The sequence below is a fragment of the Monodon monoceros genome, unplaced genomic scaffold, assembly GCF_005190385.1.
Source record: "Monodon monoceros isolate NGI ecotype Baffin Bay Population unplaced genomic scaffold, NGI_Narwhal_1 Super_Scaffold_20, whole genome shotgun sequence".
Lineage (NCBI taxonomy): Eukaryota > Metazoa > Chordata > Mammalia > Artiodactyla > Monodontidae > Monodon > Monodon monoceros.
This window is the reverse complement of record NW_021703777.1, coordinates 133,994,304-134,064,347: the sequence shown is the minus strand read 5'-3', so window position 1 is coordinate 134,064,347 and position 70,044 is coordinate 133,994,304. Positions and strand designations below refer to the sequence as shown.

General features: G+C 57.0%; 1 protein-coding gene across 1 annotated transcript; it reads right to left on the bottom strand.

Annotated features, from left to right (window-relative positions):
• Positions 1-10,103: 10,103 nt before the first annotated feature.
• Positions 10,104-39,598, bottom strand: HTRA3 (HtrA serine peptidase 3). Its single transcript, XM_029235391.1, has 9 exons — positions 39,048-39,598; positions 28,306-28,405; positions 25,278-25,500; positions 22,223-22,417; positions 21,454-21,486; positions 19,612-19,726; positions 14,345-14,393; positions 12,675-12,770; positions 10,104-11,022 (listed from the first exon to the last, which is right to left on the bottom strand). Exons 1-9 carry the CDS (start codon positions 39,430-39,432, stop codon positions 10,857-10,859), a joined length of 1,362 nt encoding a protein of 453 aa, XP_029091224.1. The 5' UTR covers positions 39,433-39,598; the 3' UTR covers positions 10,104-10,856.
• Between the last annotated feature and the right edge of the window lie 30,446 nt (positions 39,599-70,044).

The window sequence follows — 70,044 nt, the reverse complement described above, 5'->3', positions numbered from 1 at the left end:
CAGGTCTGGACTGGAGGGAAAGCAGGCGCCCAGGACTCCCTGCCCCTCAGTACACTGTGATCTGGGTCATGGCAGATCATCTAACAGATTGGTGGTCTTCATAGTTTTATTTCAGTGAACGTAAGCATATACAGAAGGCCTTGTTGGCCCCTGGCTGGTGCGGCCCTGGGTCCCCGAGCTCTTCACATGCACAGTCTTTTGTCAGGAGATTTGCTCAAAGCTCAGCCCTGGCTGATGGAGAGGGGGGCCTGGGTGGCAGACAGGAGGGCGGGATGGCACGCTGTCCGCGTGTTGAGCAGGTTGCAGGTGGCGGGGAAACAGCTGCGCCTAAGCTTGACCCCCAGAGACTCAGAAATATCCATCCCAGCCCAAAGGCATGCCAGCTTTGGGCAGGAGCCCTGGGAAAGCTGTGAGCCAAGGGGAGTTGAGAACAGAGCTGGGTCTCTTTGGAAGTGGTTCATCTTCTGAACAAGGAGTTGGGGCACAGCAGGTCTGGGTGTCCACTCTGGGCTGGACACTGAGACACGTCTGTGCATCAATGAAATAGAAAACAATTATACAATGGAAAGGGTCGACAAAGTCAAATCTTCTTTATAGAGTAATAAAATGTATTACTCCCTGATAAGACTAATCAGGATAAAAAGAGGGAAAGCACAAATGGTGATGTCAAGAATGAAAATGGGACATAATGGGAGAAACAGAGGCCATTAAAGAAATAAAAAGAGGAAATTATGAACAATTTGGTCAATACTTGCAAAATTTAGATGAAATAAACACATTCCCAGAGAAACACAACTTGCCTAAGCTGACATAAGAAGAAATGGAAAACTTGAATTGTCCCTATTGCACTAAAGAGGTTGAATCCATAGTTCAGACTTTCCCAAGAAGGTTCTTGGAGAAAACTCCAAGAATAGATGTCATGACCAGAAAATTCTATCACCATTTAAGAGAGAAATAATGTCAATCTTATACAAATTTTTGTAGAGAACAGAAAAAGATTAAACACTGCCCAAGTCATTTTATGAGGTCAGAATAATCGTGATAGAAAACTCCAAAGTGAACACCCGGAAAAAGGAAAATTATAGACCAACTACTAATGAACACAGAAAACTCAAACAAAATCCAGCAAAATATTAAAAAAGGATATTACACCATAATAAGATTTTGTCCAGTAGTGCAAGGTTGGTATAGTATTTTAAAATCAAGGTATTTCAGTACAGTAACAGAGCAAAGGAGGAAATCATTTAATCATTTTAGTAGAAGCAGAAAAGGCTTTTGTTAAAATTCAATATTCATAGTTTTTATTATTATTGCAAACTAGCAATAAAAGGAAACTTTCTTAAGCTGATAACATTAGTATAAAAAACTTATAGGAAACATTTTTAATGGTGAAATGTGGAAATCTCTTCTTTTGAGATCAGAAACAAGATTAAGATGTCCATTATCAGTTTTTCTATGTAACACTGAACTAGCGGTTTTAGCCAGTGCAACAAGGCAAGAAAAACAAGTAAAATGTATTAAGATTGAAAAGGAAGAAACAAAACTCATTATTTATAGATGATGTTATTGAGTATGTAGAAAAATGGTCTCTCTCTATATATTGTTAGAATTGACAAGGTTGCTGGATATAAGAGCAGTATACAAAATTATTGAAAAATAAGAAAAAAACCATAAAAACAAGGCTATATATCAGCAATAGTCAGAAAATTAAAAAAATTTTTGAAGGACACTATTTACAACATCAAATGTAAGCTATCTACACAGAAAACTATATGACATTTTTGGAGAAATTAATGGAAATTTAAATAAATGGGGGAATACCCATGTTCATGTAGTAGAAGCCTGGATATTATAAATGTCACCTCTCTCAAAGTTGATCTGTAGATCCAGTGCCATACTAATGAAATTCACAAGAGGTGGAACTTGACAACCTTATTCTAGAATATATGTAGAAAAGCAAAGAGTCAAGGTCAGCTAAGCACCCTTGAAGGAAAAGAACAATGTGGATGCTTTTACTGTACTCGATAATAAAATATATCTTAAAACTAAAGTGATTTTGACTGGAGGGTGTTGGGACAAGGATAGAGGGGAAGATCCATAGGACAGAAGAGTCCAAAAACAGACCAGACATATATGGGGACTTGGGCTCTGACAAAGGGAGAAATAACTGCATTTTATGGGACAATGATATCTCCATATGTCCAGATGGAAAAGGATGGGACTTGACCTCTCCTTTGCACCACACATAAAAGTCAGTTCCAGCTGGATTATGGATCTAAGTGTAAAATGTAAAATAATAAAGCTTCAGGAAGCTATCAGGAAGGTAGGGATCCTGAGGTAGGAAGATACTTTCTAAGCCAGATATAAAAAAACATTGGCTAGGAAGGAAAAGATGGGTAAATTGGGCTATTGAAACAAACCCTTCTGCTCATCAAAGGATACCGTTTGGAGAGTGGCAATGCAAGCTACAGAGACAGAGAAGGTATTTTCAGCACAAAAATCCTGAAAAGAGCTCATTTCTACCGTGTATAAAAGAACGACCAAGCGATAGGAAACAGGCTGTTCTAGAGAGTAACAGGCAAGACGTGAAACGTCCTGCACCAGAGAGCACATCTAAATGACCAGCAAGTGTTTGCAAAGCTGCCCAGGCTCCCAGGGGTCACAGATTTGCAAACTGAAATCAAGAGCTACTGCTCCGTGGCCACAGAATGCCTCACATTCAAGGCTGTGGCTACGTCAAGCGCTGGCGAGGGTGTGGAGCAGTGAGAAGTCTCATCCACGCGGGGGGCTGGGGGGTGCAAGTTAGTAAAACCACTTTTTGTTGTTGTTGTTTTTGTTTTTTGTTTTGTTTTTGCAGTACGTGGGCCTCTCACTGTTGTGGCCTCTCCCGCCGTGGACCACAGGCTCCGGACGCGCAGGCTCCACGGCCATGGCTCACGGGCCCAGCCGCTCCACGGCATGTGGGATGTTCCCGGATCGGGGCACGAACCCTTGTCCCCTCCATCGTCAGACGGACTCTCAACCACTGCGCCACCAGGGAAGCCCAGTAAAACCACTTTGAAAAGCTTATATTTCTACCCAAATGGGATATGGGATATACATATACAAATGGGATATACATGCACCCAATGACCCAGCCATTTCGCTCCTAGAAAGGCACCCAGCAGAAATGCTTGCCCAGTCGCTGGAGACACACACACATGCTCACGGCTGCTTGGAGGAGCTGGGGCACAGCCCCGAGCTGGAAACAGCCCAAGTGTCTGTCACCAGGAGACAGGTACTTGTGGACCGGACGCTCTCCAGTGACGATGAGCATCAGTAACTAAAGCCACACATCACTGTGGATGAGACTCACAAGCAGCATATTTGGTAAAACACACAAATGAGGACACATCGTGGGATCCCATTTTTTTTTTTTTTAAGAAGATGTTGAGGGTAGGAGTTTATTTATTTATTTATTTTTGCTGTGTTGGGTCTTCGTTTCTGTGCGAGGGCTTTCTCTAGTTGCGGCGAGCAGGGGCCACTCTTCGTCGCGGTGCGCGGGCCTCTCACTATCGCGGCCTCTCCCGTTGTGGAGCACAGGCTCCGGACGCGCAGGCTCAGCGGCCATGGCTCATGGGCCTAGTTGCTCCGCGGCATGTGGGATCCTCCCAGACCAGAGCTCGAACCCGTGTCCCCTGCATTAGCAGGCAGATTCTCAACCACTGTGCCACCAGGGAAACCCTGGGATCCCATTTGTAATAGTGAAAGATGCACGTGAAACTCAACTTGTGTTTAGCAATGCAGGCGGAGGTGATAAAACTTTAAAGCAAAGGGAGGAAATGATGACCCTAAAGTGAGGAAAGGAGGTGGTGTCGTGGGAGGGACTGCAGGTGCTGTGGGGGCTGTCAGGTCTCTGCTCTTGACAAGGCGGTGGTGGTGATGTGTGTTTGTTTTCAGATGATACACTCCACCGTAGGCGAGGGCCCTTTTCTCTATGTGTCACACTTCACAGGAAAAATGATTCTGAAAAAATAAAAACGTTCCAAGCACGTCCTCTCTCCATTTACCCACTGCGCCGTTTTTAGAAAACATTTACTTGAGGAAACATTTCAACCAAAACGAAAAAGACATTGATAGAAGAAGACGACATGGAATTCAAGAAAAGTGGGTATCCTGACATGTGGAATGAAAAGAGATGTGCACAAGGACACCGACAGAGGTGCGATGGGAGCGGGGCAATCGCCTGCGTGTGTGCGTGCACATGTCTGCGTGTATATTCACGCGTGTGCCCTGTGCACACTCATGTGTGCTGTGTGTGTGCACACGTGCCTGCGTGTGTATATTTACATGTGGCTGTGTGCATAGTCAAGTGTGCAGTGTGCGCGCGTGTGCTGTCACATCTTGTTCTGTTTACCTGGGTTTGGAGGGGCCGGGGCTGTGAGTCTGGGAGTGTCTGCAGAGGTGGGTCAGGGCCAGACTCTGCCCTCGCCTCTGGACCTGAGAAGACAGAGGGCAGCCGTCTGTGGGACAGCGTGTGGCTTGTGACCACCGTGTGTAGAGATGACGGACGTCAGAGAGGACTTGGGCAGCCGGAGGGAGGAGGGCCCCTCTCAGTGGGTGAGGGGTGAGGGGTGAGGTGAGCGGCTCACCACCTCTGAGGAGCCCTGGAGGGGTGGCCCCAGAGTGCGGGGGTCTCCTTTGAAGTGAGGCGAGGGAACAGGATGGAGGCCAAATTTCCCCGGGAGGCTCTCCTGCCCGGAGGTGTCCCCAGAGCCTGGAGCGGGTCTCGGTTGGAGCTTGGTGACTCCGGGTGTGTAAAGGGACAGCACGTGGTCTGCTCCATCAGAGTGGACACCTGCGGGTGTAGGGAGGCTTGTTCCCGGGGCTCAGAGAAATCCGTGGCAATGAGGAAATTGGGGCCATTCTCTGCCCCCCCCATCGCCCTTCCCCTCCCCTCCCCAAGTCTCCACGCCCCTGGGTATCTGGCCTTCCCTGATATGGAACTTGGGGACCTGGCTTGCAATGACGTGGCAGGCACGGGCCCCCGAATGTTAGAGCTAAAAGGACCTCGGTTTCACGAGCCCCACCTGAGTGGAGTGTTTTCCCTGAGCACCTGCCCTGCTGCAGGCCCCGGGCTGGCTCTGGGGACGTGGCTGGGACTTCAGAGAAATTCACAAACTCCTGGAGCCGGCCTTCTGGGAAAGGAAGCGGTCAGTATACAACTGAACAGTGGGACAGACTGGATGTGGGAAGCAGGGACTTCCCTGGGGGCCTGGTGTGGCCAGGCTTCCTGGAGAGAGAGGATGGATGGGCTTTAGAGAGGGTTCAGGTTCCTGCTGTCACGAATCACCATAAATGCAGTGACTTCAAACAATGCAACTTACTGTCACAGTTCTCAGGGTCAGTGTCACTGCTGAATTCCAGGTGTGGGCAGGGCTAGTTCCTCTGGGGGCTCCAGGGGAGAACCCATTTCCCCATCTTTTCCAGCGTCCAGAAGCTCCCACAGTCTTCAGACCCTTCATGTCACCCCAACCTCGCATCCATTGTCTGACCCTCCTGCCTCACTCTATAAGGACGCTGTGGTCATGTGAATCCCCGCCGGAGAATCCAGGGTGACCTCCCATCTCAGGATCCTGCACCTGATCATAGCTGCAAGGTCCCTCTGGCCATGCGAGGTGACATGACGGGTCCCGGGGGGTATGACGTGGACACCTGTGGGACCATTTTTCAGCCTACCATGGAGGGGATGGTCAGTAGAAAGAAGCAGGCACAGGGCAGCCTGGGAGAGTGTCCAGGGAGAGGGAGCGGCTCGCACAGAGGTGGGACGGGGGAAAGTGAACGGAGGGAGGTGAGAGCAGAGCCAGATCCCGAAAGACCTGATAAACATGCAGGAACAGCAGGGCAGCCATGGGGGCTGCGGGGAGGCGGGGAGGCGGGGGTCCACGCCTGTGGTGGAGGGCAGAGGGTGACTGGAGGCGGGACCCGCCCTACGGAGACACAGAGCTGGGCAGTGTTGGCAGGTGGGCCCCAGCCGGGTCGCCCCCAGGCACGGCTCAAGGCGGGGGTATCAGTGCCCGGTCCTCTGCTGTTTCCCTCGTACCTGTGACCCCTTCCAGAATTTCCGTCCTTGGTCACTGTGTTCTGGATCCACTAATCCCAGAGGGGCCCGCAGAGGAACTCTGGGAGGAAGATGTCATGACCTGCAGGCCTGTTGCTCACAGAGATCCTACCCCGGAACGCTGGCTCTGGGAGCTGCTGGCCCGGTCCCACGTGCTCGGGCACATGGATGTTTGTCCTGCTGCAGCTGTGGCCACAGCTGTCTGCCCCAGCCCAGCCCTGTCCCCTGCAGGCCAGCCCCCAGCTCACGTGTGACCCCAGATCCTTCGCCTCTCTGGGCCTCAGTTTCAGCCTCTGTGCGATGCGTTGTTTGGTAAGCTGTGATGCCCCTTCTGGTCCCATCCTTCTAGAACTCCAGGTGTTTAGGGAGGGACCCCGAGGCTGGAAGTGGGGGTCCCCCTCCCCACGGGGCTCTGACCTTCTCAGCATCTTGTTTACAGCTCCTGGGACGCAGAGCAAGGGGTGGGCTGTGAGCTCAGCCACCAGGGGTTGCGTCAGGAGCCTGGGGGTTGCACACGGCTTGGGCGGCAGCTGGCGGGCTCTGAGAAAGCTGTTCTTCTCCAGGAGCAGCTGGAGTAGCCGCGGAGAGGCCAGCTCTGCCCAGCGGGAGCGGTCAGGGCTGAGTGGCTGGCGGAGGGCAGAGGCCTTGACTGCCACAGAGCCTACCACTGCAGGGCCAGCTGGGGTGGGCGAGCAGGCAGTGCCCAGCGTCAGGCGAGGTGTCCCTCCTCCCAGAGGTGGCATCCACAGGCCTCCCTGGATGCAGAAGCGTGGAGTCAAGGGCCCCGACAGAGGTCAGCCAGGGAGGGGCTGAGCCGAGCCCACGGCCCAGGCCCAGCTGACGCCTGCGCTGTGAGCCCCACCTCCTGCCTCCCGTCTCACACGTGGACAACCTGAGGTCACGGAGGGAGGGGAGCCATGTCACCCAGGGAGCTGGTGGCAGGGAGCAAGTGGATGTGAAGTGACATTTTGGGCACCTTGGGGCCAGACTGTGCGTCAGGAACCTCCCGTGTGACATTTGTTTTTGGCGGTGCCACGCCGCTTGCAGGATCTCAGTTCCCGGGTCAGGGATTGAACCAGGCCACCTAAGTGAACGTGCCGAGTCTGCCCTATGTGACATTGAATTCAGCGCTTACTGCAGCAAAGCCGCTTTAGGGACAGATGGGTCTCACCCCGCCCTCTCTGGGCAGCGGGACTGCGTCCTACGTCTGCCCCCTTCCTCCCTCCCCTCCAAACCCGAGGGTCTCTGGGGGGCGGTGGAGAAGGGGGGTTGCTGATGAACTGGTCACCGTTGCTGCCCGCAGACGCCCCGCTCAGGGAGCCCGGTCCACCCCAGCTCCACACCTCAGGGGAAGACGGCTCCATGAAATGCCCAGAGGGAGCCGGCGACCCGTCTGGGGCACTGCAAGCATGTGATCCGACTGGATCTACTGGGCAAGTGCTGGCCACACCTGACGTCTGTCTCTCAAAGTCTCAGGCAGGAGGGTCTTTCGGTTTTCCCCACGTTGCCCCACCTCTGAGGTCACCTGCAGCTGCGAGGGGCAGTTCTGGGCTCGCTGTCAGCATTACCTCCAGAGCCTGCGTCCCTCTGCCTTTGGCCTGGGGGCTCCCTTTGGGCATAGCGGACACTAGCTCCGCCCCCTGGAACGAGGGAGGGTGGGGTCTGTGGACGACCACCCCGCTTTCCATTTTGCACAGCTCTTCGGAGGGTCTCAGCCTGAGCCCACCAGCTCAACACCGCAGGCCTCCGTCGGCTTCTCTCCCTTCCCCACCCCCGCTGCTGTGCTAAGGGCTGGATTGTGTCCCCCAGATTCATACGCTGAAGCCCTACCCGCAGCGTGATGGCAGGTAGAGTTGGGGCCTTGGGGCTGAGCAGGGCTCGGTGAGGGTGGGGACTCCATGGTGGGATTGCCGGCCCTATGGGCAGCCCCCCGCCCCGTGTGTGCACACAGAGAGCAGCAGCCTCGCCAGCTGGGAAGCCGCTCCCGCCAGGAACCGAATGGATCCCCTTGATCTTGGACCCTAGATCCCTCTCGGATGCCTGGCCCTGGTCAAGTCTGAGGCTCTACTCTCAGCGCCCTGCTTCCAGCTCACCCTCTGCCCAAGTCAAGGCCCACGCGCCAGCTGGCCGCACTCAGCACCTCCAGTGCCCGGCCATGTCCTGGACTGCCGCTTCCACAGCCCCGGCCTCCTTACTCTCAGGGGGGACCAAGTGGCCGCTGGGCACGTGCTCAGGACGGCTGAAGATGGAGAGCAAGGACCACGCTGCGCGGGCCGTTGCAAGTGTGCAAAGCAGGGGCCCTGCCCGGTGGGAGCGAGAGCAGAGACCCCAGAGGGTGGACAGACTTTGGACGTTCGGGCTGTTCTCGGTTGAGGGGTGGGATGGCACGGGGCCTGCTCTGTGGGGACGCTGTGGCCCACCCACTCTGGATGGGAGGGGAGGGATGAGGGCTGGCTGGGAGGCGGGCAGCCCTGCGGCGTGGGCTGAACCAGGCTCTGACGTTTTCGGAGGATGCTGGCACCAGGATGGGCTGTAACTGTGGAGTCCAGCTCAGGGTGGACGGGAGGGGGCGGGCGGACCGGCGGGCAGTGGGGACCACGGCTCGGTAGGGGTTGGGAGGTGCCTTGCAGGGCTGCTTCTATGCCTGGCCCCCTCCTTCCCCAGCAGGGCCTGGGTACGGCCCAGGGGTGGGGACTGAGAAGGGTGCTTAGTTCACATCATCTGAGCCCTGGGATTGCAAAACTGGGATGGTGAGCCAGATCCCAGAGCCCTCATTAAAAAGCCGCCTGTGACAGTTTCTGGTTCTCTTCTGAGTGTGGGTGCTGAGTGATTTTTGGTCCGATTTCCCTTCCCCCATCCAGCCAGCTGGCCACACTTGGCATCTCCAGGGCCCAGCGTGCCTGTCTCCACGCACCTCCTGTGAGCCCTTCTGGGTACCGAGCATGATTCCAGCTGTCGCCATGGCCGTCTGAGACCCCCTCCTGAAATTCGCCCCGTGGCGGGTCATTTAAGTCTGGACCTACTGAACCCCAGGCTCTCGGAGCTCGGAAAAGCTTGCAGTCTGCAGTCTGAGGTCACTCCCCCGCCCCACCCCCGAGGCAGAAGGTGGCGGCGGTCACACAGAGGCAGGCTGGCGGCAGACCCTGCCGCGCTGTGAGGTTTGGAACCAAGGGAACTTGATCCTTCCGGGCCGGTGGTCCAGAACACAGGGCTGGGCCCCTCCCTCTCAGCCCTGATGGGCGCCCCTCACCCTCACAACCCCACTTGTGACCCTGGGAGCTGGCCCTGGGCAAGTTCACAGCTCCCGCCATCCCCTGCGGTGTCCCTGGGCAGCGAGCTTTGTCTCTCCTGTTCTGCCTCATTCCCTGTTGCTGGGCGGTCTCTGCCGTGAGGATGACACAGCACAGATGCAGGGAAGCCTTTCTCACACGGCCTGGCCGGGCACACTCAGCGGACTCGCCGCTCCCAGCCAGGCGCCTCTCCAAGGGCTCTGCCCGCCTGCCAGGAGGTCGGAGGTCTCAGGGCCCTCCTGCCTGGGGGGAGAGGCCACGTCACGGGGAAGGGAGGGGTCTTGCCGGGGACCGGGGGGCTGGGAGTAAGTGGGGAGCCAGGGCTGAGTGGTGGGGCGGCTGGGGCGTGGCGATGCCTGGGTGCTCCAGGCGGTTAGCCCCGGGTCTCCGTGCCCACTGATGTGTCAGCTCTGGGTCAGGAGAAGCTGCACAGCGGCGGGTGGGCTGCCCCAGACGCCCCTGCTGGCACAGGACCATGTGCTTGTAAACTTTAATTCCCATACAGTAGAGAAACATACAGTACAAGCAACATGGGGGACCAGGCTGCACAGTGAAGCTCACGGGGCCACCTGGAAACAGGCTCCCCGCGGAGAGGGGCGCACCTCGCCTGCTCCTGGGCGACGCCGTGAGTCCCGCTGCACGGAACAGCCAGGGGAGGTGTAGCCGGCTCAGCCCTCCCCTCCCCTCCCCCTGCAGGTCCCAGCTTCCTCTGCCCTCCGCCCTCCACCCCAGGGGCCCCTCCCGGAGGACGGGCGGTCTTCCAGGGGGTCAGACACGCTCTGCTCCCTGCCAGCTTCTCTTGCGCCTGGGAAGGCGGACCTCATCGCCAAGCCCTGGGGCTTGGCTGGACGGCCAGGGAACATCCCGCGGTGCCAACTCCGGGCCAGACCCGCCACACCTGACTCCTCAAGGGGAGCAGACTGGCCGGGCAGATAGCCCTGGTCATTCGACGTGGTGGGCGCTGTGCTATTGGGTGTGGGAGGCCAGGGAGGCACACCTGGGAGAGGAGAAGGCTGGGGGGCTGAGACCTGAACAGGTGAGAGTCAGTGAGGGGAGGGGTGGGGCAGCGGGCATTCCAGAGAGAGGTATCCTATCAACAGGTGCAAAGGCAGGAAGGCCGGAGAGAGGATGGGACTTCCTCCAGGAAAATAGAAGAGTTTTCTAGATCTGGGAACTTGGAAGGGCCCTCAGGAGCATTTGGTGGGCGGGGGGGACATTGGGCTGCCCCCAGGGGCACCGTGATGCTGGGGCCAATCCTCCCAGAAGGCTGAGATGCGGACTTTTGCCCAAGCCCAGCCCGTGGCTCTGGCCCTGGACGGCCGGGAGGAGGCCTCTGGCTCTGCTGAGGACCGACCTGGGTCCTTTGTCCTGACCCCAAGGGAGGCAGCGGCTCCGGGCGGAGCCCGTCTGCTGGCCCCTGTCCCGGCTGCAGGCTCCGTCGGCGATGGAGGGAGGGCCCCCCCCCCTCACAGGACGACCTCGGGCACGATGCTGAAGAGCAGGTCGTCGTTCCCCCGCCGCACCTGCAGCAGCAGCGGGGACTCGGTCAGGACGGCTTCCTGCAGCTCGCTCGAGTCGGCCAGAGGGCGCCCGTTGACCTTGATGATGATGTCGCCATCTTGGATGCCCCCTCTGCCAACAGGAGAGACACGTGGTCACAGCACCGCCCCGAGAGGCCCGGGCCCGGGTCTGGGCACAGTGGGCTTTAACAGCAGCACATTAGGAAAATTCATTTCAACAGGGAAGGACACGGCCCTGACCGCAAGGCTCTCACAGCAGACGGAAAGCACTGTCCTGCAACGGACTAGCGCTTTCTCCGTCTACTTCTGTACATCGGAAGGGCTGGGGTCACGTTCTGGCTGCAGCCTCCCTCGCTGGGCTGCCTTGGGCCAGGTGCTCTGCCCCTTCGAGCCTCGGTTTCCACATCTACAGCCCTATGTGGGAACATGATTTGCAAATTACAAGGTCCAGGGGGTTGATTCTAACGTAAGATTTTCCCATCAGAGACAGAGCGAGCTGGGATGGCCCCCCCTTTCTGCACCTGACTCGCTGTAACCTTCCCCTCCACCCAGCGGGCGGGCAGGGTGGCACCGTGGTTAGATGCATGGGTGATAGCGCCCAGATCCACACATGTGGGCCGTGTGACCTCGGAGGAGTGACTTTGCCAAGCCTTTGCCTTCCCATCTGAGCAAGGGGGCAAGAGCAGCAGCCCGCGTGTTCCAGGCTGCAGTGAGGATTAACTGAGATGATGCATGTGGAACGCACAGCTCACATGCAGCCTTGGTCAGCGGCAGCCACTATCACCACCGAGCTCCCGTCTGGCTCTTGGGGTGCCCTGCGTGTGGCCGCTCTCGGTGACTGCTGTCTGCTGAATCACTGGGGTGCAGCAACTCGGAATAAAGAGCTTGAGTTGCGCTGGTTATTTTTTGGCTTTCATGGATTCATGCATCGGTATTGCAACAATTTTTACTGCAGGTCGGCTGCGGGCTGAGCACGTGTACTGTGTTCACGGCGGAAGGACACAAGGGGTCCGCGTCTTCCAGCCCAGCACACAAAACAGAAAGGAGGCGTCCTGTTGGGTTGGAGGGGCCACGGGGGCTGGGGGGCCCACCTGCACAGCTCCAGTTCGCACTCTGCCCTCACCCTTTCCAGCAGCCCAAGATCTCAGCGTGGACCATCTCCAGCTCCCGGGGTTACAGTTAAAAGCGGGATCTGATGCAGCCCGCCCACTGCACAGATGCAGCCCTGAGGCAGAGGAGGGGCAGGCGCTTGCTCAGAGCTGCTCCAGGGCACAGGATCAGCCGTGCAAGTGCGTCAGACCCCACCCACCGCACTGCCTGCCTCAGCTCACGGTGCTGCATTTGACCTTTCTCTAGTAGTTGGTGGTTTCCAAGAAAACGAGGCTTTATCTCATTTGATCTTGACAATGTCTCATGGGACAGGAAGAGCAGGCTGAATCATGCCCATTTTGTAGATGAGAACATTGGCCCAGAAAGACCCAGGCCGGCCCACTGGGCTGGTGAGAGCCAGGCTGACGCAGCTCGGGGTGACCTCTGCTACTACTCTGTCTCCCCAGACCCAAGGAAAGGACATTCCGGGCCAAGGAAGGGCGCGGCCTTCACCTCTCCAGCCTGCCTCTGGCTTAGAGGACTGGCCGGAGTCCCACCTGCCACTCCACATTGCGTCATGCTGCCAGGAAGCTAAAGGTCATGCACATCAGTGAAGCCCAGCCCAGGCCCTGCACCCACCTGCCCAGTCTCCCTGCTTCCTCTGGTGAAGCCTACCTCTGAGAAGGTGAATTTGGGACAACCTCTTGCACGTAAATTCCACTGCTGACCGCCGGGAAGTCTGGGTTGCTGGCCTTCAGTTCCTCCACCAAACTGAAAAGGCAGTTCCACGGTTAAGGCACTTCTTCTGAGCCTCCAAACTGACTCTTCCTTCTCTCCACCGCCCAGGCCAGACCAGGCGTCTCCTCTGGGCTCCCACATTACCCTGTCCTGCCACTGACCACTCCGGGTTGTCACTGATTCTTGCCTGTGTCCCCTACTCAACGTGGGCTCCTCAAGAGGAACCTTGGTGAAGGTGGATGGTTAGAAGTGTAAAGAGGGGAGGGTGACGGACAGACAGATGGGAGGATGGGGGGAGGAAGGATGAGGAAGGAAGGAAAGGTAAAGGAGGATGAACAGACAATGGGTGAATGATGCTGTGGACAGACAGACGACTGGACAAATGAGTGGATGGATGATAGGGAGACAGAAAGAACACCTTTAGAAGACAAATTGGCATAGTGGTCTTGATTCCGAATTGCTTTCAGACTTATTCCCTAGGTGAACAGTTGCTGAAACAGGAAGAAGGTCCTTTTAGGGACTGAGTGGGTGGGAGGGTGAGTCAGGTGAGCTTATCTCTTCCCAGAGCTCCCCAGTGCAGAGACCTCTTCCTTCTTCAAACCTTGGACCTGACGTTGCATTTTCCTCCCTTCAGCTTCCTTTCCTTCCTCTCTCTCCCTCCTCTTCCCCACCCCCTTCTCTATTTCACTCACTGAGTATTTCCAGGCACCCACTCTGCTGTAGACCGGGTCCTGGGAGGGGTGGGGGGAGCAGACAGATGGGCAGGACCCAGTCCCTGCTCCCAAGGAGCTCGTGGTCAAGGTTGAGGATGGGCGATTCTGACACCACGGGACCAAGGCGATGCTGGCGAGGGAAGCACAGCTTTGCAAGAGAAGAGGAGGCACCTCCTCCCACTCGAGTAGCCTGGGGAGGTAGAATAGTGTCCCCCCAGCCCCCAAAACTGATGCCCACCTAGGGCCTCAGAACGTGACCTTGTTTGGAAATAGGGTCTTTGCAGACGTGGTTGGTTAAGAATCTCTAGATGAGATCAGCCTTAGAGTGGGCCCTTAATCCAATGGCTGGTGTTTTAATAAGAGAAATAAGGGGGAGACTGGACACAGACACACAGGAAGAAGACGCCATGCGATGAGAATGGCAGAGCTTGCAGTGATGTAACTACAGTCCAAGAAACACCTGGAACCACCAGAAGCTGGGAGGTACAAGGAAGGATCCTCCCCTGGAGCGTCCGGGGGGAGTGCGGCCCTGCTGACACCTTGATTTTGGACTGTGGGCTTCCAGAACTGTGAGAGAATGAATTTCTATTGTTTTGAGCCTCCGAGTTTGTGGTAATTTGTTACGGAAGCCACAGGAAGCTAATCTGGGAGGCTTCCTGGAGGAGGGGCACCTGAATGGAGTCCTACGGAAGCCAAAGGAACCTATCAGGCAGAGGGGGAAAGGCATTCCAGGCAGAGGGACCGGCCTGAGCAAAGGCTCAGAAGCCTGAGTGTGTCTGGTCTGCTGGAGCACCTGCGGGTGGCCGGGCATGTCGGGGCCAGGGTCTGGGAGGAAGCTCGAGGTGAGGGATGAGAACGGAGGGGTGGCAGGGGGCAGCGTCCTTCAGCACTCACCTTGGTGTGATGGTCCGCATCCGTATGCCAATGAAGCGCTTCTTCCAGTCTAGAAACCGAGCATGTGGGGACTTGGTTAGAGCCACCGTGAAAGTCTCTGTCCCCGCCAAGGAGCCAGGCAGGGGCAGAAGTCCCCCACCCCCTACACCAGTAGTAGAAGGCAGCAGGAGCCACCTTGCTTGGACCAGCCCAGCCCCCTTGTGATCAGGCACCTAGAGTTACCTCTCTCCACTTGGCTGTTCTTGAGGAGCTGGGAGACGTCCTGGCTCTAATCCTGTGGCTTCGTGCCCACCCTCACCCTCTCAGGCACCATCCAACCACCTCAGCTCTGACATCTGCTCTCCTGCTAAGCCCCACATCCAAACCCCAGCGGACAGTGGGGCTCTTCTCCCCAGCCTCCATCCCACAGGCTCCCCAAGCTCACCTTACTCTGGTCGGAACTAGTCACCTCCCCCAGCCTTCTCCATAAATAATATATTAATCGATAATACCCAGTGAGCTCTGACCATGTGGCAGGCCCTCTGGTTGGAGCACTGCACACATAATAGGCTAAGACGGTACCTCTATGCCCCCAGCTGCCCCAGCCTGTGACTTAGACCCAGAAATAGAATTTACATATTTTAAACCATAAACAAGTTTCAGTACATTTTTAAAATGTCAAACCATAAAAATATGCTCTCTGGCCACAATGGAATTAAACTAGAAATCACTAATAGAAAGGTATCTACAAGATTCCCAATAACTTAGAAACCAAATATCTATTTCTAAATAACCCATCTCTGTTTTTTTTTTTGCGGTACGCGGGCCTCTCACTGTTGTGGCCTCTCCCGTTGCGGAGCACAGGCTCCGGACGCGCAGGCTCAGAGGCCATGGCTCACGGGCCCAGCCGCTCCTCAGCATGTGGGATCTTCCCGGACCAGGGAACGAACCCGTGTCCCCTGCATCGGCAGGCGGACTCTCAACCACTGCGCCACCAGGAAAGGCCCTTTGGCACTATTTTTAAAAATTAATTCAAAGCACATAATAGTCCTAAGTCTAAAACTTCACCAAGTAAAACTTTTGGAAGAAAATGTAAGAGAAAACCTTCCTGGACCTCTGGTTAGCAAAGATTTCTTTGATATAACACTAGACTCACAACCCATTTACAAAAATTGGTAAATTAGACTTCATCAAAATTTACAAAACTTCTGCTCTTAAGAGAATGAAAAGACAAGCCACCAGGAGAAAATATTTGCAATTCATTTATCTGACAAAGGGGTCCTATCCAGAATGTATAAAGAATTCTCAAAACTTAAGAACACGAACAACTCGAATTTTAAAAATGGGCAAATTATGTAAACAGACATTTCACCAAGGAAGATTGATGGATGTTCCCGATGGTGGAACCCTGGAACATGGGAGATGTTGGGAGATGTGGGAGTTGAGGTCAGAGCACATGGGAGCCCTGACCCCATCGATCTGCTGGGCTTTGGGTTTTGGGTTTTACTCCCAGTGAGGTGGAGCCTGGGGAGGGTTTGCACAGAGACACACCACGGTCTGCCTTAAATTTTGCAAGAACCTCCTCTGGCAGTGGGAAGAGTCTGTGGGGGGCAAGGGCATGGACAGAGGAACAGAGAGGAGGTGAGTGTCCCTGGTGGCTGGCTTGGGGGGTGGAGCTGGAGATGGCAAGAGAGCAGTAGGGGACGGACTGATCCCCAAGATAGGGCCAGCGGGGCTGGCTGATGGATTGGATGCAGGTGGAAAATCTGGAAGGATGGGGCTGCTGTAACTGAGAAGGGGAATGGTGATGGGGACACACAGATTGTGTGTGGGGGGGTGACAAGCAGTTGCACATCTGAGACTAGGGTTTGGGGAGAGGGTCGGGCTGGAGATGTAAATTTGGGGGAGTCACTCTAGATGGCACTTAAATCCACAAGACTGGATGAGGTCCTCAGAGGAAAGGGGTGGGGCCCGGGCACTGAGGCCTCAGCCCTCCAACCTGCTCCCGGCACGAGTACTGGCCACTGGTCAGCTTCGCTCACAGCCCCAAGGTCATGCTTACCAAAGAGGAAGAAACCCGCGGCTTCGAGAAGCGTAGCCCAGGGTCACCTGAGGCCAGTGGCTGTCCTGTTAGATCTCCTGGGGCAGGAGATTCCTCACGCTCCACCGACCCCAGAGCAGCGGGCCCCGCCCACTCGCGGGCTCTCCAGATACAGAATCATAACTGCAACCCTTCGGCTTCCCGTCCTTATTGGAAAATCACCTAAGTGATGCGTGTCGCGTGCTGGAAACAAGGCTTGGAGGGAGGCTGGGTGCCCTGTTTCTTTCTAAACATGTCATGGAACCACGCTGACCCAAAGTGAGGCAAGTACATCAAAGATGGTAACAAAACAACAATGCGGGCGGGGAGGGGAAGTGATCGCCTGAAGGGGGCGGATGCTCTCCAGGGAAGGAGGAATGCACCCAAGGGTACATTTTCACATGGTCAACTGTGCGCCACATGAACTGACTCTCACTTCAACAAACAAACAGACACGAGAGCGATGCTCACACCTGGGCTTCTCGGCATCAAGACTAATCTCTCATTTGCCCCAGGGCCCCCATCCCAGGAAATGCCCCTCACTCACCCCACCGTCCAGCGGGTCCTATTGGCTCCAAGTTCAAAATAGATCCCGGACCCAACCAGCCCTCACCCCCACAGCTGCCACCCCCCGAGCCTGGCCACCAGAAAGGCTGCTGTGAGCCCCTAACTGGTCTCCGGCATCGACTCTTGTCTCCCCAAAATGGACTCTGTAGATTACTGTTGTGTCCTACAACTTAACTGAGTTTTCTGACGGGTTCTATTTGTTTTTGGGTGTCGCCGTCAGCATTTTCTATATAGAGTATCACGTCATCTACAGAGTGACAGTTTTCCTTTTTCCTCTGCCACTAGATTCCTCTTATTTCTTTCTTTTTTTTCTTTTTTTCATTTAATTATTATGGCTAGGACTTCCTAGACCATGTTGAATGACAGTGGCGAGTGTGGTCAGGGTTAGACTTATGTGTAAGCATAACTGGCCCTCTTCCCCTTCCTCCCTCTCCAACTCTCTGAGGCTTCCAGGAAGGACAGGACAAGTCCAGGGTCACACAGGACTCAGGGAGTCGAGCTGAACCATTGTTTTTCTGCCCCTCAGTCCTGGGTGTAAGTTTGTGTACTATCTGTGTACCTTCTGGGCAGACACCTAGGATGGCCCAGCCCACTAACTCAATCACCCGCTGTGGGGACACGTTAGTCCTAAGGCTGGCTGAACCCCCAGACACTCCTGGGGCCACTCTTACCTTGAAGGTCCCCCAGAGGCCTCTGCCCCCCAACCCCTAGATGGAAACAAGAAGTGCACCTTACCTAACATCCCCTCACTGTAATAAAAAGATGGTCAGTCTTAAAGAAATTTAGATTAACTGGGTTTGGATGATTTGGTATTTTTATTTAAAAAAAAATACCTAAAAGTGAACATCAGTCAATTTCAGAAGGCTTTAAAATTATAAATTCAGTCAATCAGCTAAAACTTGTTGGGCTCTTTCATTAGTCCACATGTCCTCAGGGAGGTGACAGCTCTGGGGACAGGGGACGAGTGTTCCCTGGGGCCTGGGGTGAGGTCAGTGTACAACAAAGGATGGGGACAGTCCCTGTACAACAACAGAGGAAGAGAGAAAAAAGAAGAGGATGTTATCACCCCACTTCCAACAAATCAGTCACGTCACAGCTCAATCTGTGCCAAGTACAGCCCCACTGATTTCCAGGAAGGTGGCCAAAGTCAAAGGCACCCCTGGAGCAGAGGAAAATTAAACTGGAAAACTTGGTTATTAGAGAAAAAACCAAGTGTGGTACGAAGGTGCAGCCCTGGATCAAGCTCTGAGCTTCCTAGCAGCCAAGGAGAAAAGGGCTCAAGAGGTGAGATGATCCCCTGGCCAACAGAAGCCTTCAGCTTCTTTAAGGAAGACCAGCTGTGCCCTAGCTTCAGGCTGTCTTCACATAAGGGACACGGACGAACCAAACGGGGTCCTCAACTGCGGTTCTCCATGGGACCAGTCCTCTTAGCCCTGGTCTGGGCTGTACTGGAGTCTGTACACTTGGCTGGTGGGGGCGTGCAGGATGGGGCAAGCATGAAGAAATGCCCCTGCCCTCAGTGGACTGCTGGCGAAGGGGCTGGGAGGAGACAGGGAGCAATGTGAAGGTGTGAGCAGTAGGGCTGAGTCAGGTCTGGGTGCTGGCCACGACGGGTCATGGGAGACAAATTGGGTGGAAGGAGAAGTTGCTCAGGTGAAGAGAATGGTGGGAAGGTGGAGGCCGCCAGGAAAGGTCCTGAGATCAGAAACGTGGCCCTCCTCTGGAGAGTGGCTGTGACCACCGACTTTGGGAAAGCGGCTGGCCTGTCCTTACTAGGGACAGGGGACAGTCACCTGGCCTTGTCAAGGCCTCTCCCAGATGGATGCTCGTGGCCATCTGGGAGCAGGCAGGGTGGGCTGGACGTGCCCGTGTGGATGCGGGGAGGAGATGGAGGATGAGAAGAGGGTAATGTCCAAGGATCAGGACCTCGGGCTCTGCTCCCCCGGAGTAGAGGCTACACTGCCCGGCAGTCTGCATGGCCAGAGGGCTGAAAGAGGGAGGACTCATGGATGGGCAGGTGGATAGGTGGAAGGAAGGAAGGGTGAATAGGTGGATGGATGAACAGAAGGAAGGAGGGATGGAAGGAAAGAAAGAAGGAAAAGGAAGGAAGAAAGGAAGGATAGATGGATGAATGGATGTATGAGTGGGTGCACGGATGGGTGGGTGGGTAGAAGAATGGATGGCTGGATGGGGGTGGGTGGGTGAAGGGATGGGTGTGTTGGTGGGTGAAGGGATGGGTGTGTTGGTGGGTGAAGGGATGGGTTTGTTGGTGGGTGAAGGGATGGGTGGGTGGATGGGTAGATGGGTGGGTGGGTGGGTGAGTTGATGGAAGGAAGCACTGAGTTCTGACAACTACGGAGCAGCCCAGACAAGCGAAGCCCAGGTGCCAAACCCCTGGAGGTGGGAGGTGAGGTTGATGCTCCCCAGCCAGAGGGGCCAGTCTGGAGGGGTAGGGGTGAACGTGGCCATGAAGTGGAAGTCCTGAAAGAGGCTGAGGTATCCCGGGGCGGGGTTCTCAGGACATCAGGACGGGGTCAGGAGTGAGCGTGGGCACACAGCACCGCAGGATCTCCTGGCCCGGCGGGAGGCTGTGGGCTCAGGCCTGGGACAGCCTCCCTGCCTCCACGTGGGAGCTGCGTACCTTTGCCGTGCTTGTCCTGGAACTCCGTGAGGAACCGCGTGATGCGGTCTGAGGGGATGGCGAAGGAGATGCCGGCCGCAACCTTGAGTGTGTTGATGCCAATGACCTCGCCGTCCTGGGCAGGTGATCAGAGCAGGTGGTCACTCGGGGAGGCCAGGCGACCTCTGCCCTCAGCAACAGAGCGGCGTGTCCGCGGCTCGGCTCCCAGAGGGGACCCTGGCCATCAGCACCCTCCCTGAGAAGCTCCGAAAAGGTGCTCTGGGGTTCACACCTGGGTCAGGGACCCCCACCTCTCCCGCCATTTGCCTCCAAAGCTGACCCCGCTCCCATCGCTGGAGAGTGTTGGCCGGGGAAGCTTGCAATCCGCCCCTGCAAAGCAGAGCCCACTGACCGAGGACACCCCCAGGCAGCATTCCAAGGGGCTTAGGCCAAGAGGGACGTGGTGAGGACTGTGGGACCCCCCCATCCCCGCCTTCTAGAAGCAGGGTGGGGCAAGTGGGCCCAGGGCCGCCCCCAGCATCCCCCCTCCTTTCTGTCCCTTTGGAGCTGGGCTCCCACCCTGCCCTGCCCCGCCCGCCACGAGGCTGGTGCAGCTTGGCCGAGTCTGCAGCCTGAGGCCTCTCTCCTGGACCTAGCCCCTCCTTCAGCCCGGCAGGCACCCCTGCCCTGGCTCTCCTGTTCACCTCGGGGGTGACATCTGCACACGACACCCAGGCCACGGCCTGGCCTGGTCACCAGGGACCCCCTCTGGGGCCTGCCGCAGAGCTTTGGACAAAGGCATACTTCGCCTGCCTGGTCCCCCAAGTGCCCATCCCCACCTGTTCCCTAGGAGCCGTGAGGTGGGAGGACCAGGCCAGGAAAGGATCCAGGGATGGAGAGTCTCTCATGGGCCCTGTATGCCCATCCCCCTCCGCCTGGACCACAGGGCGTGGCCTCCTGAACTCTGGCCTAAGGTCCTCCCACACGAGCTTTCTTGAACACCAGCGCTATGGCCTCAGCACTGCTGGAAGAGCCTAGGGCTTGTCAGGGCGTGGGGAGACGCACCCTCCGCGTCAGGACGTGGCGCACCAGCCTCCTTGCACTGTTTCCCACCTGTTGCTCCAGCAGCGACACCTGCCTGTACGTCTCCACCCCGTGCCCGTGCTCTGCCCTCGCCCTGGAATATCTTTCTCCTGCACGTCCCCATCCACCCAAACCCTCCATCTCCACAGCCCAGACGAGATGCTCCCGCCTCCAGGAAGCCCTCCCTGATCCCATGTCAGCTGCCAGGTCCCCCGGCTCGGTGTCCCTCTGGAGCCCTCCCTGCTCCTCACACTGTGCTTGGGTGTGTCCCTGCCTGACCCCCTCCTTGGATGGGTCCCCTCCCGAGTACTGCCTGAATGGCAAGGCTAAGGCGTTCCCCTGAGATCTGGCACTGGGGGAACAGGCATCTGTGTCTTAGAGAGGGCTGGACCTCAGCTGGTCTGGTCTATCCTTACACGGCCCAGACGCAGGGACCAAACCCAGGGAGCCTGGGTGCCGAGGTGCATGGCACGCCCATCTCGTCTCTTGTCAACACGACAACAGGGGGACCCAGAGGGGGTGACTCGTCCCCAACCTGTGTCCCCTGCCCCAGGTCCACCACAGGCACGCAGCCCTGGCCTGGGCTGCTGTTCTCGGGGTGTCCCTCACTCCTCTGACAGCACCAGCTCCCCTGGGGGTACGGGGCAGCGCATGCTCGGGGTCATATCCTCCTCCTGGGTCTCCAGGCTGTTGGCCGTGTTCTGGGTCCCACGCCTGCCCCACCCGCCATGTGAGCAGAGCCCCCGAAAACTCGAGGCCCCTGCTCTAGGGGACACTTACCAGGTTCACCAGCGGTCCCCCGGAGTTCCCGTACTGCAGGGGGAAGCAATTCGACATTAGCTGTGCCCTGAGCCCCCCGACCCCGAGGGTTCCTGAAGCTTTTTCTTCCAACTACCATTCCAACCAGCACAGAAACATGTAATTGAATGTCATCCCCGGACAATGTCAAAAGGCCTCATCACTGTCTCCCATTTCATAGATAAGAAAACTGAGGCCCACACAGGCCAAGTGCACGGCCGTCTGATCATCAGGGTCTGACCTGCCCAGTGCTGTCTGCACAGACCTCCTGGGCTCCCTGCAGCCTCACATCCACAGGGGGAGCAGCAGCAGGCGGACGCAGGATGGGGCACCATTTCTCACCCCACCAGCCTCGAGGAGTCTCTCAAAGACTAACGCTTCCAGAAGAGGGTCTGAACCACGGCAAAGCCAGAGGGGCAGGCGCCGGGCGTCAAAGTGCTTTGTGAATGCAAAAGGTGCTATCCAACATAATAGTAATAATAACAATAATAGTAATAATCAATGTTGACCGGGGTGTGTATTTGGGCAAAGATATTCCAGGGGCCTTGGCTATGCCTCTACATCCCTGAAGGGCTGTCCCGGGTCAGGGCAGCAGCCTCTAACTCCCAGGGCCAGCCTGGCACCCATGGGTAGGAGTCACAGGGAGTCAGAGCTCCACTTAATCTAAAGAAAGAACTTTCTAGCCCGTGGATGTGTCCAGTGATGGAGAGGGCTCTGGGGACAGAGCCCCGTGGCTACGGTGGACGCTCACGTTGATGATGGCGTCCGTCTGGATGTAGTCCATGTCTGAGTCCCGGAGGCCCAGCTCCCGGCCGTCCCGCTGGGCCGTGCTGACGATGCCCGTGGTCACGGTGTTCTGCAGGGCGAAGGGGCTACCAATGGCCACCACAAACTCGCCGGGCCGCAGGTCTGCCGAGTGGCCCAGCAACAGTGCCGGGAGCTTTTTCTGGGGGGAGGTGGGGAGGACACGGGGAGGGGGGCTCAGCTGTCGGCCTTTGGTGGGACCAGAGCCAGATCATGTCCAGGCCCCCGGCAGGGTGGTCCCTGGAGCAGCTGGACAGAGCCGTCAGGGCTGCAGACCAAGGCAAGTCTGGCTGCCCCGTGGTGGCCACGAGACCCAGGGCTGGCATTCACAGAGCAGAGGCTCAGTCCCCCAGTGACCACAGGTCTCCCTAGGGCAGGCCTCAGGGGTCCGTCATAGGCAGACTGCACAGAGGGTCGAGCGGGGTACGGCCTCCAGGGTCACTGAGCCCAGTGGTTCAATGATCCCAGATCCCTCTGAAAATCCGACAAAAGCCATGGACAGCAGCACCCAGAAAATGCACACACTGATGTGTGGAATGGGGTCTGCGCGAGCCCTGGAGCCCGGTGGGGACCCGCGACACCTCCCAATACAGACACACAGGGAAGCTGAGGCCAGACAGATAAAGCGACTTAACCGCGATCTGCATCCCCGCCCCGCCCCTGCACACCGAGGACACCCACACTCTCCTCTCCTGTTTTCTCCTGGAGCCAGCGGAGCCTGTCTGTCTGTCTGTCTGTCTGTCTGACTCCGCAGCTGGACTGGGAGCTCTGAGAGGGGCCGTGCCTTATTTGCCTCCATGTTCTGGAAGCTGCAGGGGGCAAGCTCAGAGCAGGAGATGCCCGTGAGCTTGGAGGGTTTCCTGGTTTTGATGCTGCACCCCTCATGTCAGATGTCACCCCGGGGGGAGGGGCGGCATGTGGGACCCCTCAGCACCACTTCTGCAGCTTCCTGTGGGTCTGTGCTTATTTCCAGATAAAAGTCTTCTCTACAAGGTGCTGGAGTTTCCCCACCAATGGTGTGTCAGTGACAAAGGCAACTACAGGAAGCAAACTTCCAGGTGAACTAACTAACATGAAATGCATGTGCTAATTGTACAGGGGAGTAAAGCTTCTAAACTACACAATGGAAAAAGGAAGAAAAGCCCCGGAGATGGCCGCGCTCAGATCACTGGGGCCTCGGCTAACTCTGGAAGTCGGGGGGCAGGATCCCGCACTGTGGACCCTCGGCACTGTGGGTTCCATCTGGCCTCTGCTCTCTGCTCCCATGTCAGGAGTCTCCCCTTTTTATGCAGTGCCACCACGTCAAATAAGAATTTCTCCCTGTTTTTCATAGCAGCTCTTGATAAAAGTGGAAAGGTAAACGCCTGTAAGCGGAGTGAGGGGACCTCCGGGCGGGTTAAGGGGACACCAAGCGGCTGTGCCCACGTGGGAGGCGTGGGGTCTCGTGCTGCTGGGCAGCGAAGCCTCAGTAAGTGGCACGAAGGGTCCCAGGCGGGGGCAGGGCGCTGCAGTAGCGGTGAAGACCCAGAGGGACAACGCAGGTTGGCAGCTTTCCCCAGAGCTTGGTTTGATGCCACGTGCAGGGCTCGGAGGCTAAGAGGCAGACCTGCCGTCATGAGAACCGCTGCAGGCGCTGGGCATCTCTGGGCACCAGGGCACCTGGGTCTGACTGACTCCGCTGGCATCTTTGGCCCCAGGTGGCCGCTGGGGTGCGCCCCTGCCCCCCACCCCGGGATTGCAGTGCCTGGAAGGGGAGAGACCCAGAGACAGCCAGACCTGGGGTCTAATCCAGCTCTGCCTCTCCCCACAGGGGTCCTTGGGCAGGGGTCGCAAACTGTGGCCCTTGGGCAAATCCAGCCCAATCCAGCAGTCTCTTCTGTAAGTAATCTTTTCTTGGACCACAGCCCAGCCATCTGGCCTGTGGCTATTTTCCCAGTCCAGTGCAGAGCAGTTGCTACAGAGACCGCAGGGCCCGCGAAGACTAAATCATTTACTACCTGGAGCTTCACAGAAAAAGTGTGCCAGCCTCTGTCCTTGAGCGCATCCCTCCTCCCCCAGCCCCAGTTTTCTCGTCTTTAAAATGGACATGGTGTTCCCAGACTCAATAACTACTGGGAAAGGGCTCAAAAGTGGGCAAGGGTCTCCGTTAGGATAGCGGCGTGGAGCCCCTAAACCTCCTCTCCCGTGATCGGGCAAGAGGACACCTCCTTGCAAAAGACCGATCATCTCAAGTGCTGGCAGCTTTATTCAGAAAGAGCAGAAACCAGGTTCAGACTCAGCCAAGCTGGACTCGCCAGCCCAGACGGGCCCGCCCCTCAGGGACCTCACAGCATAGGCAGGGCACAGGTCACCGTCGGTGAGCCCGCAGTGGCCCACAGAGTCGTGACCACAGCGCTGGACGACAAGAAACTCGCTGGAGGGAGTCTAGGACTTAGCTGAGTGGGCCCCTTGGTTAGACTGACCTCGGGCAATCACCTGACTCCCCAGGCCTCAGTTTCCCCTCTGAAATAGCCGGACACTGGCACCCCTCCCGCCAAGGGTTATGGTGGGGATTGGGGGGGTGTGCACAGGCTGCCCTCCCAGAAATGGCCAGTGGGAGTCACGGAGGAGCACTGTGGCCCCGGGGTGGGTCTGCCTGCTCAGCTGGGGTGCCGATGTGGAAGTGGGGGGATGGAGGGGGACAAGTATCCCAAGTGCTCCCCACTGGCCTCTGTCACCCCCACGGGGACAGTGGCATCCTCAGGAATGGGCCCGGGAGGGACAACGGAAGTGTCCTGGGCCTCGGAGAGCCTCCGCGTGGGAGTGGCTACGGGCGGCACAGAGCCTGCTCCGCCCCGCACGGGCGGCTCAGGGGAAGCGCAGGGCGATGTCGGACGCCTGGGCTCTAGTCTGACTAGACCCAAGACTGGGGACACATCGCCGGTCCCCGGGGGTCTCAGTTCCTCCGAGTGTCCGACGGGAGGGCTGGGCCAGCACGTCTCAGGGCCCCGCCGCCCACTCACCTTGGGCTGGATCTTGATGGTGGCGATGTCCGACTTCTTGTCGATGTCTTTGATGGTGGCCTCGTAGGTGTCGCCGCTCTGCAGCTGCACCCTGAGCTGCTGCCGGCCCGAGGCGGCGCTGCTGCTGGACACCACGTGGGCGTTGCTGACGATCAAGCCAGCCTCCGACACGATGAAGCCTGAGCCGCTGGACAGGGGCACGTTGCGGCCAAACAGAGGGTGTCTGCGGGGAGGCAAGCGGCGGGCATTCAGGACTGGGGTGGGGGTCGGCTGCAGCAGTGGGCCGGGGGGAAAGGAGCAGAGCCAGTGCCTGGGCCTGGCATCCACCAGGTCCAGGGTCGAATCCCAGCTGTGCCACCTCCTGGCTGTGGCCTCGGCCAGGTCATTAAGTCTAGACCCATTTCACAGCCACAAAGAGGGGCCCATGATCTGTGACTCGCCATCTGCGAGGATGAGTCAGGAGGCCCGTGAATGTTGGACCCGTGACGATACAGCAGACACTTCCTGCCCTGGAGCCAGACAGGCCAGGATTCTAACCTCAAGTCCAGCCCCAACGTACACCTGCCTGACTGTGGGCAGGAGGCCGACCCCTCTGAGCCTCAGTCTCCCCATCTAGGAAATGGGCTAACAACACCGGCTCCACTGAGCCGGGGGCCTGCAGGCAGTTGGTCAACAAGCAGGGCTGCTCCTGGCATAGGGAAGATGCAGGATGCGCACCGGGCCTCCGTGGACTGTCACACAGCAGGTCCCCAGGGAATGCCAGTGTCCCAGATCTCTGGCTGTGCAGAGAGAGGGTCTAAACACTGAGGGGAGCGTGCTCCCACCTCCCTCTGGCGCCTTCCCACTGCTGCCTACCCTGAAGCCCCAGATGGCGCGAGGAGCAGAGCTGGCGAGGCTCCGTTCCGTGAATTCCACGCCACGTGCCTACAGGGGGAGCCCTGGACGTGGAAGGGCAGGGACACCGCCTTAGCGTCTGCCTCCGTAAAATGCGATGGAACAGGTGATGCAGCTGGCATGGGGCCCGAGTCAGTATTCTCTGGTGGGGGACAACACCCCGCCGCGGCTGGAGCCCTCTGAGTAGCAACCTCAGCTCCCAGGATGCCCGACACAGCTCGGGACCTACCCCGGGAGGGGGGTCGGTCGCCTCTGGGACCCCAGTGCAGGGACTGGATGGAGCAGATCATCGGTGCCTGAGGCTGCTTGGCAGAGGCAACGGGAGGGAAGGAGGAGGGATGGCAGGGAAGTCTCCGGGCAGTGGGTCTCTAGGAGGTGCAGAAACACCACCTCAGGATCAGCAGGACCAGGGACAGCTAATGTCACCAAGAGCTCCCTCTGAGCCAGGGACCAAGTCATGTCGCGCCCACAGCCGCCCTACAAGGTAGGCAGGCCTCCAGTTCGCAGGTGGGGAAACAGGACCGGGTCAGGCAGGAAAAGGGCACAGCAGGGGTCTGAACCAGGCAGCCTGGTCCCTTGGCCCCTCTGCAGGGTGACCAGAGCATCTGTCCACTCACGCCAGCAACCAGCTTCTGCCCCCACCTAGTTCCACGTGGGCCCCTGAGTGGCAGCCGCACCTGAGCCCCGCGGGGCTGCCATGTGTAGGATTTGTCGAGTGTCTGCAGAAGGGCCCCAGGCAGCCCAGGGCCTCCTCTCCGGCTCCAGGGTCACAGCCAGAGGCGCATCATTTCCTGGTGTCTGGGATCTCGGCCGCCTTGGCCTCACCACGCGGACATCAGCCTCCAAGGCTGACGTGGAAATGGCATCACCGCCTGCCCTGCTGGTTCGGGGGTCTGATGCCTGGGGCTTTCTGGAAAGACGCTGCCCCCTCCAAGCCACCTGCAAGGCCAGGGACGTGCCACTCACATGTCCAGTTGTCATTTCCTTAATGACACGTCTCAGGGTCTGGGGCCCGTGGAAAGGACAGTGAGGGGTCAGCGTATCGCAGGGGGATGGGCTCAGCTTTGAGGTCCAAGAGACTTGGGGCAGCTCTGCAGCTCTGAGCCTGGGGCAGTTCCCCGGGCCTCTGTTTCCACATCCAGAAAATGGGAACGTGGGAGCCCGCCTTACGGATTCATGGGAAGGTGCATAGGCTGTCAGTCAGCGCTAAGGGACAGGCTGCCTGGTCTCTGCCTCTCCTTTAGGAGGCGGGCACACGGCAGGGCTGTTTGGAGCAGCATAGGAACTGTAGGCAAGGCAGCCCGCGCGGCGATGGGCACACAGCAGGCGTCTGACGACACTGCTGAGCTCACACCATTAGTCTCCCCCGCCCTGCCCCGCATGGAGCATTCAGTGGTGAGCGCGGTCCCTGCCCTCCAGAGATGGGGGGCAGTCCTGCCCAGTGACAAGGGCTCCCACTACTCAAGCTCCACAGCTGGCGAGCAGGGGGCCCTGTGCTGGGGCCAGGAGTCAGGGCACGAGTAATTCTGCCCACTCCTGGGAACCCCCAGGGCCACCTGGTCCTCTGTGCCTCAGGTGGGCATAATGACACTGGCCGGCCTCCACCACGTGGGGAGGGTGCTGTGAAGACAAGCAAGGCCCTGGGGTCGTGGTCAAGGCCTCAGTGACCGTCCCCTCGGGCAGCGTGGCACACGCTGCCTCCGATCCCAACAGATGGAGTGGGGTTCTGACCCTGTGTGTCTCATCTGGGCTGCTACTGGCCAAAAGGTTAGGAAATCCGATGGAAGAAACACTTTAAATTTGACAAAAGTCATGCTCTTCGTGTCTTCTCTTTGGGGGGTATAAGTCAGTTTGGGACTAGACCCCAGGATTCCACAGGAGCCAGCGGCTTGCAGTACCCCTGTGACACCTGAGCAACCCCCGACCTCACACCTGCTCGTTCCGCAGGTGAGGAGGTCAGGGTCAGGGAGGGGGCATCCCCCGCAAGGGCACCAGCAGCTCGGCAGTCTGAGCGAGGCCCGCCGGACCCCACGCCCGCTCTGGTTTCTGCTGCCCCCCAATGCTAGAACTGAGTCTACTTTGGGCCCAGCAGATGTGGGGGAGACCTTGGAGGGGCGAGAGGGGCTCCACGTACCTCAGGAATAGTTCTATGTGGACCACGGCCGGCGCGATCTTCTCCACCACGTCAGCGATGAAGTTGAATTTGTACCGCGCGCTGGTCAGCTGGTGGAGACCTGCACTGGCAGGAAGAACCAGGTGCTTTAGTGAGGCCCGGACATCTGGGAAGGGGGGCTCACTTGCCCCAAGGATGGTTAATGCTGAGCTACCTCACCTCACATCGCCAGGCCGGCCAGGAGGCTCAGAGAGGTCAGAACACTTGCCCCGGGCCACACAGCACTGACGTGACACTCAGGCTGGATCTGGGCTAGTCCCCCCGGGCCGTTGCCCTTTCTCTCAGATACAGCAGTGTCCTGGCGTGAGGAAATCGACCCTTCCCTTTGCCAGCTCTGGCCTGTCCCTCCAGGCCTTGGGCTACTGCAGTGGCTGGACAAGGTTACAGCAGAAGCCCCTGGGTGGTCCCTTCTGAGCTGCAGGCTCCTGGCCATGGTGTGGCCCCCATCTGGGCCAGGTCAGCTGCCGCTGTCTGAGTCGCCAGGGCCCCGACCCTGATCTGTGTCTAACTTAGCCAGGCCCCAGGCTGGCTTACCAGGCAGCTCATGACCTTCCCTGGAACATTCGCCGGCTCAGATTTCTGCTGCCGTCAGCAGTGGAGCTGCTGCTCGCCAGGACCACAGGCCTGAGACGTGTGGGTGGCACAAGGCCCACACCCCTTTGGTCTCCCTGTTCGGGCACGTGCTGGGGTCTCCCAGGTCCCCGCCAGAGACCGGTGCTGTCTGGAACCCACGCTGCCCAGCCCTGCTTGTAAGGGCTCCCAGGGCCTGAAATGAGTACTGGGCTGAGCACCATTGAGCTCCAGCTGTGTGGCTTTAGGCAAATCACTTACCCTCTCTGGGCCTCGACACCTCACCTGAAATGTGAGACCAAAGGTGCCTCTCCACCCCCATCCCCCAGGGAGCTGTGGGAATAGGCTGTGACTTGCCAACTGTAATGCTCCCTGCCTCGGCAGGGGTGGGAGGGGAAGAGGGGAGCCCACCACCCACCCTGCTCCCTGATGTTGGCGAACAAAGAGGGCTCGGCCCGTAAGGTCTAGCTTCACAGCTGATGTCTCTTGATGGTCTCTGGGAAGTGACTGAGCATCAGGATCTAGAGAAAATCTGGTTTTCCTTGTTCTCCAAAGGGACGGGAGGGAGCAGGCTGGGTGCAGCACAGGCGCAGGGTGCAAGGCCACAGTAGGTGCCTCGTAAACATCGTGGACAAATGCGGTCCCCATCCACAGCCCGACTCATCTCCCCAGCTGTCCAGGGGGGCAGCCCTGGCAGGGGTCATCAGCTCCATCCTAAAGGTGGGGAAACTTGAGGCTCAGCTCGAGAACCAGGCTCTTGACAGGGGCTGCAGGGCTCCCTTCCTTAGGGCCCTCCCCTCCCCACTGTGGCCCCCCCAAGGCCCTGACTGTGAATTAAGCCTGAGCTGGGACTCGGGGCCCAGAGGAGAGCTTGCCTTGGGTTCCTCAGTCCGGGGAGGCGAGCAGGGCCCACCCCACGGATCCTATGATGTCTGCCTCTCAACCAGCCTGTGGGCACCGGTCACGGCGGGCCCAGCCCCCTGCGGTCAGCCTGAATCAAAGGCCACCTATCCGGGGTGGCTGGAGACTGGCTGGGAGACGTGGCCCACTGCCGGCCACCTCGTGGCTCCCTGATGATCAAACTGCGGCCGCCAGGGACCACCGTGCCCAGAGGCAAAGCCCAGTGGAGGGATGGTGTCTACGATTCAGAGGTTGTGTTTGTGGGCAAGGCCCATGCCGGGCCACGGCTCTGCCTCTCCCAGCACACGTGGGTGTCAGGCACGTTTATTTCCACGTGGATAGCCAACAGTCCCTGAAACTCTGGAGGAGAAGCTACCTGTCAGCTAGCCCGTGGGGCCCGAGCCTAGCTCTGCCTGCCCAATCCCAAGGGCACTGGGAACCTGCATTCATGCTCTATCTTAAAGGCACAGGGAAGGAAGCCAGCCACCAACCTTGTTGCCCCTTCCATCCCCGGCAGGGCCCTGGTGACTTCCAGGTTCTGCTCTCTGACAAGAAAGCTCCCCTGCTAGGCAATCCCCACATCACCAAGGTCCCGGAGGACCCCAGGCAGTGGGGAGGACTCAGCACCAGGCCTGGATTTACTCTGGCCAAGGCTCGTGCCCACCATGCCATGCTGGAACAGGCAAGCCCAGGTGGGTGAGGCCAGGTGTCACCCCTCCCTGCTCTGTAAGCCGTGGGGGCCACTTACCCCCAGTCTCTGCTCCATCATCCACCATTCCCACGTGGACCACTCCCCAGTTTTCCCTACCACGATGCTCTGGCCTGTCCTGGATGCAGCTCAAATCTCACCTCCTCCAGGCAGCCCCCCTGGCAGTCTTCTTCCAGCCCTCCTTGGGGCTCCCAGCATAATGCCTCACCCACCACACTCACTGTCATAGGGATGCTGAGTGCCTTCCGTGTGTGTGCTCAGTGCTGGGGACAGGACGGTGGCCAGCCAGCACAGCACTGTGTCACCAGTGACGGGACAAGGGGAGGCCCAGGGTGAGATGGGGGAGTCCAGTGGCACCCCTAATCCAGGCCTGGAAGAGCACACCAGGAGGGGAACAGAGATGCAAAGACACAGCATCACGCACGAGGGCAGCTATGGGTGGATTCGGCCGACTCCCAGCTGGGCCCAGTGTGAATAAGACGGAGGAGGGGTGAAAACATCGGATCAGAAGAGGCTGTGTTGCCACGTGACTCCATCCCAGATCTCAGTGACTCCAAAGCTTTAGGCGCATCTGTCCAGCCCCTGGCTGACCCAGCGCAGGTCCCGCAGGCTGAGCGCCCCGAGCTGCCCAAGCGGCCGAGAAGCTGACCTGGCCACCCGCAGATCTGGACGGCACGGCGGCCTCCCACCACATGCTTTTCTTTCCAATGTGGCCTCTCCAGAGATCACTTAAAATAGGCGACACTCAATTTCATGTGACGATTTAAAAACGAAAACCCTCTGCAAAATATTCACGGGCCAAAGGCTGGCGGTAAACACGTCAGAATATTTCACGGTGGGTATTTGGGGGCAGAGGTAAAGTCATGAGTGGTTTTGTTTTCTTTTGTGGGTTTTCCAAATGTTCTCCCGTGAGCAAGTTAGATATAGAAAGAAACAGAAGAGAGAGAGGAAGGCCTGGACGGGCTGTGAGCTGGGCTGGGGTGTGAGACCGCGAGAGGCCGGACTGTGTTTCCCACCATCCCCGGCAGGGCCCTGGTGACTGGCGGGCTGTGGAAGCTCCAAGGAGAAGCCGGGCTGGGCTCACCTCCCACCCAGGCACCAGCTCCTCTGGGACACACACATGTCCGGATCTCCCGATAGCCCAGCTGTAACCAGCATACGTGAACCCCCAAGGCAGCCCTTGAGAGGGGGCACGGGAGGGAGGGCCTAACCCTAACCCAAGGACGAGGATGCTCTGCTTGACCCCATCCGGCCCAGCACACAGTAGGTCTGCAAACACCACCACAAAGAGCATCGTTCAGCCTGTTAACGAGGTTTTGGGGGGGAGCAGCCTCACAAGAGCAGCATCAGTGTGTCCCAGGAAACAGGCCAGAGACAAAGATGGTTTAGGGTGGAGACAGGCCTGGAGCTATAGCCCCAGGTCCCATGGACTTCAGAGCGCACGCCCGCCCTGACCCCACGGCCTGGGGCTCCCCTGCAGAGGTCCTGGGTCAGCCGGCGGGTGACACAGGCCCTGCCAGGCCCTGTCTCTTTAAGCTGGCGAGGTGGGTTGTGGGGAGGAGGTGGGAGGGGGGCAGGGCCTGCTCCCTGGTCCTCTTCCCCACACACAGATGAATCATGCCATGAATCAGTGGGAAGGGAAGACGCGGTTCCCACTGCCTCTTTCCACATGAAAACCTTGGGCCCCACGGCTGGGAGGCAGACGCTGTTTATTTGGGGGTTTTGACAACCCCCATCCCCGCCCTCACACTGTCCTGGAGCCAAAGTTCTGAAGTCAACAGTCAGTCTTGACCAGACTCAGCTGTTAGCATTTCTTTTGTTTGTTTTCAAAAGTAAGCTGCAATCCACAGGCTTTGGAAGTTCTAGTCAGGAAGAACTCAACACAGAGCAAAGCAAACAAGGCCAGGTGTCCAGCAGTGGCGCCCTCCCGCAAGAGGAAGGGGCACAGCCAAGGCGGAAAGGGACGGGGAGGAGGGCTGGCAGGGAGCCAGGCGGGGCCCGGGGCTCCACCTCCCACATTTCTGCATGTCAGGGCTTCCGTCACAGCGGCAGACTCTGAAAGAGGACCCATGATGTTCCAGCTCTGGACGGTCACAACTGCCATGGCACGGATGGGGAAATCGAGGCCCAGGGTGGGCCAGTGACTGGCCCAGACACCCCACAGGGCCACTGATCCTGCTGCACGGGTTGTGTACTGCACAACTCCAGGACCATTCTTAACAAACATCACAGCGTGACTACCTCCCTTGGAATCGTGCAGTGCGCAACCTGCACAGCCGTATGCATCACCCGTCCAGCAAACGATGGGCAGAGCCAGGACTGAGACCCAGTTCTTTCCTCTAACTCTGAGGTCACTGCCCCTTCTTCTGTTGCCTCCTGCAATCAGAAGGCACCGCCCCCCCCATCACCCAGTAGTTAGGTAAGAGCTGGGAATGGAGGGGCCATCCGCAGGTGCCCACAAGGTCCCAGGCTGCGCCCATCTGTCCATAACACTGACTACAGCCTGTAGGCCAGATGGCAACCTCTCGGCAGGGCTCACGGACCTGGGTGTCCAGGTCCCATTTACATCTGCAGCCTTGCTACTGCCACACGCCCCCGACCCGGTACCCTCGGCTCTGGTTCCCCAAGCATGCGTGCTCTGAAGTGCCCCCCCAAACCTTTGTAATCAGTCCCTCCCTCATCACCGCCAGGCCCAGGCCAACACACCTCCCCTGGGGAGCCTGACCTGACTCAGTGGGCTCAGTGACCCAGCTCACTCGTCTGGGGCCCAAGGCACCTGGTGACCCCTCCCAGACCTGTCCTTCAAGACTGTCCCCGTGGGCTGGGCGCCCCTGACCCACAGTGGTGAGCGGAGAGCAGCAGGGGAGCAGGGGAATTACCAGGGGCTCCCCCACAGCCTCTCGCCCTCACCCCAGGCCCCGCCCACCACCCACAAGGGGCAGGCTTCAAAGCCCCAAGAGCCGCCTTCCGGGTCTGATTAGTTCCCAGGACGGCTCCCTGCCTGTGTTTTTCTTTTTCTTGAAAACATGCCTGTCCCCGAGTGAACTGTCTCCCCCCAGCCAAAGACAGCGGCTACAGCTCCCGGGGGGCGATGCTGCTGTCCGCGACCCCCAGGCTCCCGTCTCTGGAACCCAGGGCTGAGGGCTGCAGCCGGAACTCCCTCTCCGTGAGCCACGCCAGCCGGGGTTCTGGGCACTTATGATAGCGGGGAGTTCTCACAGCAGTTCTGCAGGGCAGGAATCTTCACCCATTTTACAGGTGAGGAAAAAGGCTCCGAGAGGTCAGGAGACCCGCCAAGGCCTGCAGCCAGGTCCCAGATCCCCGACCCCCGGCACGGCTCTCTCCCCGTGCTGGTCCTCAGCCAGGGGGACTGGCTGTCCCGCCCCCAGGAGAGCCCAGCCTTGGCCGGTCCTCAGCTTAGGGGCCAGCCTGGCTTTTCTGGCTGTGAATCCCACTGGGGCTGCAGCCAACCCTGTGGAGGAGAGGGCTCAGCTATCAGCTCGTTTGTGCTTTGTCAAAGGGGCCCCACAGGCCAGGCAGGACTCCGGGATGCCCACAGGGCCGCCCAAGCCACGGAAGCCAAGGTGGGGTCAGCCCCTGGTCCTCCTCTTACAGGAAGCCCTCCCTGCCCTGACTGGCCCATCAGCTGACTCCTCTGGGTTCAGGCTCCTCAGCTGTGACGTGGGTACTAAACGAGGCCAGTGGAACCCCCGTGGGCAGGGCCTGGCACGTGGCAGCCGCTCCACAAACACTGCCCTCCGGATCCTTCCCGTCCTCCACTGCCCCACCTTCCTCTCACAAACTCCACTTATGTCAGATACGTCCATTTGTCAACATTTAGGTTTATTCCCACTAACGCCTATTAATTAACGCTTACATTGTGCAAAGCACTTGAAATTCATTATCTCATTGATTGTCAATGACCCAGTGAGGAGGATCTGTTGTCCCCACTTCACAGATGAAGAAACTGAGGCGTGGAGAGCTTAGGCTTGCAGCGTCTCTCCACGGGAAGTGGTAGAGCTGGGACTCACCCCTGAGCAGCCGGGAACAGAACCGGGTCTCAGTTGTGGCTCTGCCCATTATTTGCTAGAGGGGCTAGAGAATACAGCTGGGCAGGTTGTGCACTGCTACCCTCTGCACCAGACCGGGCATTCAGTTTGGGATACGCACACACCCACACGTCCTGGCCACATCTTTGCTACACTGAGGACAAGGGGTCTGTGATTCTATTCTCTTTCCAACCTGTTTATTCAACACCCTTATCAAAACCAAGCAGGGAGGCCACTTCCTCAAGGTGCTGGAGGCCTGCCCGGGGTACAGGGCACTAGATGCACAGTCAGGAGGACCCGGGTTCAGCACAGCTGTCCCTCCCCACCTGGTGACCTCAGGTAGCCCACTACACCTTGATGAGTCTTTTCTTCTAAAGGGCCGTGACAAAAACACCCAGACACGACGTGTGTTTAGCCCAGAGCACAAGGTCTCGCCCTTGACCCTGGTAAAACCTGGTGGCTTCTCACCCTCAGAGCAGGCCCAGGAGGAGGCCGCTTTCAGACCCTCTGGCAGGACACACCAGCTCACTCAGTCAGCCACCGGCTACTCCGTCATCCAGTTTGCACGAACCCCAGGTTTCCAAGGAGGCCAAGTGAATCTCTGCTTGGCCTCATTTTCCCCAGAGCTCCCGGCAGCTGAGAGGTACGTGTCAGGCCAGGTGGACGCAGCCAGTGGGTTGAGTCTGGCACACCCTTGCTCCAGCTCACCCAGCACAATGCTCGCAGTGTGACCAAGTCAGGGCAGTTCATCCCCAAAGCGGCTGGGTGTCTCTGCTGGGTCCCCTCGGAGGTGGACTTGAAGGCAAGGACGGACCTGGATCTGGGCTGGGTGGGGGTGGAGCTCCACAGGCCTCACAGGTCATGGCGGGGCCCCCAAAGCCTGGAGAGGTGATGAGCCTGCTACCCTGTCCCAAACCTAGGCCACCCCTTCTCAATGACACAAACTGAGCAATACTGCCGCCAACACACGGACAGGGCCACTCATTAGCCAGGCTCTTGTCATGGAACCCCGTGCCCCACTAGACACCCTCCATGCCAGAGTCCCCCGCCAGAACCTGACCACAACTCTCCGAACCCGCTGCTCCAGGAGAGGCCCCGCCACCCACCCTGACCCCCTACCCCCATCAGTCATGACATACTAATGCCTCTGGAGCCTGTCCCCCTCGGCTGTCCCCCTAGCTCAGGCCTCTTCAGTTCTTCCTCCTCAGGGCACCAGACTCGCACTAGCTGGGCCCCTGTACCCACTCTGTAAACCTGTTACCCATAAGCCTTCAGGGGTCCCTCACCTCCTAAAGATGGGTCACCCTCACAGCTCCTCCATCTGGCACCAGCTTATGCTCAGCAGTTCCTGCTGTCCTCCTCAGCACAGGCTCTCTTTGCATCAACCTCTCCATGGCTGTTTAGATGCCACCTCCTCCAGGAAGCCTTCCCTGATCTATGTCTTTCCCCATCCCGGAGATGGGTTCTCCCTCCCCTGAGTTCCACACATTGTCATCTGTCCCTCACAACACAGATGATCAGGGATTTCACAAGGACTCAGCTGGTGATGGTGATGGTGGGCAGGCTGCAGAAGCCAGGACGTACTGAGCCTGCAGGCTGCATCAGAAGTCCTGCTTGGTCCCAGAGCCAGTGGGCCCAGAGTCACAGCAGGGCTTTGGGCTGGGGAGATGTGCGTCTCACAACCGCCCCCTCGGGCCACCGTGTGGAGGTGCATGGGAAGGGGAGAGGCCCGGGAAGACAGACTGGACGGTGTGCTGTGGGATCCCAGTGCACCTCCAGGCCAGCTCAGTGAGCGTGGAGGGCGAGGGTGCTTCCCAGGCCAAGCCCTGGAGGGAAAAGCACAGCTGCACAGCCCCCCGGGCCTTAAGCTTCTCTTGGCTGGATGCCTCGCTCTTCACGAGTCCTCAGGAGTTACCAGATGCTGCAGTTCAGCCCTGCTCTCTGGGCAGGGTGAGTGAGAGGAGTGCGGATGCCTGATGAGTCCTGAATGCAGAATTCTGAGACCCACAAGGCCCCAGGAAGCCGCTAGGAGGATTAAAAATCGAAAGCCGACAAAGCGCTTAAGTAAATAGAGCTGAGAGCCTCTGCCAGCACCTGCCCTGGGGCTGAACGGTAAAGCTGATGGTTAAATGCCACGTCGTGAACCGCCCAGGGCTTGAGATTCTGACTTAACTGCACGCTTGAAGGCCTATTTGTCTGCAGTTGTAGGCAGAGAGGCTGTGAAAAGGGACACCTCTGCTCTCCGCAGACCCTCTGCACACAGTTCTCTGGGTTTTACTCTCCCATTGATAGATATTCAGCCACACCGTGTAGTATCAGCCTAGCACAGACACGGGAGTACACAAGAGCTCCACGGATAGGTAGTGAACCCATCATCACTGGAGGTATGCAAGGAGGGGCGCCCACCACGTGGGCCAGCCTTTCATTCCACAGCGCCTACTGAGCCTAGTTGCTGGACAGACATCTGTTTGTGGTCACTGAGCTACTGTCCTCTTCTCATCCTCCTGTTTCCCTCACTGTCAGTTTCTCCAGGACACAGATGGGGTCTGCCTCATTACAGGGGCCTTGTTACCAGCCCACGGCCAGCGGGACACACAGAGAAGGTGCTTCACAGACGTGGACTCCCTCAGTCAAGAATAAAGGTTTCAAAATGCCTAGACCACCTCCAACCTCCCTGCTGACCCCCGGCACCCTGGAGCCTGATTCTAACAGCATCCACTACTTGGGAGAGCTGGTACTGGGAAGGGGACCACGGACACCACCGAGCTGCAGTGGGCAGGCGCCAGGCCCACCCTGAGCCCTCTGCCTCCCAGACCCACCAGGTGGCTGGTTCCGAGCCCCAAGTCAGAAGGTGCGATGGGTGCTCAAGAAATGATAACGCCCATCTCCATGACATCGAGTGGCACCATGCTCCCAGTCTCCTGGGCACAATCCAAACACAAGACTGACCTCATCACCCTCACTTCTCTTAAAACCTTTCAATGGCTCTCCCGTATAATCATGGCTAAGCCCACATAACGCTTCCCAAACCGGGAACCCCGGTGTGCCAGGAGGAGGCCACGCGTGTTCTGCCAGGAAAGAGCTCTGTTGAAGTTCTCTTGGGAAACCCTGGGTTTTATCATTTGGTGGGTTATTTTTTTTCCTTGCTGTAGGTTTTCTCGGAAGCTCTGATAGACTCAAGTGGAGTGTGAATCCCCATTGCAGGGCTGGCGTTTACTTTCCCAGACTTTTGGGGCCACAGGACACTTATTTTCAGAATCCCAGACATGATTCGGGAAGCCTGGCCTACAGGATGAAGCCGAAAACACGACATTTATGGGCCACTTGTGGTCCTGTCCCAGCCAAGCCACCCAGCCCTGGGTGTCTCTCACAAGCCTACACGTGCACGCGCGCACACACGCCTCCCCTGCACAACAACTGCTCTGGGCTACGTGGCTCACCATATGCACATGGCTCCACGTGGTGGTTCACGCTGTCTTCTCTTCCCCGAGAGCCTATCCCTCCCGCTACCTGGAAGACGTGTCCCCATCCTTGGAGATTCAGCTTAGATGCCCCTCACCCCTGAAGGTTTCCCAGTGCTCCAGGCAGCCGTGCTCCCCACGGCAGAGCCTGTTCTGGCGGTCAGCATCTCCTGGTGGGCAGCTGCGGGCTGAGGGCACACAACGGGGCCTGACAACTCCATCGCCGTGAACTCCGGGCCCAGAGCAGGCTGCTGCACTCAGAGCACCTGCGGAACCGACGCCGGAGCCTGCGTTCCTAAGAGGTGCCCCAAACAAATAAGGGCACGGTAGGGTTTGCCAGCGTTTTCTTCCACAGGGTCAACCTGTGTGGCAAGAAGCAACCCAGAGCCAAGTCCAGGTTAGGGGAGGCTGTTCTGAGGTGTGACGGGACTGAGAAATTTCCTACCCCGACGGCAGGTCCCCACGGAGCTCCAAGCAGTCCAGAGGCTCCACAAGCCCGCTCCCCGTTCCTGAACAGCCCTCAGGTGACATGCGTTTTAAGCGCAGGGCAAGACAAGAAAGGAAACACCCCATGTCACTCAATTGGTGTCTCTCGAATATCCGGACTGGATATTTAAGGCCAGGAAGGATCGCTTTGCATCCGACACCCAGGCAGGCAGGGAGATGGGGACCAGGGGAAATGAGACACAACATGGGTAAGTTTTGATGAGGCCAGAGGCTGGAGAGATGTAGAGCTAGACCAAGCCCCTCGGGGTGGTTAGGAGAGCACTGGGTTTCACTGTTGACTACTTCTGTGACCTGGGGGACAGCACTTTACCTCTCCCTGCCTCAGTTTCCCCACCTGGAAGACCAGAAGGCTGGTTGGATGATTTCTCAAAGAAACCATCACTTGCGCCCGGGGAGTGTGGACAATGAGGCTCCGCCCCGGCTCTGAGCCTGTTTCCCCAGGAGACCGCTTCATTCCACCCCCCACCCCCGCAGTGCTAGCGGAGCAGCCCGACCGAGAGCGCTTACCCGATGGGCAGGCGCCTTTCTGCAGCTGGCGCACGGGCGTCCCGGAGAGCTGCAGCGCGCGGCGGCTGGCCGCCTGCAGCGCGCACACGTTGGCGTAGGTGTGCCCGTCGGTGCCGCACACGGCGTGCGCCCAGCGACACCGACACACGCCGCGCACACACTCCAGGCTCTCCCCGCACGGCGAGTCTACGGCGCGGCCGCACGGCTCGCCCTCGACGGCGGCGCACACCAGGCAGCAGTTGCAGAGGTCGGGCACGTAGCCGCCGGGACAGCGGGGACTCGGGCACCGCGACACGTCGCAGCGCGCGGGGCACGACGTGGCCAGGGGCTCCCAGGCCAGCGCCAGCGCGACCAGGGCGGCCAGGACTAGCGCCCGCGCCTGCATGGCGGACGGGCCCGCGGCGGGCGGCAGCGCGGGGGACTGGCCAGGGGCACACCGAGGCCGCTGCTCCGGGCGCCGACGGAGGGAACGCGGGCGGGAGCGCGGCCACACGCGCCGGCGGCTCAGGCGGGCGGGCGACGGGACCGCAGAGACATGCCCGGGGCGCGGAAAACGCGGGGCACTGGGGAGGCGCCCGCTCCCTCTGGGCAGACGGTGGCGGGTAGCCAGCCCCGCCGCGTTTAAAGGCGCCGGCCTCCCGCCCGCCCTCGCTGGAAGGGGGCGGCCCGGCCACTCCGCCAGCTCCGCCCCGGCCCAACCGCCCCCGCCCGGCCTTCCGGGCCTGGACCCACCCGAGGCCGAAAGCGGGGCCTGCCTGGTCTGGGAAACCGGTGTGATGGATATTCTGCGACCCCGCCCCCCGGCTAGGGGCCTTGGGGAGGAGAAGCCACCAGTGTGCGGGCCTCCGGCACCCCTGGGGATCCCTGAGCTAGCCGAGTTCAAGACTGAGTTCCAGTGACCTCAGCTACTCGCCCTCCCCTCCCCTTCCTAGAAATGGGCCGTCCCGGCCCCCCCCCCCCGCCTGCCCCCCCTCCCCCCCCCCCCCCCCCACCTCGGGCCTCCTCAGCCAGGAAGCCCTCAGGACAGGCCCCGACCAATCCACGTTGGTGGGAGGGATGGATGTCACCCCTCACGGCTCCCCACCTCCACTGGGGACAAACCTTCAGGAAGTGCCGCCCCCACCCCCTGTCCTCAGGCTTTTGAGCTTGGAGGATGTGCTCCCCCAGGCTCTGGACAGGGCCTGTCTGGGGGCAGCCCCGCCCTCGGTGCTCTGTGGCCCTGGCAGTTGTCTTACAGCTCCGTGCCTCAGTTTCCTCTCCAGGAAAGGGGAAGGAATAGCGCTTGCTGCCCCATAGGACGTAGGGAGAGTCCCACGCAGTGGATGGTGGAGGAATGTCCGTAAGCACTTTGCGCGTGGCGCGCAGTCGGCCCGTGGCACCGGGAGGCTGCTCCATCCTCCTGATTATTCCGCACACGGTCTCTGAAAAGCCACTTCAGACCCAGGCCCTGCCCGAGGGCCCAGAGCCTGGTGACCATGATGTCATCAGCGTGACAAGGGCTGTGGGGATCCGAGGAGAGGGCAGAACCCTCCTGTGGAGGTGAGCTTCAAGAGGGTGTAGGGTCTGGGACTTCCCTGGTGGTCCAGTGGTTAAGACTCCGCGTTCCCAATGCAGGGGGCCCGGGTTCGATCCCTGGTCAGGGAACCAGATCCCGTATGCTGCAACTAAAGGTCCCGCATGCCGCAACTAAGACCTGGCGCAGCCAAATAAATAAGAGGGTGCAGGGTCTGGATGCGGTCATGGGCCTGGGGGCTGGCGGGGTCCAGCCAGGAGCTCTGCCCCACCTGGGCCAAGGGTCCACAAGCAAAGGCAAGTCAGAGTGGCGACCCATTCGGCAGAGAAAGCCCTCGGGTGCAGACCCTGGAGTTGGGGGTCTGTACCCTCTCCGGCAGGCCCTTCAGCCGCCTGGTGAAGTCTGGAGAGCCCTGCTCGGAATGATGTCTTTTAAATGCATAAAACAAACTGCTGAGCATTACCAGGGGAAGCAGTGCTCTGATTAACCCTAACCCAGTTAGCTAAACATATAAATCCACGGTATGTACGTGGCTTCTCTGTGAACCGCTTGAATAAGATCTGGCCAGCAGTGGGACACCCGGCCAGATTTCAGAGCACAAGGGGGTCTAGAGGTGCCTGCAGCCGCTGCAGCATGGGGGGAAATACCTGTATTCCTCTCGGTGACAGGGTCACAGGGGCCCTGTGGCTTGGGCCTGCTTCACCATGGAAGGATATGCTGGGCTTCAGGGGAGGGAATGGTGAAAATAAAGATTTTTTTTTTTTCATCCAAGTTTTCAGACACCCAGGTTAGGAACCTCTGGCTCAGAGGAGGGAGAGGGAGCTGGGGGTGGTGGGGGGGGGGGGGGGACTGTGTCTGGTCCCTGAGGGCCTTGGCGTCCTTGAAGGACTGGGCACTGCTGAGAGGTTAGATGGGATGTGGCCCATCTGACAGGTACGCTGGAGGAAGTGGCTCAGGCTGGGGTACAGAAGGGGAGCTGGGGGCCCTGAGAGGCAGTGGCCGTGAGCGTAGGGTTGAAGGTCAGCAGGAGAACGGGCCGCAGGAGCCTGGGTCTTCCCTTTCTAAAGGGCCCTTTGACAAAGGGCAATGGGATATGCACTTCTGCCTCGAAAAACTGGAAATGCATTTTGCTTTGAAGATGTGGAGAATTTCAGGCCTTTCTTGGAATAACCCAGAATGCCAGGGGTGGGGGACCACAGGGCTGGTCTGGGCCTCCCCCAACCCTGGCCAGGGCTCCTGGTTTGTCTCTCCTCTAGGGAGGGTGCAGGTCTGAGGGGCAGAGGGAGTGGCCCACGGGCCCAGGACATCCTGGGGGCACCATGACCCAGAGTAGGCTCCTTGGGGGGCCTCAGCATGCCAGACACCCAACCCTGCTGGGATGCTCCAGTGCACAGAAAAGCAGAGACCTGGGTAGGACCGGGAGCTCATTTCTTGTAAACCTTTTGTCTACAGGTGGGGAAACTGAGTCTCAGAGAGGTCCTAGGCTGGCCACAGCTGCAGACCAGAGCTCTCACAGCCCTCTACAGTTTACACGGGACAACGCCTGCTGTTCTTGGGCCCTGAGGCTGTTCAGGTGTTCTGCTTACATGATTTGATGCCATATTCACGGCTGCCCTGGGAGGTGGGTATCGTGATCCTTGAAGGAAGCTCTGGGATGCACGGGTCACAGTGTGTGGCAGCCTGGGACTCAGTCCATGCCCTTCCCTCAAGACCACACTGCCCCCAACGGTCACCTGATTTGACCTTTAGAACCGTCTTGCAAAGGGGATATTTATTCCCCTTGTACAGATGGGGAAACTGAGGCCCAAAGTGAAAGGGCCCATCCGTGGCTTCCCTTCTGCCCTCTGAAACTGGGGTGCAGTCCCTGGGGTTGCCTTTGTTTTTGCCTGAAATAGGCAGGCCCTTCTCACAGAGGCTGCAGTGAGCATGGCTGGCCCCAGGCCCAGAGTGCTCTGTCGGTGAAAAGGGAATCTGTTTCCAGATGTTCCTGCAGCTGCCGGGGAGACGAAGGGAGCAGCGCCCCCTGCTGCTCCGACTCCATCCTGCCTCTGGGTGCGAACCAGGGCCCCTTCAGTGGCTTCCCCGCCTGCTGCAGGAGCCCCTCCCGCTGGATCTGAGTCTCCGCCTCCACCCCACCGTGGGTGAACGTCCTCGGAGGCCTAGGATGCTCCCAGGTGCTGCTTCAAGGAAGGTGGAGGCTCTTCCTATTTATTATTCATTCATTTATATTTACTCCCCCTTACCCCCCACCGTTGGTACTTAAGGCCTTTAACAAACAAGAACAAGATAAAAAGGAAGGAAGATAAATCAATTAAAGCAAAAAAGAGTGATAGAAAAATAATGGGAAGCCAGAGGTGGAGCTAATATACAAATTCTTGTCACGAGATGCTAGTTTTTAGCGCATGCCCATAAATTTGGCTCCCAGCTTCCTGGTAGCCAAGGCAAAGATGGAAACGTAATGTCCATGTTGAAGGAAGAAGCCATTACTCCAAAGCAGCCTGACTTCTCACTACTAAGGGGAAAGAGGTGTCCCCAGGGAGCCTCAGAAAGGATTCTGCAGGATGGCCTGACACCTTCCACAGCCGGTCCCGTGTGGCTCCCCAGAAAATAGCTCTCACTGGGAATGAGGGGCAAGCCAGACTAGGGATCCTGCAAGAAGCTCCATTCCTTAGCAGGTGGGATTCAGACTGGCCCGGGGGGGGGGGCAGGGGAGCTCTGCAGTAAGTGCCCAAGCTTGGAGGAACACCCTAGAACCTCATTCAGGACCTGGAGCAGGTGATACTGAACTTGATGAGAACAGGCCTCACTCGCTCGTGAGGACGCCTTCCCCATGTAACACACTATACCGCAGGGAAACAGCTCCACAAACCTTTCGGTGCACGGGCTGGGTCAGCCCATGTGACTCTTGGCACACAACACGGCAGGGCGAGAAGGTTCCAGAAGAGGGGAGTGGGCCATGAGGACTGAAGGCCGTCAGACCCATGTCAACGAGGGCCGCAGACACTCTGCCCTGGGACCCTCTAAGAAAACATAGCCCAGGGGACCGAGGCATTCTCCCCATAGCCTGGCGCCCAAGGACCCAGGCGGGGAGACGGGTGGGGTTGCCTGGCGCGTCCCTGAGCACCGGCAGAGCAGCGAGCGGTGGGCGGAGGGCAGTCGTGCTCCCTGCAGACTCTGCCGCGCGGTCACCATCTGGGTCGTGCCTGACTCCGCTCCAGGTGTCAGCCCCCTGCAGAGAGGGGCAGTGTCTCATCTCCCCAGCGCTGGCCAGGCTGGGCGTTGGCCAAGGTTACTTACGCTAATTGGAATGGAGTTGAGTCTGTCCAGGCGGGAGCCCTGGGGGACCTCCAGCCCAGGCCTCCATCTCTGCACAGAGTTGGAGAGCCGGCCGGATCTTGGTCCTCGGGTTGAGCTCCGCAAGCTCTGGGAAGCCTCTGCCCTTTGACCTGAATTTTGTCTAAGGCTTCCCATTGGATGAGGTCATGACTTAAGTCACTTTGGGGACTTCGCATCCCGACCGCACCTCGGCCTGCAGTAAGACTTGTCAGCCCACGTTAGTGGGTGACTCAGAGGGTGGGCCCCCTGCACAGGGTTAGGGTGGGGAGGGGGTCAGGGTGGGTGGGACCCACTCTGTCTTCAGCCCCCAGCCCCTTGGCCCTTACCACACTTGGAGGAGGTGAGTCTCTCTGAGAGAGAGACTTCCCTCCTCGCCCCTGTGTCCTCCCTGGCCCCTGGCCTCCAGGGACAGAGGGGGAGGGGCAGGCACCAGCTAGCACTCAGGACTGCTCTGGGGACCCTGGGGAATAGGTGCTACTATAATCCCCGTTTTGCAGGTGGGGCAGCCAAGGCACAGACAGGTGGGGTAAGGTGGCCAAAGGCACAGAGCCTGCCCGACACGGCGCAAGATATGGACCCAGGGTGTATGGCTCCAGAGCGCATGCCCACGGCCAGTTCACTGCGTGGTCTTGGGGCAACCACACCATGACAGCACGCACGGAGGATGCTGGGACAGAGGGAAGCCTGGGGGCTGGATGGGGTCCACTCTGGGGCCCAGGGGAAAGGAGGGCCTTCCCTGAGTGGACTCTGAATGCTGGGGAGGGGTTTGCTGGACAGAGCAGGAAAACAGGGAACCCCAGGAGAGGGTGCAGGGGTGCAAAGGGGGCCAGCAGGGTTAGGGAAGGCAGGCCTTCTCTCTAGGGCAGTGGGGACCCCTGCAGGAGGAAAAGTAGCAGCACAACATGGTCAGCTGTTCTGAGACAACTTGTTCTGGCTACATGAAGGCCTGGATTGGCCAGAACGGGGTGTGCAAAAAGTAAGCGACCTGGCGGGGGATTCTGCAGAGATCCAGGTGCAAGGTGATGCCTTGGCCCCAAGTTGTTTGAGGGTAAGCGACAGAAAGCCCCACTCCAACTGGCTTCAGCAAAAGAGGGCTTATCGGTGCACCTTCCTGGTAGGTGCAAGGTGATCTAACGTCAGGTATGGCCTGATCCCAGTCCCAGGTGGCAGGAAGGTAAGTCTCAGAGACTGAGCTGGAGGAAGCTGCACAGTGACCGAGACCAGCAGATCTCTGGGTATTCCCTTCACAGAGGTGGACACTCTGCTTGCACACCTCTAGTGACGGGGAGCTCACTACCCATCAAGGCAATCCTTCCCGTTGTTAGAATGTTCTTCCTTCAAGTGAGCTAAATGCTGCTCCTATAATTCCCACCTCTGGACTTTGCTGGACTCCAGGAGACTGTGGAGAGAACATCAGTTCCCTTATCTACAAAAGAAAGCTGCAGGGACTTCCCTGGTGGTCCAGGGGTAACGTGTCCGCCTTCCAATGCAGGGGTTGTGGGTTCGATCCCTGGTGGGGGAACTGAGATCCCACACGCCATGGGGTAACTAAGCCCATTCACCACAACTACTGAGCTCGCGCGCTTCACTGAAGATCCCGTGTGCTGCAGGTAAGACCCGACGCAGTCAAAAAACAAAAATAAGAGTAAAGAAAATTTAAAATAATAAAGAAAAAAAAGAAGGTTGCAAACATCAAAGGCTGGTCATCACGTTGCTTCTCTATTAGTTCCCTTGTGACCTTGGGCCTCAGTTTTCTATCTATCTAGAGAATGACAAGAAGGAAACTTCCTCCTGGGTTTCCTAAGGACTAACAGAGGCAGTACGTAGGGATGTAAGATGGCCCCCAAGGTTCCTGCCCCCGGTGTACACACCCTTCCTATGCCCCTTGAGTATGGGTGGGCCTGAACTAATCAGGTGAGCCCTTAAAAGGGCCTGGGTCCTTCCTGAAGGCAGAGGCTCAAAGTGTAGAGAGATTGGAAGTGTGAGGGACCCATGGAGGGGGCCACAAGGCAAGGACCTGGGGTGAGCTCTAGGAGCTGAGTGGTCCCCAACCGACAGCCCACAAGACAGTGGGGACCTCAGTCCTACAGCCGCAAGGAAATGAATTCTGCCAACAGCCTGAAGAGCCTGAAGATGTCTTCCCCGCTGGGCCTCTAGTCGGGGGTTGCAGGCAGCCAACACTGTGTGAGACCCTGAGCGAGGACCAAACAAGTCGTGCCGGAGTCTTGCCCCACAGATACCATGAGACAATACATGTGCGTTGTTTCCAGCCACTAGGTTTGTGGTGATTCGTTTTGCGGCACGGAAAATGAATACAGGAGGTGAAGGCTGAGTAAGTGTGTTGTTAACTCTGAGGGGACAGAGTTGGAGGGGTGGAGGGGTGGGGGGACAACAGCCTGGAGGAGGGGAGGCAGCCCTTGGGGCCAAGTCCCAGCCCCGGAGACAGCCACTCCTGGGCCCCGCCTACTGGCCCAGCTCTGCCCTGTCTCGGGGAGTTTCTTTAAGTACCACAAGGTGGGGGCTAGTTACACCCACCTCATGGGAGCAGAAAACCAAGCTAGGAGAGGTTGAGTGGCTTTCCCAAGACCCCAAAGCCATTAGGCAATGGACCCAGGGTTAGAAGATAGTCGGGTCTGAACCCAAAGTTCATGCTTTTATCCCAGCACCACATTTCTGTTCCATGCCCATTTTATAGAAGGGAAAACTGAGGCCCAAGAAGGGGAGGTGGGCTGCAGAGATGCCAGGCTAATTGTTAACAAAAGGTCACATGATTGAGCCTCAAAGCATCTGTGTCTGGTCCTCACCACATCCTCCCATTGACATGCCCGTTTCACAGATGAAAAGAGCGGGGCACAGAGGTTCAATAACTTGCCCAAGGTCACACAGTGAGCAAGGGAGCTACAGAATCGGGATTGGAACCCAGACAATATGCGTCTCCTACAAAAGCTGGTTTGGAACCAGCAGAGCTGCGTGAGGGCCGGGCAAGGAAAGCTGAGAGGAAGGAGTGGGTAGGCGTCTTAAAGGGGTCCCAGCTGATTGAAATGATGAAATCAGAGCCGCCCGGCCAGCAGGCCTTGGTCCTTTTCCCTTCTTTCAAGACAGCAATTCTCCGGTTCGACTGTCTGCAGTCCAAGCCCTTCTTGGAAATCGCCCTGCCCCACCTCAACACTGACAGGAGTTGGACCAGGGCGGCCCACCCCACTCCTGGGAGGGTACATCCTGTCCGTCCTGTCCAGCAAGGCGGCCCTCACTGGACAGCCGGCTCACCCCCCAGCCAACGGAGCAGCTGTCCTGGAGGCTGCTGGGCCTCTGTCCACCCTCTGAGGAGCCGCCAGCCTTTCTTTCAGCCCCTGAGGCCCTTCTCCATCCTCGCCGGAGGTGGGGGGCAAGTTGATGCCCAGAAACAGTCACTCTGGCCATCCAGGGTGTCAGGATGGGCAGGCTTGTTGGGAGTGATGGGCAGGGATCTGGCGCCCCTCTCCCCTCTCCCCTGGGCCACACTGCTCTCCGGGACCCCTGAGCTGTGTCCACACGGTCCCAGCGGGCTGCTAGACTGAAGGTGAGCCAGAGAGGAAGCACTTCAGAGCTGAGGGCGAGGGGACCGCCTGCTGGCCCTCTGGGGCTCCGCTCCAAGCTTTCATGCTGCTAATGGGACACAGGTGCTCCCTAGCCGCCCCCCCCCCACCGCCCCGTCAACGGTCCTAACATGAAACCCGTTCCCACCATGCTCTGTGCCCAGGTGTGGTTTAACCCCCGGGGCGGGGGGTCCCTGTGCAGAAACTCTTACCATCCCCATGTTTCAGGCCTAGGGAGGTGAAGTAACTCACCCAGGGCCACACAGCTGGGCCCTGGTTTGTGGGTGGCCAGTTGGAGACTGAGGTCACCCAGTCACAAAGATGAGCTGCTCCGGGCCAGAGGGAGTCCCACAAGAGTCTAGAGTCCCCACTGAGCGTCCTCCTCATGAGCTTGCACCCCCTCAGGGATGGGAGCCCCTCCCACACACCCTCCAGGGCAGCCCACCCCCCTTTGTTCCCTGACCTGGCAGAACCTCACACCCATGTGTCTCCTGCCAGGCCGGGCTTCCCGCAGCTACCTCAGCCTCTCAGCCTGGACCCAGGGCAGACCTCCCAGCACCCACCCTGTGACAGTATAAGCCCTGGAGGCAGATCCTGGTGCTTTCTGAGAACTGCTTACCATTTTCCCAATCAGCTGGAGCCTGGTTTCCTGTCCTCCTCATGAAACTCAGGTGGGTCTGAACCCAGTGCCATTCAAGGGTGAGCCCTGATCGGCTGAGCTTGTCAGTATATCCCATCCCCCTTCCATGGTGATTTTTTCAGGGGTGGGTCCTTTACCCTACGAGAGCCAATCCATATAAGGTACCATTGGCTGACACTGTTAGGAAGAAACATTTCCTTCTGCACAGACACTTTCCCTCAGCGTGGGAACCAGGAAAAGTGGGACTGGCAGCCATCTGATGACCTTGAGGGGACAGTCTGCCTTGAAATGGAGCTAACTGAGGAGTGGAACTGAGAAGAGGAGAGAAAGCAAGCTGGTCTTGAGCCTGGATCATGCCACGCCTGAAGCTGTTGTTTCTAAGCTCTCAGTCGATTGAGCGAGTAAATCCTCTGTAATGTGAGGTCAGCTTCATCTGAGTTTCCTACAGTTCCCTGCAGCTTAGATTGTTGTACAGGGGCTGTGCCCAGCCAGACCCTGACAATAAACATAGATTAAAGAGGAGCGCTCAGCCAAGCGGTGGGGGTTGTGCACCTGTCACTTACAGAGTTCCTGCCACTGCTGGGCACTGTCTCTTTTATGCCGCCATGACAAGGTTCCCTTTGTGCAGGTGAGGACCTGAGGCCAAGAGATCGCCGAGTCTCACCCAAGGCTAGGATTTGAACTTGGGTCTGTCTGACTCCAGAGCCCATGCCCTTCTCTGCCCCTAGGCCGTCCCCAGGCACTGCATGTGTGCTGGAGCCCAGAGCCTGGCCAAGCTGGACATCCAGAACCAGGGAGGCCATGGGACTCCCCACCCTGTGGACCCCACCACGCACAGCCAGCCCGCCAAGTCCACTGGCACTCTCTGGACCGCACATGTCAGGGGAGCAGCGCTAGCTGGCTCTGAGTGTCCCTGCAGGAGGCGTGGGCATGGCCTACGCCTGGCACTTTGGGAGGCAGCGCATGGTATAGCCGTGAGCCAGCTCCAGGATGCAGGGGGCTCCAAGCTCAAGTTCTAGGCTCTGCCACGTCCTTCTGTATGACTGTGTCACTGCTCTTTCATCTCTCTGACCCTCAGTTTCCTCCTCCTTAAAATGGGCACACTGAGCTTCCCTAGTGGTGCAATGGTTAAGAATCTGCCTGCCAATGCAGGGGACATGGGTTCAATCCCTGGCCCGGGAAGATCCCACATGCCGTGGAGCAACGAAGCCCGTGCGCCACAACTACTGAGCCTGCGCTCTAGAGCCTGCAAGCCGTGACTACTGAACCCACGCACCACAACTACTGAAGCCCGTGTGCCTAGAGCCCGTGCTCCACGATAAGACAAGCCACCGCAATGAGAAGCCCGCGCACTGCGACAAAGAGTAGCCCCCGCTCGCCGCAACTAGAGAAAGCCCGCGTGCAGCAGCAAAGACCCAACGCAGCCAAAAATAAACAAAAATAAAAATAAGTAGATTTATTTTTTTAAAAAAAGGGCACACTTGGCTCTCACCTTCCTGTGCACTACATTGCTCTCAGCTGCCACCAGGTAACCAGCTGAACAGGCGGCAAAGAACCAGGGCCCCTGTCCCCACCTCTCAGCCTGGGTACTGCCTCCTCTAAGTACCTCAGGACTAAATGTACCCCACAACTCCCAGCCCTGTGGATGATGGCTTCCAGCCTAAACACACGCCCCTCACCCGCCCATCATCTCTTTGACTCTCATCCACTCCCCTGGCCCAAGCCCACCCCTCCCCTCTCTCCCAAACCCCGGATGTCTGTCCCCATCCCCACCGAGTGACTGTGTGACAGCACATCTGGTGACCTGTTCCCAGGACTGCTCACCGCAGGGAATTCCTCCTCCAGCCCTCCTTGGTCCCAGCTCTTATGTCACCAGAAACTGCTCCACCTCCGAAATCTCAGTTTCTAACAATCCCGCTTGGTTTTATTTTATTTATCTATTTATTCTGGCTGTGCCGTGGGGCATGTGGGATCTTAGTTCCCCAACCAGGGACTGAACCTGGGCCACGGCAGTGCAAGCACTGAGTCCTAACCACTGGACTGCCATAGAATTCCCCCACCCTTGGTTTTAAAACAAATATAACAACTTCATCGGGATATAATTCACATGCCATACAATTCACCCTTTTATAGAGTACGATTCAGTGGTTTTTCAATATATTCACAAGTGTGTACAACCATCACTACAATTAATCTTAGAACATTTCCATCACCCTAAAAAAAACCCTGTACCCGTCAGCTGTCACTCTCCATTTCCCCTTCACCCAGGCCCTGGTAACTGCTCATCTATTTTCTGTCTCTAGGGATTTGCCTGTTCTGGACATTTCATATAAATGGAATCAGACAACACGTGGTCCTGCTGTGACTGTCTTCTTTCACTGACCATCACGTTTTCAAGGTTCAACCATGTAGTTGCATGTATTGGTACTTGATTCCTTTTCATGACCGAGTAATGTTCCATTGTGTGGATATACCACATACTGCATTTCCATTTGTAATCCATTGTCATCCATTAATGGATGTTTGGGGTGTTTCCATTATGGAAAACACTGTGAACATTCATATGTAAATTTGTGTGGCCATAAGTTTACAGTTCTCTTGGGTACATACCTAGGAGCGGAATTGCTGAGTCATATGGTAATTCTATGTTTAACCATTTGAGGAACTGTTTTCCAAAATGACTGCACCATTTCACGTTCCCATCGGCAGTGAGGCTCTGATTCCTCCACATCCTTGCCAATACCTTTTATTTTCTGTCTTTTAAAAAATTAACATAGTTATCGTACTATGTATGAGGTGGTGTCCCCTTGTGGTTTGGATTTGCATCTCCCTAATGGTGAGCATCTCTTCGTGTGCTTATTGGCCATTTGAATATTTTCTTTGGAGAAATGTCTATTCAGATTATCTGCCCATCTTTAAACTGGGTTACATGCCTTTTTATTATTGAGTTATAAGAGTTCTTTATACATTCTGGATAAAATCCCTTTATGAAATATATAACTTGCAAATATTTTCTCCCATTCTGTGAGTTGTCTTTTCACTGGTATCCTTTGAAGCACAAGAATTTAATTTTAACATGGAGTCCAATTTGTCTATTTTCTCTTTTGTTGCTTGTGCTTTTGGTGACATATCTAAGAAGCCTTTGTAACCCAAGGTCACAAAGATTTATTCCTGCATTTTCTTCTAAGAGTTTTATAGCTTTGGCTCTTCCATTTAGGACTATGATCCATCTTGAGTTAATTTCCATATGTGGTGTGAGGTAGGGACCCAACTTCATTCATTTGCATGTGGGATGCCGTGGTCCCAGCACCATTTGATTAAAAGACTATACTCTCCCCACTGAGTGGTCTTGACACCCTCTCCCCTCCCCCACTCTGATATACAGCACTTTGTCCATCACCGGTCCTGCTCACGTGCCCCTCTGCAACGGTTCTGAGTCCCAGACCCCCTGGAGACGACCAGGCCTGACCTTTCCCGTTTTCTGGAGTCAGACATCGTCCCGGGGATTTTCCTCTCCCTTCCTTGGGCGGCTCTGATCTTAGTGTCCATTCCTCAAGAAGTCCTCGTGAAGCCTGTTCTCTCCTCTTCGCTCTCTGTCTCTGTCTCTCTTTGTCTCTCTACCTCTGTCTCTCTATCTCTCTGTCTCTGTCTCTCGCACAGGTTTTCTCCTGGAATATTTGAGGGCAAGTTGCAGACGTGACATCTCTTTACCTTCAATTCCTCGGCGCACGTGTCCTAAGCACAGGGGCACCCCCTGCATATCCGCAACACAGTGAGCAAAGGCTCAGGTCTGCTTCTGGGGAACCCGACCAAAGGCGGGCTGAGGTGAGAGGGCAGACCGTCTCAGTGTCCAGCCTGAGGTGAGGCTGGGAACCCAGCCCAGGAAGGGGCAGAGTTGACATCTGAAACCAGGAAGAATCCACAGCATTTCTGCAGCGCCCTGGGGACGCTGGCTCATTAGCGACGCTGCCCTCGAGGCTTGCAGCTTACGGGGGGGTGGGACAGAGGTGCTGACCCCGGCACTGGGACCCAGGCAGCCTCTTCGCCCTCCCCGTCGCAGGCTCGTGTCACTGTCTGCAGCGTGTCTCCCCACCAGCTGGGCAGACAGGCAGGGACACCGCCCCGCCCCACCGTACACACCTGCCTTCCCACCTGGCGACGCTCTGCCTGTGAGCCGCCAGGTGGTTGTTAGCTGTAAGTGTGTCCGGTGAGGGAGTCGAGGTGCAGAGAGACGGAGGTGCCGCTTACAGCACGGGGGTGCCCGCTGCTTCCCAGGATCCAGACTCTGGGCAGAGTGCCCATGGCCAGGGCTGTGCTGCCCAGGACTGGACGCAGCTCCTACCTCCCAGGCCCAGCCAGAGGGCACCGATGGTGGCGTGGACGTCCCCACTGGGCAGCACTCAGCATAGCCGGAATGTCCCACCGCCTGGAGGAGCCTGAAGGAGGCTCTCTGTGGCCAGAGTGTGGGCAGGGATGGAGAGGTGGGCTCTGGCCGAAGATTCCAAGCAGGGCTCCTGGGGGGCAGGGGCTGGAGGCTGAGCTGAGGTGTGTCCTTGAAGGGTGGCGTTGGCCACTGTGTGGCCAGGAGGGGCGAGGCAGGGCTGAGCGGGGATCGTGCCCATCCAGGCTGCGTCCCAGTGGTGTCCAGCACTGAGCTCGGCACTTTTGTGGCACTTTGAGCTGCAGACACGATGCCCCTTCAACCTTAGCACCCTGTGTGGATACCGTCCGTGCAAAGCCTGCCAGGCTGTTCCCACCCTGCGTGCGGCCGGGGGCCCCTATGATTTCCCTGAAGGCTGGGCTGGGAGCTTTAGCCTCAGGGCCCGAGGTTCCCTGTCCCCTGTGAGGCCCCAGCGCTAGGCCAGCTCCCGTCACCCCCCAGCCCTCCCTGACTTTGTGCAGACTCAGCGCTTGGGCTCCTACTCTGGCCCAGCTGTCCTGGGTGACCTCACCTCCGAGGCATGCCCCCTGCCCGCACCCCTTCCCCCTCCCCTGCTCCGGGCCTGGCGCTCCAGTGCGTGGACTGGGCTCCAGGGCCTCCACAGGGTGTAGCTCAGGCCCCTCCTCTCCATCTCCTGGGGCCCTGCAGCCCCCAGTTCTCTGTCTCCCAGCTTGGCCAGGCTCCCTGCAGTGACACATCTGTCTGGAGATGGTGGTGATGTTCGCACAGCACTATGCATTACTTAATGCTACTGAACTGTAAACCTAAAAACGACCTAAAACCTGAGTTTTATGTTATATCTATTTTACCAAAATTGAAAAGACCCAACCCTCGTTTACTGGCAATAAAGGGCCTCATGCTATGACGGAGTCAGCCCCCGCCATCCCACGTCTGTCACCTCTGCGCCACCTGGGGAGATTTTGGCCGGCAATACTCACCCCCAGGCCGCTGCCCACACTGCTTTCCCTCCGAGGGGAGTGCCCGCTTCATCTGGGAGTGCCCTCTGTGTTCTGAACCCATGCAGGGTGCCTTTGGGGGATGGGGACACCTGGACAGACGGATGGACAGGGACGGATTCTTGTACAGGCGAAATGCTGCTCGCAACAGGCTCCTAGGAATGTATCCCGAGGAGATGAACAGTTAAGGCTTTGCACAAATTCTGAGCTGTGATACGTCCCACGGCGCTATTTATGACGCTGAAAACCAGGTGTGACTTAACGCCACGTGGCAGGGGGTCTGAGGGATGGTGTGCCATGGGGCACGGCACTGGTATGCAGGCTTCCACTCAGAGCAAGTGGAAAGTGTCACTTTACCTCCTAGGGTGACAAAAGGGGTCACACCCCAGAGGGGCCCTATGATGCCATTTTGGTAAAACTTAGACAGGATGTATGACTATACATCTTTCTATCAAAATCTGGAAGGAAGTTCTCTAACATGTGCACCATGGCGGAGGGACCCTGGTGGTTTGTTTTTTCTTTTAATTGGGGTATAGTTGCTTTACCATGTTGTGCTAGTTTCTACTGTACAGCGAAGTGAAGTGAGTTCCCTGTGCTATACAGCGGGTTCTCATTAGTTACATACTTTATACATATCAGTTAGTGTATCCATGTCAATCCGAATCCCCCAATTCACCCCCCGATACCCCACAGCCCCGCTTTCCCCCCTTGGTGTCCATACGTTTGTTCTCTACATATGTGTCTCTATTTCTGCCCTGCAAACCGGTTCATCTGTACCATGTTTCTAGATTCCACATATATGTGTGAACATACGATATTTATTTTTCTTTTTCTGACTTACTGCCTTTCTCTCCACTGACGCGTGTGGAGGGTATAACTTTTAATAGTCGTTTCATAGAGATGTGTGTGGGCGCGCACGTGTGTGTATGTGTTGATGCGGTGTGTGTGTTGCTTTGGGTGTGCAGGTGCCCACCTATGTGTGCTCACGCGTGCATATGTGTGTACGTGTGTGTGCAGGGTGTGTGTGCTGGGTGCGGTGTGTGTGGACATGCTCTGCCTGGGTGTGTGTCGGCGTCTACACTCTAGCCACTGTCCCGCCCAGCAGACAGTCCTGGTCCCGGAGGTGCGTTCCCAGGGCCAGGAAGAGAGTTCTTCCCAGACTTCCTGTCCTGGGACTCATTCCGGAGGGGGGAGGCCCATGGCCTCCAGCGGGGTCTGGGCAGGGGCCAGGGTGCTGAGAGCACAGCGCTGGTCAGTTTCCCGGGGACAGAAACTTGCTTTTCCCTTTGTTACCACAGATCAGAAGAGCAGAGCTTGGCAAGGTCTCAGAAAGCCCCCACCCGGAGTGTACGAGTGGGGAAACCGAGGCCCAGGGAGGGCACGAACTACGCCCAAATCAGAGCGCACGTGAGCGGCACAGTGGGGACGTGGACTCGCGGCTCAGAGCCCTGCAGCTCCTGCTCCTTCAGCCACCCCCCCCCCCGAAGGGGTCCCTCCCCCGCAGGCCGGCTGCTGGCTGCGCAGGAACAAAATAGTCATGAGCCCCGCCCTCGAGGAGGTAGGTCCAGGAACATTTATTGAGCACCGCTGCGTATACCACCGGGACAGGCCAAGGGACAAGTTCCCAGTCTGCATTTGGCCAGAGTCTGCATGGGAAATTGTCCTTGAGACCACGTGCCCTGTGCAAGTCGCAGCTCTGCCACTCCCCAGCTCTCAGCTGTGAGCAACGATCCAACTGTCTGAGATGCTGTGTCCTCACCTGTAAAGCGGGGGTGACCATGCTGACCTGCCCCAGTGGGGTCAAGGGTGACCTCCCCAAAGTGCTGCCCAGACAGCGCTCAGTAAACACGCTCACGGCCTTCCATCTGCTGCTCCCCGACAGCCTGCATCACCCCCGCCATGTCCCCATCCTCTCGGGCCACGGGCCCCCCGCTCTGTGCCTGCACACCGGGGAAATGCCTGGGTGATGATGTCACCTGGGCACACCGACACAGCCACTCACTCGGGCAGTGTCCAGCCCTCTGCCATGGGCGGGGAGGGCCGGGGATAGTGGGGGATGGGCATGTCTGCGCACCCGGGAGGGTCTGGCGCTCTGTTATCCATCCTTCTCGACTGTCTCTCTGTTTCTGTCTCTCTCAAGTTGGGAAAAGTAACTTATTATTGTGCATTTCTTACAGTATTGTGATTCCTACTGGTGCTTCTAATAATAGAATATTCTTGTGGATCATTTAGAAAGTAGGAAAAAATAGGCAGACCGGTTTTTTTTAAGTGTTTTAAAAAATTTATTGATTGATATATGTACATATATATGTCTGGCTGCGTTGAGTCTTCATGGCTGCGCGCGGGCTTTTTCTGCTTGCGGCGAGAGGGGGCTACTCTTGGTTGCGGTGCGCGGGCTTCTCATTGCGGTGGTTTCTCTTGTTGCCGAGCAGGGGCTCTAGGCGCAAGGGCTTCAGTAGTTGTGGCTCGTGGGCTCTAGAGCGCAGGCTCAGCAGTTGTGGTACACGGGCTCAGTAGTTGTGACACATGCGCTTAGTTGCTCCAAGGCACGTGGGATCCCGCCGGACCAGGGATGGAACCTGTGTCCCCTGCATTGGCAGGCGGATTCTTAACCACTGTGCCACCAGGGCAGGCATTGTTAAAGCTACCCCATCATAGCAGGTTGGATGGTGGCCCTGCAAAAGGTATAGCCAAGTCTTAACCCCCAGACCGGTAGGAATAAATTGAGTTTGGGATTGACATACACACACTACTATATATAAAGTAGATAACCAACGAGGACCTACTGTAGAGCACAGGAAACTCTGCTCAATATTCTGTAACAACCTAAATGGGAAAAACATTTGAAAAAGAGTAGATACATGTGTATGTATAACTGAATCACTTTGCTGTACACCTGAAACTAACACAACATTGTTAATCAACTCTACTCCAATATAAAATAAAAATTAAAAAGAAAAAAAACAACAGACCCTGTGACTGTGAACTTCCTTATTTGGAGATAGGCTCAGGACTTCCCTGGCGGTCCAGTGGTTAAGACTCTGCACTTCCAATGCAGGCAGCGCGGGTTTGATCCCTGGTCGGGGAACTAAGATCCCGCATGCCATTTGATGCAGCCAAAAAATAAGTCAAAAAAAAAAAAGGAAAAAAAAGGAAATAGTGTCTTCACAGATGTAATTGAGCTAAGGGTCTTGAGATGAGCTCACCCTGGGTTATCTGGGAGAGCCCTAAATCCAGTGACGAGTGTCTTTGTAAGAAACACACACACACAGAGAAGGAGGAGGAGATGTCCACACAGAGGGAGGCAGAGATTGGAGTGATGGGGCCACAAGCCAGGAACACGTGGAACCAAAAGAAGACGGAGGGAGCCGGCTCCTTCCGAGAGCCTCTGGACGGAGCCCGGCCCTGTAGACTCCTTTATTTGGACTTCTGGCCTCTGGGGCAGTAAGAGAATCAATTTCTATCTTTTTAAGTCACCACGTTTATGGTACTTTGTTATGACAGGTCCAGGAAATGAATACTGACTCCAACCCCAGCAGTCAGGGTGGACCCCGGCTGACAGGCAGGGTGTTGTCCTCTGGTCTTGAGTCTTGGGGCGTGTATGTGTGTGTGAGTTTGTTATGTAGTTTAGATCTTACTGACAGACTTTGTAGTATCTTCATTTTAAAAAACAGGGTTTCATGAAAAATTTCTCATTTTATCCAGTAATTTTCACAGAATGTACTTTTTTTTCTGACGACCAAATGTATATTACAAAATACGCGTGTATTTCATAAAATTTGGAAGATACAGAAATATACACATAAGGAGTAAACATTATACTTGACGATGGCAACCAGAGATAGCAATCATGTTTGTGCTTTTCTCCGAGGGGTGCACCTCGCTCAAAATCTTGTCGGGATGTGTAAAGTGGTGTGGCCACTCTGGAAAATAATCTGACAGTTTCTTAAAAAAAAAAAAAGAAATCTAAACTAAACCTATACGTAGGACTCAGCTATCACATTCCTGGGTGTTCATGCCAGAGAAATAAAGGCTCGCGTTCACACAAAACCTGCACCTAATCCTTCAGAGCCGCTTTCTGGGTAGTGGCCCAAAGCGATGACTTACATGAATGGTTAAGTCAACCGTGTGTGTCCGTTCATCCCATTCGCACCGTGGATGCCACTCCCAATGCAAAGGAGGAATCCACTGATAAACAGAACAACTTGGGTGGCCTCCAGGACATCATGTGGAGGGGAAAAGTCAGTGTCACAGCTTCACATACTGTGTGATCCATTTATGTAAACTTGGAAGGACAAAATCACAGAAATGAAGAACAGATTCGTGGGTGCAGGGGTTTAGGGACAGTGGGGAGGGTGTGACGCAGGGAGATGGCCGTGGGGGAGGACTGGCTCTGTGTCTTGCCTGCGGGGTGGTTGCATGAATCTACATATGTGATAAAGTGGCACAGACACACACATACACACACCTTCTAACGTCAATTTCTGAGCCGTTGTTACATAAGATGCAATCAGCTGGTTGAAGGGTACATGGGACCTCTCTGTACTATCTTTGCAACTTCTTGCAAATCAATACTTATTTCAAAATAAAATGTTAAAAAAATCCTCCTGGGAAAACAGACACCAGTCTCGGCATTTCAAACAGGTGATGAATAACAGGCACTGGGGCTTCCCTGGTGGCGCAGTGGTTAAGAGTCCGCCTGCCGATGCAGGGGACACGGGTTCGTGCCCCGGTCCGGGAGGATCCCACATGCCGCGGAGCGGCTGGGCCCGTGAGCCATGGCCGCTTAGCCTGCGCGTCCGGGGCCTGCGCTCCGCAACGGGAGAGGCCACAACAGTGAGAGGCCCGCGTACCACACACACACACACACACACAAAAACAAAAACAGGCACTGGTCACGGGACAGCAATGGAGGCACAGAAAAGCTGCAACAGTGCAGGAAGCCACCTCCACCCCTGGGGGCAGAGGAAGGAGGGGGGGTTCCCAAGTTCTGGGGTCCCCTGGCCGGAGCTGGGGGAGATCTGGGGATCCCTGTCCCTCCCCCACTCTCCCGGGAGCTGAGCCCAGCTGGAAGCCAGCTGGCAGCCCTGAAGGGCTCTTCTCCCCCAGACACAGGGTGGATACAGGGAAGACGAAGGGGCGCTGGGGAAGCCGGGTCAGTGAAGAGCGGGGTGTGCGTAATGGACGCTCCCACCATGGCTGTGCGTCACGTTTATCGACTCACGTCACAGAGCGACCACTTCCCCCTTCGTTAAACCTTCTCAAAAGCATGCTTTAGGTGGCCACGTGTCACCTAGCTGGGTGGGTGCTGTCATCTGTTCAGTCAACCCCGCCTCCTCGCACGGTGCACGGCCACTGATGAAGCCGGGGTGAATGTCCCGGGCGTGAATGTTTGCGGGCATCGTGATGGTGTCTTTGGGGAGAAGTCCTGTAGGAGTAGTCAGGGGTCACGGATATAAACTCCTTTAAGACTTGGCACTGAGGGCCAACTTGCTTTCTAGAAAGGTTCTACTGGTTCATCCCTCCTTCAGCAGGAGGGCCCGTCTTGGTGCCCCTTGGCCATCCTGGAGTCTCATCTCTGAAAGAATATTTGCTGCGCGCGGTACCCCTGCAGCCCAGCTCCTGCTGCCTGAGGAGTGTCCTTGGAAGGTGACGGGGAGGGTGTCCAGCACGGAAGGCCGGAGAGCCGCCTGTGCTCGGGGACGACGCTTGGGGTCTGGCCGACAACTGCTCACCTCAAAACCCTCCCACCTGGCGGCTGCTTGCTGGGCTCTCCCTGCAGCCCTGCCCTCGGCCACACCCTGCAGCTGCTGGTCCCAGGGCCCGGCCCTGGCCCTGGCGTGGATCTTCCTGGAAGAGTCTTGCCCTGGACGCCCCTCTACGTGCTGCTGCCTCACGCGCACTCACCCATCCACACATGACATCCTGGGGACGCACAGACAACACTGAGAGCTGGAGACGTTGGCTGTCGCACAGAGTCAGGACCCTGAATGCTTCCCCTTTGTGGAACCCTCCCCAGTCCCCAGGCGGGATGTCCAGCCCCTTCTCTGCACGCACTTCCTGCTTTCTGTCTGCCTCATCTGACGGCAAGAGGAAGGAGCATCTGCCTCTACCCGCAGCGTGTGCTGCATCGTTCCTCCCAGCGGCCCCAAGGGGACCCCAGACCCAGCACCCACCCGGCAGGGGCTCCGTGAACCCCTCACCTCCCTGATGGGACCCAGGTCTCTCAGGTACACTGTCTGGAGCCCGCCCACTGCCTGTCGCTCTGAAACGTGTTCACCCCTTCTCCCATCACCATGTTATAGATGAGAACCCGGGGCCCAAGAGGGGAGTGGCTGGTCCCCCGGCCCACAGCTGGCAGGCGTCTCTCCAACCCGAGGTTAGGCCAGAGTGCCCTCCCCGGGTACCGCCAGCGGCAGGAGGTTGTGATTCTGTGCAGGGGACACCGGGCTGGATGTCCCTGGACTGAAAGAGCCCCCATGGGAGTAGGGGAGGCTGGGCTTTGAGTCAGAGGCTGTCGGAGCTTGGGGGCGCCCACGAGAGGCAGTCAACAAACACCCTCCCAAGTTCCAATAACCGCTCGCTGAACTTGGAGTTCAGACTTCTGGTCTCCCACACCCTGGGGCGGGGGGCCATTGTTTCTCTTCCCGTGTGGCTGGTGTTTAAACCGAGGCTCAGAAGAGGGAAGGGCCCGTGTTTGACAAGGAGGAACGTGTGGGTTGCAGGGAAGTGAGAAGCAATTTTATGTCTTCTCACTGAAGTGCAGCATCGTGCCGCGGCCAAGGGTACAGGGCCTAGGTGGACAGCTGCATGGATTTTCACAGACAACACTCCCGTATCACCCCACCAGGTCAAGCAGCAGGTGGCGACCAGCCCTAGTCGTCCGCTACTGAAGCCAGGGCGGGGCTTACCGGCCCAGGGAGTCCAGGTAGACTGGACACAGCTCTCGCCCTCACTGTTTGCCGAGACAAACTATCACGAACTGGGGGCTTAGCACTTGTTTGCTTTTGCAGTTCTGGAGGCCAGGAGTCTGAATCAAGGTCCTGGCAGGGCCGCTCCCTCCTAAGGCTCCAGGGGAGGATCCTTTCTGCCTCTTCCAGCTCCTGGAGGCTCCAGAAGTTCCTGGGCTGTGGCCACGTCACCCCAGCCTCCACATCTGTCACCACCTCTTCTCTCTCTTATAAGGACTGGTCTTTGGATGTAGGGCCCATCTGCATCATGATCTCATCTCCAGGTCCTTAACTAATTACACCTGCAGAAACCCGCGCTGCAAACAAGGTCACATTCTGAGGTTCCGTGTGGACCTGAGTTTGGGGGATACTCTTCAACCCACTACCTGTCCTCAGGGCCTTCCCAGCCTCCTTGAGATTATAGCTACATTTCAAGCCTGACCAATAGGCAAACAATACTTGCCATGATTTTTTTACCCTGAATCGCAGTGCCATTTTATTGCCCCAGCTGTAGGCCAAGGGCCCTCATGCAACAGTTAAATAAATAAACCATTAAGGGGACAAGGAAAGCGTTGAAACTGACACAGGCGATGAGGGGAGATCTGTGACATTCACAGCCCCTACTGGACACCATCCAGGCTCCAGCTCCAGCCCACTTCCCATAAGGGTAAGCCCACCCCCATGTGCTGACCACCCTAGGGTTATCAGGACACGCCACCCAGGGTGCAGGTCGGGGGGAGCTGGGAACCACAGGCTGGGTCTGGGTTCTGTCCTTCCCAACCCACGTCGCCTCCTTGGGCCTCAGCTTCCAGAAGGGGCTGGGGTCATACGGTCCCTGCAGGTGCTTCATCCTGAAAAAGCCACGGCTCCAACCATCCAGCCAGGACACGTGCATTTGTCGTGCAGGACACAGGACACGTGTAGTTCAGAACAGAAACTCCCACACGTGCATTTGTCTAACACGCAATTCACAGAAGTAGCCTGGCAAAGTCTCTGCAGCAGGAGATCCAACAACGATCTGCCTGGCCCGTCCTTCGGTGGAAAATATATACGACAATAACTCACGGTGAAAAACATGGCCTGGGAAAGAGGCGCTTAAGGGATTTCTGAGAAGAGAAAAGAACATTCTGTTCTGTGCAGAAATTCTCCGAGTCTCCCTCCACGTGGGTTCAAAGCCCTTTCTCAGCCACGCAAGGCAAACCTGCTGCTGTGTCCAGGGAGGCTGAGAGGCTCCCTCAAACCCCAACCCCTGGGGACACTTCCGTCCGCTTCCTGACCATCTTCACCGGAGGCTTACTCCTCCCGGACCCGCCTTCGGTCAGGAGGTCTCACGCCCGTGCCTTCCTGTGCTAAGCCTCCTGGGAACCAGCCCAGTGCTGGGTGTGGCACAGACGGTGGATGGACCCACCCCAGGCCCCATAGTGAGCAGGACCCCCGCAGGCGAGCAGGCGGTGACAGTCTAGTGTGAAGACCGCTGCACAGTGAGGTGTAGAGAGCAAAGTGGTGTCCTGGCGAGGAAGCCCTGCAGCCGGGAAAGGCTTTACGGAAGGGGCCATTCATAGTGGGTCCTGAAGGGTGAGTAGGAGCCCACTGGCTGGAGGAGGGAGCACGCATGTGCAAAGGAGGCGTGATGGGTGGATTATGGCCCAGTGCATGTGGGTCATCCCTGACATGCTTCTCCCAGAAAAAGATAAGAGCAGGGCCATTTATTGAGGGTTTGTACTTTACAAACACACCCTCACATGAACCTTGCAGTAACCCCTGAAATCGACATCATTACCCCCATTTTACAGATGAGGAAACCAAGATTCCAAGGGGGTTAAGTTGATCACAGGTGTAGGTAGCTCTGAGCTCTGGGCTATGCCTTGGACAGGTCCCACATGGTCCCTCATATGCCCAGTGCGATTGTCAGAAGCGCCAGACGTCCCTGACAGCTCCGTTCTGAGGTCTGTCTGTCCACGTGGGCAGGCATTTCTGGGGGTTGCCACTTCCTGAATTAGAGACAAGGTCAGTGCCCTCAAGGAAGGCAATGGAGCCGGGCAGACCTGGGTGGGAACACCGTTCGGCTGCATTCTCTCCCTCCCCCTAATTCCTCTCCTTCCTCCTTCCCCCCACCACTCTCTCTCTCTCTCACACACACACACACGTATCTCTCAAAGGAAAAGAAACCCAGATCTCAGGATCCAGACCCCAGCCCCAGCACACAGCAGCCCTCAAGGGCAGAAGGGACTCACACACAGCAGCCGGAGGGCTTCCACTTTCCTGGAGGAACGTGCCAGCCCCCGCCTGTGTTCCTGCAGAGCCAGTGGTGCCCACACAGGATCTGCTTTCCCAGGCTCCAGGCCACCCCCTTTCCTCCCTCTGGGGCACTCAGCCTGCCTGTCCCAGGCTGCTGGTGTGGAGGGGACCACCGCCCTTGCCCACTTCTCTCTGGCGCTTGGCAGGGGAGTACACACAGACAACGGTCTGTTGAAAACTGTGCCCGCATCCCCATCTCCTTCACCTGGCTCTGTAAGTCCACCTACAGGGTTTGAGTTGCCTTAGATGGCTGTGGGCAGCAGGATGGTGCCCTCTAAAATGCTCACTCCCTAACCTTGGACTCTGGGACCTTATATGGCAAATGTGGTTACATTGAGGACCCTGAGATGGGGGATTCTCTTGGCTTATCTGGGTGACCCTGCATGCATTCACAAGTGTCCTTATGGGAGGGAGGTAGACCAATGGTGATGTGAAGATGGAGCAGGGTCACGTGAAGATGCTGCCCTTGAAGAGGCTGGTGTGACGCGGCCACAGCCAAGGGAGGCCAGCAACCAGCGGTGCTGGAACAGGCAAGGAGCCATTCTGCCCTGGAGCCTTTGGAGGGGGGCCCTGCGGACCCTGGATTTCAAACTTCTGGCCTCCAGAACTGAGAGCGTACAATTCTGTTGTTCTAACCCAGCCAGTTTGTGGGCATTGGTTACAGCTGCCACAGGAAACTAATAGGTTCTTATACCTGAATAAACGAGTGAAAAGTTAAAAGGAAGGACTGGCTACCAGCCCAGATCCTTGTGTGCACCTGGTGTGTTTCCCTTGCGCCCCTGCCCTGTCCCCTGCATTTTTCCAGAAGGGCCCACCCTGCACTGGAAGCCTGCAGAGGAGAAGGGCTTGCTTTGAACCAACGCTTGGAGCACTCCCAAGTCACCTATGGGCCCTGGCAAAGCTGGCAGGTATGGGTGTGGGGAGGGCAGACCCCACCATGTGGGAGTCATGGCCCTGAGTGCTGAAAAGATCAAGGTTCTCTCTCAGGCTGCTCTCAGAGTCATCGGGGAGCTTTAACCAATTTTTTTTTTTTTTTGGCTGCACAGCGCGTGACATGCGGGATCTTAGTTCCCCAACCAGGGGTCGAACCTGGGCCCCCTGCAGTGGAAGCGCAGAGTCTGAACCAGGATCGCCAGGGAAGTCCCAGCTTTAACCAATTCTGTTGCCAGGTCCCCACCTAGAACCAATGAACGAGAAACTCAGGGCAGTGACCGTGCTTGCTCCATTCCCATGACCGTGATACTCTCGGCTTTAAATGTGGCAGCCTTAGGATCTGAACTTGGCCACCTGGAGAGGCATCTCCCCCTTCCCCTCAGTTCTCGGGGGCTATTAGATCACTCTGCCATCAGGGAGGACCTCAGCTGCCGAGGAGACCCACACCCCAGTCCTGGATGTCACACTGCTGGTGGCCACGGTCCTGCCCAGGTCACCTGACATGAGCCCCCCACTCCATTCACACCCCTCAGGGGGCCTCTTAGCACTTCCTGGCCCCCGAACTGGGGTCCGGGGCCCTCTGACTGGCTATCACCCCAGCCACGGCCGCTGCACCGTGGGGAGCCACAATGGACTACCTTCCTCTCTCCCCCCTGCTCCAGTTCCCCTAAGAGAGTTTGATGGGTTTCAGTTTCCAGAGGGCAGGGCGTGGGGCGTTCCTCGGAACCGTCACCCTCTTCTGATTCACAGCACCTCCACCGCACCGTCTGTCTTCAGTGGACCCTTGACCGATTTTTTAAAAAAAGACTTTATTTTAAGGGAAGTTTTAGGTTCACGGAAAAATTGAGGGGAAGGCACAGAGAGTTCCCATATACCTCCTCCCCCTCAGAATGCTCAACCTCTCTACCGTCAGGATCCCCGCCAGGGTGGTACCTTTGTCACAGTCACTGAGCTACAGTGATACATCGTCATCGTCCAAAGGCCACAGTTTACGTCGGAGTTCACTCTTGGTGTTGTGCTCTCTATAGGTTTGGACAAATGTATAATGACATGTGTCCATCCTTACAGAATCACACAGAGTAGTATTATTGCCCTAAAAACTTCCTATGCACCACCTCTTCATCCCTCCACCCCACCCTGGGCAACCACTGGACTTTTTCCTGTTTCTACAGTTTTTGCCTTTTCCAGATGTCCTATAGTTGGAATCATACAGTCTGTAGCCTTTTCAGATGGGCTTCTGTCACTTAGTCATATGCATTTAAGGTCCCCCCACCACCACCATGTTTTTTAGTGGCTTGATAGCTCATCCCTTTTTAGCCCTGGTTGGTAGCTATTTATCTATCCATCACCTACTGAAGGACATCTTGGTGGCTTCCAAGTGTTGCCAATTATGAATAAAGCTACTATAAACACGCGTCTGCAGGTTTCTGTGGGGATATAAGATTTCAGCTCCTTTGAGTAAATTCCATTTGATTGCTGGAGCAAATAGTAAGAGTATGTTTTGTTTTTGGTTTTTTTTGCGGTACGCGGGCCCCTCACTGCTGTGGCCTCTCCCATTGCGGAGCACAGGCTCCGGACGCGCAGGCTCAGCGGCCATGGCTCACGGGCCCAGCTGCTCCGCGACATGTGGGATCTTCCCGGACCGGCGCACGAACCCGCGTCCCCCGCATCGGCAGGCGGACTCGCAACCACTGTGCCACCAGGGAAGCCCTGTTTCGTTTTATTTTTTAAAACTGGGCTCGTGAATAGTCCAATCAAGTCTAACATTTACTTTTTTTTTTTTTACATTTTAGTTATTAGGAATTGTAACATTCATACATAAACGTGTACACATTGTGAGCAAGGCAGTTTGATGAATTTTCACAAACGCATTCGTATAAGCAGCCACCTTATCAAGCCCCCTAACAATACCAGCACCCCAGAAGATTCCTTGAGCCCCTTTCAGTCACTAAGGATAATCGCTATGAACTGATTATGCCTGTTTTTAAGGGTATGTTTAGTTTTGGAAGAGACTGCGGCGCTGCCTTCCGACGTGGCTGCACCATTCTGCGTTCCCACCAGCGGCGAGCGAGAGTCCCTGCTGCTCCGCGTTCTCGCCAGCATTTGCTGTTGTCAGTGTCCTGGCTTTCGGTCACTTTGATCGGTCTGTGGTGCCCTAATCCAAAGTTAGCAGGGAACTGCTTTTTGTGGTACCTTTTCCCATCTGTTAATCTAGGCTCGTAATTGTAAAACTGTTTTCATCCCTTTAGCCCTTGGTCCGAACCGTCCAAGCCAAGCCCTTCTGGGATTAAAAACAAAGCCTGCTCCATGTCAGGTACTGCCGAGTCCAGATGGGGCAGAGAGAGGGGGCGAGAGGGGTGCCGTCGGGGCAGGGACAGGCTCTGGACTGCAGGACATAACCCCGGAGACTGGCCGGGACGGGAGGATCTGCGCCACCTGAACCAGCGTTTCAAGATAACAAACCTCATATCAGTGGTGTCAGACTGTGTGCAGCGTGTGTCATCTGTTCTTCTCGTTTAATCAGTATTTATGAGATTCATCTAATAATGGCCCTAATTCCTTCACTTTCACTGCTGGATGGCATCTCAGTGCACAGATCGGGATGCACTTAATTCTCCCATTGGATGTTGATGAAGTCTTCAGTTTTTCATTGTATCTGTCAACTTTTGCTGACAGATGCAATGCAACAAGCCATCTCAACACTTAGCGGGTCTATACAATGACGCTTTTATGTAGCTCAGGCGTCCCTGAGCCACCGAGCAGCTCTGACTGGGCCGGCCTGGCTGGTAGCCGCTGAGCTCTCTCATGCCCCGGTGGCCAGCGGGCAGCTGCATGATCGCACGATCTGGGACGGCCCTGCTCACGGGGATAGCGATCGATGAGGGTACCTGGGTTCTCTTCCTTGTGGCCTTTTGCTCTGCAGGAGGCTCAGCTCTCTCGCGTGAAAGTCATTGCAGCCAAGCCCCCCCCCCCCCCCCCCCGTGCACAGCGCTTTTCAAGCCTCTGCTCGCATCCCACGTGCTAATGCCCGCTGGCCAAAGCCACTCCCCTGACCAATCAGGATTCAGTGTGCGGGAAGGAGACTCCACCTCTTGAGGGGAGGGAAGAACTGTGTCCGTTACCTTCTGCCACGTTTACCATCATGAAGCCACTTCTGTGCAATCCTACGCGTCCCTGGGGCCCGTGTGAGGTTTGCTGTATATGAAGGTGCCATACTGCTCTTGGAAATGGCTGTGCCTGTCCTAATCTCAGGAGCAGTGTATAGACACTACCCTGTCCGTGAGCTCACCAGTGCTTCCGGTGCTCTGGGATGAGCGGGCATCTCACTGGCTGGAGCTCATTGACAGGACTGCTGGTTGAGGCTTTGCAAATGCTATTGGCCAGTTTGCTTTCTGCTTCCATAATTTGTCTGCTTCTATGTTTGTCCCTTTATGTAAAATGATTCTGTGTGTGTGTGTTTGGTTATATATGATGTTTTGAGATTATCTATCTTTATATACAGTTACATGTGTATACAGTTATATATTATTATGTATTATATACACGTGCATATACATATATGTGCATTACACATAGCACACACACACACACACACACACACACACACACACACACATTGTTACCACTGCTCTGGATACATGCATTGCAAACATCTTCTCCAAGCTTGTGGCTTTTTTTTTTTTTTCCCTGAGATGTCTTTTCATGCACAGTGGTTTACAACCTTAATGGTAAACAAACATCAATCTTTTCCTCTTGTGCTCTTTGTGTCTTGCTGGAGACATTCTTCCTTAGCCTGGCTCATGAAAATATTCTTTTTCTTTTTTTTTTTAAGAAGTTCACATCATTTCTTCTTTCCATATTTTGGTTTTTAACCTGACAGGAATGGGTATTTGAGGCGGCTGTGAGGTAGGGATAGCATTTCATAGGTGGGCAACTCAGTGTCCTTAGGTGGTAACTCAAATATCTAACTTCTCCCTGAAGATCTGCACACTTTATAACGTGTCCACATGCTGGGTAGTTCAATTCTAGGCTTTTGATTTTTTCCATAGTTATTTCTTTATCCCTGTCCCAATACTACCCTGTATCCATGAAGTAACTTTGTAATAAACCATTGGATCTTATAGGGCAAGGATTCTGAACTGTATGATTTTCCAAATGGCATCTCCTAACTCACGTCTGTAAGAACGAAATTGACTTTTGTTCACTCTTTTCCCAGGAAACTTGGCTTCGTAATAATCCTAAGAGCTGTCTGAGACTCGCCCGGGGTTTTCTGTGTAAACAGTTTCCATTGGTGAATAATGGCCGTTTGTTTCTTCTTTAACAACCTTTAAGCCTATTTCTTTTTCCTTGGTTTGCTACATTTTCTGGGACCTTCAAAGCGATATGGACTAGAAGTGGTGGCGGAGGCCACCTGGCCTCATCCTTGAACTTACGGGGAACACGTCTTAGCCTCCACTAAATATGGTAGAAAATCGTTCTCAGGTCGAGGGGGTCTGCTTCTTATTTGCTGAGAGGATTTATCGCGGGTCGGGTGAAAGAACACGCAATGCGTTTCCTGCACCCGCTGCGGTGGCTCTGGGGGTCTTCCTTCGCTCTGTCGGCTGGGGACTGGGGTGAGACATCAAGGCCTGTGAAAGGCCACGAGGTGAGCAGCTGAGCTCACGGAGGCCCTGGCCTCCTTCCAGCCAGGACCCATCCGCACACAGAGGGCTGTCCCCAGGGGCCTCTCCATCTCGGTCACCCCGTCCCGGGCGGGGCCCTCTGGCCGTGTCCAGGAAAGCAGACGTCCAGGCCCGCCCATCCCCCCACTCGGCCCCCGGATCCAGGCCATGTCGGGAACAGGCGTGTCTGCTCGTGCTGGACAGCAAAGCCTGCGGTGTGCAGCCGTGACCGCGCTCTGCGGGGTCCTGCCTGCTGGCCTCAAGGGGGCTGCCCGGCCGCCTGGGTAGCAGCCGGCTCACGGCGGGATGCGCGATGCAGGCAGGGGCTGCCCCACGGGGTGGAGGGGAGAAGGGGGCCTGATCCTGGGCCTGTCCCAGTCCTGGTGAGGGGACCTGCCACTCGCGCTGCCCTCCCCGAGGGGCGAGCCTGCCGGAGGAGCCTGAGATACCAGTGTTGCAAGAGCTGTTTCTCCCTCCCTCTGACTTCTCTGGAATCCCAGCCCCGTCCTCCCCTAGGCTCACGGCCTCCCCAGATTGAGAGGTCCCTGGAGAGGTCTCCTCACCCTGAGGATGGGGCACCCGGAGCCGTCAGAGACGTGGAGCCCACCCTGTCTGTGTGTTCCCGGAGGGACGGCCCCCGTTTCCTGGAGACGCCCCTACCCTGCATTCCCCTTCCTGGGACACAGGGCAAACCCAGCCCGAAGCCACAGGGATTGTGAAATTTTGGTTCTGGCCGGGGGAGACGGCTGGCCTGTTGAGCCCAGTCCTGGGCAAGCAGGGGCCATGCTTGCACCACAAGCGGCTGCGCCTGGGGGAGAGGGATGCCCCTCAGAGCCCCTCATGCCCATGGTTCCAGGGCCACCCCAGAAGATTGCTCTCTGCTCCATGAGGGAGGCCCTGAAGCCCAGGCTGCCCTGGGGGCTGCAGCTGTGCTGGAGGGTGGCGGAGAGCCTGGGGTCCTGACACCCGGGGCCCCCACCCCCACCTTTACTCCTGGTGCAGAAGCTGAACTTCAAGGCCTCACACATGGACTTGTAGAGGCTGGAGAGCATGGGCAGGTGGGTTGTGGGAGGGTGAGGATGGAGGTCTGCGGGGAGGCCAGAACGTGGGTCCTTCAAAGTGGGGCTCCAGGCTGCAGGGACACCTGGGGCGTGGCCTTGGTATTCGTTATCTGTGCCTCATAATAAATAATCATAAACGTAGTGGTTAAAAGCACATCCATTTATTATCTCACACTTTCTGTGGTCAGGAGTCGGCAGAGATCTCTGCTCAGGGTCTCAGCAGACTGTATTCAAGGTGTCAGCTGGGCTGTGACCCCATCTGAGAATCAGGGGCCCCTTCAAAGCCACGTGGTTGTTGGCAAAATTCGGTCCCCTGTGGTCGCAGGGCAGAGGTCCCCATACCCTTGAGGGCTACCAGCCGGGGACCACTCAGCTTCTTGCCATGTGGCCCCCTCTATAGGAATCTCACTCCATGGCTGTTTGCTTCTTCAAGCCTGTAGGAGAGTTTCTGCAGCTTCAAATCTCTCCCCGCAGGGAAGGCCGGGCCCTCTTCTAAAGGGCCCACCTGATTAGGTCAGGCTCACCCAGGGTGATTCCTGCTTGAGTGACTCACAGTCAGCTGACTAGAGACCTGAATTGCACCTGCAAAGTCTTCACCTTTGCACATTCATTACCTAATTATGGGAGTGAGAT

Excerpts from the sequence above, each read along its gene's own strand:
- HTRA3 (XM_029235391.1), bottom strand. The coding sequence starts at position 39,432 with ATGCAGGCGCGGGCGCTAGTCCTGGCCGCCCTGGTCGCGCTGGCGCTG. Across the intron at positions 22,418-25,277 it reads CCATCAAGATCCAGCCCAAG|AAAAAGCTCCCGGCACTGTT; the intron begins GTGAGTGGGCGG and ends ACCTCCCCCCAG. Across the intron at positions 14,394-19,611 it reads CCAGGACAAGCACGGCAAAG|ACTGGAAGAAGCGCTTCATT; the intron begins GTACGCAGCTCC and ends CTCGGTTTCTAG.